Source organism: Mirounga angustirostris, unplaced genomic scaffold, assembly GCF_029215605.1.
Source record: "Mirounga angustirostris isolate CCGP_5_RB_7025 unplaced genomic scaffold, mMirAng1.0.hap1 SCAF_10, whole genome shotgun sequence".
Classification (NCBI taxonomy): domain Eukaryota; kingdom Metazoa; phylum Chordata; class Mammalia; order Carnivora; family Phocidae; genus Mirounga; species Mirounga angustirostris.
Window position 1 is genome coordinate 24,571,717 of NW_026991718.1, and position 71,859 is coordinate 24,643,575.

At 46.5% G+C, this 71,859-nt stretch overlaps 1 protein-coding gene and 1 long non-coding RNA gene across 2 annotated transcripts in view; one reads left to right on the top strand and one right to left on the bottom strand.

Annotated features, from left to right (window-relative positions):
* Positions 1–284: 284 nt before the first annotated feature.
* CAPN13 (calpain 13) lies at positions 285–53,428 on the bottom strand. Its single transcript, XM_064573514.1, is given in 22 exon segments — positions 285–311; positions 874–929; positions 1,939–2,073; positions 4,098–4,173; positions 6,020–6,088; positions 7,663–7,721; positions 7,833–7,890; positions 11,164–11,271; positions 11,580–11,616; positions 12,654–12,772; positions 15,244–15,255; positions 18,602–18,741; positions 20,581–20,723; positions 21,915–21,946; positions 21,949–21,991; positions 25,624–25,709; positions 29,840–29,914; positions 30,732–30,903; positions 35,961–36,097; positions 38,820–38,909; positions 53,213–53,251; positions 53,253–53,428. Coding segments are annotated over 22 exon segments (1,872 nt in total). The 5' UTR covers positions 53,412–53,428.
* A 16,637-nt stretch (positions 53,429–70,065) lies between these two features.
* LOC123850953 (uncharacterized) overlaps positions 70,066–71,859 on the top strand; it is a 7,931-nt gene continuing 6,137 nt past the window's right edge. Inside the window, exon 1 of the long non-coding RNA XR_006792446.2 lies at positions 70,066–70,254. This is a non-coding gene — a long non-coding RNA (uncharacterized LOC123850953). The remainder of the gene's footprint in view (positions 70,255–71,859) is intronic.

Here is a 71,859-nt window from a genome sequence, read left to right on the forward strand (position 1 = left end):
CCTCACTCATGACTTTCAGGCCACACTCTTTCATAAATGTCCACTGGTCATTCCACCCATGGTTTAAATGAAGCCTGCAGCATTGGCCTTGAAATTCAGAGGCCCTGAGAAGTTGAGCCCTGGCTCACACAGATAAGGGCTCTGTAATCTCTAGGGAGGCTGCTCTCGGGGCAAGAGTCTTGTGTGCAGTTCCTGGAGGAGACAAGGAGTTGTGCTCCTAGAAGGAAATGATTCTAGAACTGCCATGTCTTACCTGGACTCTGGAGTCTGCTCTACTCCCCGCTTCAGTTGTACATGACCAGGTTCATCCACTGAGAAATAGGCATCATCATTATGACATAGCTTAAAATTTGTTTGCTTAATACAGAGCAGGGCAAATGGTACTGCCTTCCTTGAAAGATCTCAGTCTAGTCTCATCAAACCTTTCCAGATAATTCCAACCCAGCAGGGGGTCTCAAAGCCCCCATCACTGCATATCTTTTGCTACTCCCTGAGTAGCTAGGCATGAGAGGGATAGCTGATGTCGACCAGCTGGCTGGGCCAGGAGGCTCTTTCTAAAGCTCAGTAGGAATAAGTTTAATATACAGTGAGCTCAGCAGGTGTTCTTCATTCCCTCTTGGATTTATGACTCCCACATAATCTTCTGCTTTACTAAGCTATTGGAAAAAAATAAAATCCGTCTGCCAAGATCCTAAAGCAGCCTTGGCAGCCAGCAATATATAAAGGCCCTAATTGGAGGCAGGGGGGGACAGCAGCTTGGCTGGCCTTTGACAGACTATCCAATATCCTCAGGGAGAAAAACTCCCCCTGGAATCAGGAGAGGAGAGGTGGCCTGGGACTTTGTCCTGTGTTTTGGGGAGGAAAGTACCTCACCTCCATTTCTGTCAGGTAGAGTCGTTTTCCATCCTTGGAGAGGTTCCGGAAAGTCTCTAAAGAGGAGGAGAGGAATCAGGAAAGGTCAAGGGAGATAAAAGCAAATACAGTGATTCTATGTAAAGTACTCTCTCACTCTCCACAGTGTGCCCAGCCTCCCTCCTGTCTCTTCCCAGCCAAACCCCACACCTGTGGGACAGCTCTCTGTGACCACTCTGGCCCACACACGCCTCTCCCTCTTCTCATGCCCTTGCACTCTGCACCCTTCCACATACAGCTGAGGGGTTGTATGGGCCTGTCTTATCAAGTGTTCTATGGGCACAGTTTGGGGAACCCCCCTTGTCCAACTGAGAATTCTCTGGAGGTTTATGCCTCACCCTTCTCTTTTATGCTCCCAGGGCTCTGTTCTCTCAGTCTTTATTAACTGCCTGGCTCAGAGCTGTGGGGTTTGCAGAGGTGCCTCATGCTGGGGATGGGATGAGGATTAGGATGAGGCCAGACCCCACTTCTACCCCCAACACAACTCTTGAACTATAGTATGGCTTGGGGTTTCACATAGGATTTCATTGGAAAAAAGGGGGTAGGCTGCTAAGAAGTGTCCAAACATCTGACCTATATAGTTGAATTTCTGGAGCCTTGGGAAAGCCCCCCCTCTGCCCCCACCTATTCACTTGTGTGTGAATTCCTTCAGCAGAGACCCTAATCATTCATTGCAAGACTATAGTGTAGGTTTAAATGGTAAACAACATGAAGAGGGGACACAGTGAGTTAAATTAACCTTGATCCTAAAAAATACACTAAATAGGGTGATGAGGAAATGAGAGACCTGGGATAAGGGAATGTCCTGGACAGAAAGAGTACAGAAGGGATGCAGGGGACCCAGGCTGACTATACCATTACACAGGCTAAGGTTGGCTCTGCCTCTTGGAGCAAGGGCTCCTCATGCAAGACTCCAGTTCACCCTGCTACTGAGGCCTTGCCTAGGCCTGGGGCAGGAGTGCGTTCCTGATCCTCTCCTATGTTTCTTGGTCATTGTGAAGGTCTCCAGGATGTCACCCAGGTGACACTTTCTCTCCATGGTTTCAAGTCCCAACAGGAGGCAGACCAGGCTAGGGAAGCTGACCCTGCCACTGTTTTCACTGTACCGGAGGGTCATGAGATCCAGCAGCTCATTGCTGATGGAGGTCCCTGCAAGGAAGTCTGGGCCACAGGGTGGGTTAGTGAGCCGGAGGAAGCTGGGAGCAGGTCCGGTCCTCTGACATGCAAAGTCTGAGAAATGCGCCTGGAGTGGTGGCCTTCCACCACTGTTTCCTATTTAGTCTGGCCCAGGCGCCCATTCATTCCACTTCATATTTTTAATGGTTCTCTTGTTGCCTCCTTCTTCTTGGCTGCTGGGCCCCAGTGACATTGTTGTGGAGTTTGGCCAGATACCAACTCCAGATACTCAAGACACTGACTGCTCTGGGGGTACTTCAGCCTTCATAATTATCAGATAATTCCCATGTAAACAGGGAGCTTCCAGGACACCTGGAGTTTGCTCCCAGCCCTACATCCATCAGGCCTCTCCCCGTTGGTGACCTGGTGAAACCACCTTGTTTCCCAACCCCATTACTGCATGTGGGTCTTAGGTGTGAACGCCGCTAGTGTGAGCAAGTGTGGTCCCTGGAACTGGGAGATTCAGTCCTACGTTGGTGGATTAGGAAAGAGACTGGTCCTCAGATAGGAGACCACAGTCAGAAGGTGGCCACAGGTGGGTGAGACAGAGGCACCTTGCTCTCTTTGGGCCTGGTTGTCCTACATGTCTAATTATGAGGTCTGGGGGGCACCAACCCCACAGCAGACAACAGCAAACTGGCAAACGGCCATGGCTGCAAGCTTTGGGGGTCAAGCAGAACCTTGCAAGCCAAACCATCCATCAAGGGGGTGAGCCTGGTGGCCTGTGGGCCCCTTGCACCAGAGATATTTGGTGTCTCCAGCAGCATTAATAAAATAAGAATTCGAATGCCTTTAGATAGGCCAAGCACTCTCCAGCTCGCCACATTCAAAAATCACCCTCTTTTCTTATGGTCAGCTCCATGGCCCCTTTCAGTTATCTGCTTGGTCTTTGAAGACTTTTTAGTTGGATTCCAGCTATTCTCTATCTGTCTCCCTTTCATTATTCTGGAGTCATCAGTGTGGTCTCCTATCAGATTTCGTTTTTTCTATAGCTATTCAGGGGTTTTCAAAGTGCGGTCCACAGACAAAGAGCATTGGCCTCACATAGAAGCCTCTTAGAAATACAAATTCTTGAGCCCCACCCAAGCCCTCCCGAATCAGAAGTTTTGGGTGAGGGGTGAGGCTCATCAAGCTGTACTTTAACAAGCTTCCAGAGGGTTCCGGTGCATGCTCAAATTTGAGAACCACTGCCCTCTGGTATGAAGAACAAAGGGGAGGACAGGTGCTAAGGCAGGAAGAGGCTTCTCCCTGCTCTCCAGGCTGGGGGCCCACGGGAGGGAGAACTGTGGAGCATCTCCTTCCAGTGTTTACCTGGGGGGACTCTGATCTCACATTTTCTCAAGGAAGGTGGCAGTTTTCTGACTTAACCTTTGTGTGATCCATTTCACCCACCGGTATAGGGCAGATCATGACTCCTGATCACAGAGTAGTTGAGACAGTCAAATGAGATGACATGAGTACAAGTTCTCCCTGAACCCTGAAGCTTTTAGGCGTCCTACCGTATCCTTATCATCATCCTAGGACTGAAAGCTCTTGCCTTCTTGAAGCAGACAGATGACATTTGATTTCACTTAGCTCCAAACCCTCTGTGAAGACAGTGCATCCACCTGCTCATGAGGGTGGAACCCTGACAGCCCAGAGGTTGAGATGGAAGTGCGTCTAAGGCAAGCTTGAGTTCTGAGAGGGTATCAATGACATGGGGTGTTTTCACACAGTTAGAGCTGTTTGGAGACAAAAGGCGACTGGGAAAATTGACTGGCACACAAGAACTCAGGTTGGGGAGGATGGAGTCTGAGTCCTGAGCCTGGAGGCCAATAGAGGCTGGTGTTAACCGGGGAGGACACAGAGCCTACTGCTCTGCTCTCTCCTGACCGTCCAGCTTTGCTGCACCAGCCTTGCCTACAGCATGCGAGGGGTGTGCACTCCTCTCTCTCTCTCTCTCACACACACACACACCCCACCATCACCACAGCCCCAGTCATGATGACTCCGAATGGCCCCTGCTTTACCTGTATCCTTTATAGCCTTCCACAAATCCAAACTCAGGAAAACTCCAGAGTGATTCTGGGTGTTCTGGAAAACACTCTGATTTGGGAAAGGAAGCAAGAAGTCCATGTGAGTGCCCTCACCCATCTTAAAGAGGAAGTCCTGGGGAGAGAGAAGTCCTGGAAATCCCTTTTCCACCCCAGGAAACTGTTCCAATAAACCTTGAGTGGATTGGGCTCAGGGGCAGCTCAGCTAAGGCCCCAGGGAGGCAGCAGGGGGAGCCACCTGGTAAAGCCGACCACCCTGGCTGCCCGCTGTGGGGCTGTGGGTTCCTCTCCCAGGCCTGCACCTTCCTCTCTCCCAACCTCCTTTCTGTCCTTCCCCACCTCCTAGACTGGGCTCCCGACACATGGCAGATTCCTGTGTCTGGGAGGTGTGGAGCTCTCTCAAGACTTTGCATAGGGTGGTGGTTAAAAGCACAGAATTTGCAACCAAACCACTGGGTTTAAATGCTGGCTTGACTATTTACCAGATGTGTAGCCATGGGCAAGTGACTTCATCTTTCCAGGCCTCAGTTTCCCCACCCGCAGTGCAGTGCCAATTACAGTACGTGCCTCATAGGATTGCTGCTAGGGGTCAATGAACAAATGGTTAGGAAGAGCTTAGGAGGGTGCCTTGTAACAGGTAGTGAGTACATGTAACAGGCAGGTGGGGACCGCGTCCTGGGTCCTGGCCCACCTGCAGGAGGGAGCGGCCCTAACACAGCCTTGTACAGGGCGGCTCTCCTGTACCCCGGACTTTTCCTCCTCTCCCTGGTTCTCACCCGAACCCTGATCAGCCCTGCACTTCCCGGGTGAGAAACAGCTCGGGCAGGTGACTTGCTGGGAGGAAGCATGCAGCCGCCCCGCGACTGGACTTGGGGCTCCCCGGTTGGGCCTCTGCTCAGCCGCCCCACAGGAATTGTTCCAAGGCAAAATACCCCCAGCAGGTATGTGACCCACCGATTCCCGGGGGCAATGATCACTGTGAAATAGCAGCCCAAGAATGTTTGCTGGCCTTATTTGGCTTTTGGTGAGTATATAGAAAGCCCTCAATCGGGAGTCCCTCACTCATTCGGTAATTTACTACTTTGGTCATTTGTTGGGCCTTTTTAAGTGCCTGCTGTGTATGAGACACTAAGAAAGGTGCTGGGGGAAGCAGATGAACATGAGGGTGCCCCTGCTCTGCAATCTAATGGGGCGGGGGGGGATAGATCAGCCATTACAATGCCCTGTGAGTCCCCTAAGTCAGGGACTAGGTAATACATCCTGGGATAGCCCCACGAGAACACCTTATCTTTTATTGTGGGCTCAGGGGGACGTAACCGGGCCTGGGGGCAGGCGAGGCCTCCCAGGGAGGATTCCTGAAGCTGGACAATCAGGGTGCTCGGTCCTGGCCAAGATCCAAGTCTCAGAGCTGGGGGCTGAAGGAGTGAGTGGGAGGAGTCCAAGGGCTCCTCCTGGACCCAAACGAGGGTCCCTGCTCCAGGGTCTTGTGTACAGTTCTGATGAGCTTAGACCTTGTCCTGAGAACAATGGAGAGGCCACAGGCCACATCTGTGATCTTGTTGTACCTGGCAGATAGGATGGCGAACAAGTGCACAGGGGTAATGTCTCAGGGAGCGGGGGGTGGGGAGGACTGGGGAGGGATGATGCTGGCTGGCAGTCTTAGCTACCGTCCATGGTGATCCCTCTCTCCTTCAACCTCCTGGAGTACCCTTCACCCTGCCACTTGCTTGGGCATTGCCTCGTGTCTTCTAGTGGTACGTGTGGTCTCCCTGAACAAGATGTGAGTCCTCTTGAGGGCAGGGCTGGGTTCCTCTTCTTTCACGCCCCTCAGACTGTGCAGGTAGGGCAGCACCCAGTAGAAATTTGCTAAATGGGACACAAAGAGAAAATGCCGGTACCTAGCAGCGGACAAGCCGGCCCCACAGCCTTGCAAACTGCTCTTGATCAAGCCACCCGTTCACTTTCAGCTGGAGGGGCGTTAAGAGTGGACCGTGCAGCACGCGGGGGGCAGAGGCCCTGCCCACAGAGCCAGGAGAAGTTCCATCCATCAACTAGTAGCTCTGTCAGTCCAGTGTCACCTGGACGTGGTCCCACCCCAACTGCAGACTCAGCCCTGTGTCTGCAGGGGCCTGGCTTAGCTTCATTTTACAGAGGAAAACGGGCAACTGGAAGGGGAAAGAAGCCCTGAGAAAAGGGGGCCATTATCACGTGCATCCAGGGCAAGAGAGAGCCCGGAACACAGCCTGCACCGGGTGGAGTGGGGCCCCTGGCAGGGGAGAGTGGGGAGGATCGTGAAGGGTCACTGCAACCCCTGAAGCAGCATGTGGGTGCAGCTAGGTGGAGGGAAGGAGGTACAGCCAGCCCTGGTCACCCCGTAGCAGTACAATGGGTTTAACAAGAGCTAATTCGAGGAAAAGAATCCATCTCTGAGTTGCTGCAGGGGAGCGGTGGGTGGGTGGGAAGAAGGGTAGAACAGACCTGTATGCTTTGCAGGGCTCCGGCAGACACCACCTCCCCCGGGGTGACCCGCCCTGGGGCTGTGGGGAGCCATGGGGCCCTTCTGATTCTCCTGTGGAGGTTGGGCAGTGTCTCCAGGTGATTCCAAACCAGGGCCAGCAGAGACAGGGCTCGATTTGCGATTTCATCAAGAAGCACTCTTGTTCGACAATGGCCGGCCTCCCGTTCCCAATCGGGCCGTGTTAACAGTGGAGGAGCCCCATCAGTCTCACTCCAGGGAGGCTGCATACACTGAGGGGAGGGTCACAGGGCGCAGCTGGGAGCCAGTCTCTCCGGGGGCGGGCAGGGGAGAAATAGCTCCTTGGAGGTGGCGCAGGACGGGAGTCAGGAGCCCGGGCTTGATGCCCAGCCTGGCCACTGGTGCCCACGGACAGCTCGCTCCTCCCGCCCCGACCTCCGCCGCCTTGGCAGCACTAACGGGGTGCGGCTCTCTGTAGACCCAGGTGTTTTCTCCAAGTTCCAGTGGTTGTTCTCTTTACTGAATTGGGGCTTGTTGAACAAGGGATTTAGGGAAGACTCATCCAGGGTAAGGGGAGGGTGAGAGGGAAACAGCCCCCATTGGTGCTGCCAGGAGGCAGTGCAGAATGATGTTAGGACACAGATTTGGAGGCTGCAGACTCTTCAAATCCAGGCACAACTTCGGACTGGCTGTGGGATTACTTAATAAGCTGCCTAGCCTCTCCGAACCCCTCTCTCACCGTGTGATGGATCATACTTCTTACATCATAGGGGTTACTGCAAGGACTACAAGGAAAGTATATATCCCAGTACAATTCTTGGCATGCCAAGATGCTTGATAAATGACAACCATTGGCACTGTTGCTATGATTGTTTGGGAGAGGTAGTGAGTTAGCATAGAATCCACAGGAACCCAGGCTCTTGCGTGAGCCCTTAGAACCAAAGAAGAGAAAACACTGTGAGTGAAAAGCATTCCTAATGTCCTAATGAGACCCCCAGGGAAGCCCAAAGAGCAGACGGGCTCATAGAGCTGCCAGAGAAGGGGAGAGAAGACTGCAAAGGATACATCCATCAGAGCCACGATGCCCCGGCACTCATCCAAAGAGAACGTGTCCCCTGGAGTTCCTGGGGGTGGAGAACGGGAAGGATGGAAATGTTGGGGGTGGGGGTGACACTAGACTGGCTCAGCAGTGGGGTTGAGGGTGGGGCCAGTAGGCCTGTGGGGTCTGACCTTACCTTTCAGGAGCTCCTGGTTGAGAAGGCTCTGAAGCTGGGTGGCATCCATGTTCAGTCCCTGATCCAAACAAGAGAGGAACGCAGAAATCCCGTCAGTGCTCAGGAGCTGAGGGGCACACCTGCCTTCCTCTGTAGAAGTGCTCAGACTTCCAAGCCTTCGGTTCCCACCCAGCACCCATCTAGCCTGTCATGAAGCCTTTCCCAATTGCTCCAGGTCACGGTGATGCTCCCCCCCTGAACGTCTGTAGTGCTCATCACTCCTGACATTTGATAGCACGTGTGGGTTGCCTTGCACTTCTCTCTTCCTTTGCTATTGGACAGAAAGCAGTAGTTTCTTCCTCTCCACCATACATGGCACTTGGGAACCCCTCGGGAGAAGTGTTGAATGAATCGACTCAGCCCTGTAGGTGTGTTTTCCCATCTGCTTCCAGAAAGGGATGGAGAGAAAATAGGACTGTTGAGAGAGTGAGTGTGAGCATGAGCATGTGTGTGCGCGCAGAGCAGATGAAAGTGTCAGGAATCTAGGCTAAGAGAAGCTGATCTAATGGAGCACATTACTTAGCATTAGTCTTCCTAGCCACTGAACCATAAAGGAAGTCAAGGTTTTCCTTGGATTAAAAACAGGAAGAAATGGAGGCTGAGGGGAGAGAAACTTTTCCCAGCCTGAACTTCTGAAGTTGTTAACTGCATTCAGTCTTCTCCCAGGGACATTGAGCAGCTTTGTGGGGGGCGTCTTCCACGATGATGCCACAGAGAAGAAGAGCGGTGCTGTGCATGGCCATTTCTCACATGCAGGCTGGTAAAAGCTGAGGGGCTGATGTGACATCAGCATTCTGGGAGAGCTTCACATGGGGGAAGGAGCCAGAGTGAGGTCCCTCAGCAGATGGCTTTGCAGAGTGGGATGGGGTCGGGGGGAAGAAGGTGTCTCTTTGGGTTCTTCTGAGAATGGACACCCCACAGACCCACAGACATGCTGTCCTCGGGGTTGGTTGGCTTCACCACCTAACTGACAGCAAGAGCAGCCCCACAGCCTGTCCTCAGGGGAGAACCCCTTTCATTGCCCCTGAGAAAAACATGCTGCCAGTGTTTGAAATTGGTCCTCAGGCCATGCCTCCAACATCTCACTGGCTGGGTTACATCAGAACAGTCGCACTGTGCGCCCACTATCAACAGAGTTTTTTCCTCCAAAGAATCATGGCACCTAACTTGCAGAGCCGTTGGCAAGGAACTCTAACTTATGTGGAGTCACCAACTAGAATATAAGTAGCTTTGGGACACGGACCATGTCTCCTTCCTTCTGCATGTCTCTCTACCCTAGGACAGTCCCTGACCTGGACCAAAATGTTTGAGGAAATGAGGATAGGAATGGAGATGAAGATTGCCTTAAACAAATACCCAAAGAATTGCACGTCTGTCTCCAGCACCTCCACATAAGATTCCCTGAGGACTGATGTTTTGCATTCCCAAAGCTTAGTGCGGTACTTGGAATATTTGGTACGTGTTTGCCAATTGAATAAATGGATAGATGGCCATGACCTGACTCAGAGGCTGAGCATGTCCTTCCTTTCTCCCAGGCAGCCCCTGGGTTATAGTAGCGTCACCACTGTCACGGCTGATGTAGGTAACTCATGGTAGTGGTAGCGTGTCATTGAGTTCACTTAAGGCTAAACAGATACAAGAGATCAGGAGAGAGGACTCAGTGAGCGCGTGCACAGACATTTTGCTTTCAACTTTCCTTTGCGGATACAGCCTTCGAGGACAGTTCACGGGTTGTGCAGAATGACGCCAGGTTGGCCCTGTTCAAGGGTGCTCAGCCAGGGGCTGAAAAGGGGGTGCAGTCCAGTCTATTCCACTTCTGAGCTGTGCACCTTGGCACAGAGCTGCATGCGTCTTTTAATTCCTACAAAGGCCCCATCTAGGCTACCAGTTACCCTCAACGAGGAGACCTTTGGTGGTTGTTTGGAAAAACCCTGATTAGAGGGAATCTGTACCATTTGTCATGTGACAAATTATATTTTTTAATTCAGATGTGCAGGTGCATGAGCCATGCTGCGGATTTTGCCATCTGCCCCTGAAGGAAGCCTGGTCTCAGGTATCCTAATTAGGTCCTGCTGATTGCCTCGGGGCAGTAAACTTAGTTTGGACATCTGCTCTGGGGAAGCTAATCTGTTTTAATTCAATGCAGATTGACTGAGCACCTTCTCGGGGCCAAGGACAGTGATAGATATTGGGGACAAGGAATGCATAAAATGCCATCCCTGCCTTTGGGAGCTCACAGACTGGGGATAATCATCTGGGCAGATCTTGTCTTGCATCAAGTGAAGTGCCTTCTGAATCAGCCCAGATGTGGACCTGAATCCTGGGCCCATATTGATTTCAAGGAGGTCCATATTGAGCGGCTCCTTAAAACATATTCCCCTCACGACAGGCACATTCTTCATTTCTCCTTGCTTTTCCCTCTGGGCCCAGGCTGCCTGAATAATTCCCTTTTAAGCTGCCTCCTAGTTACCCCATTAGCCCTCTGAATGCCTGGCATCCTTCCTGTCCCTGGCCTCTGCCTGGCCCAAGACTGGCATGGTACACATGGTCATATCTATCTATGACTTTGCACTTCCCAAACCAACATGACTATTAATGGCAAAAGGCCCATTGTGCAGAGCCCTTGGCAGCTGTTTTTATCCTGGCAAGTCAAGGAGTTCTTTATAACGGTTTATTAAACCATTAAGAAAATCCTTTGTGCACATAGGTGGCTTGGCAGGAAAAACACGGCTGGTGTTTTCTGAAGCTGGCTGGCTCCCGGGAGGAATGATGCCAAGGGAAGTGGCAGAGCAGAAGGAAAGATTTCAGGGGGTATTGCCAGTTATTTGTTTAAAGATTTATTTATTTATTTTTTAATAAAGATTTTATTTATTTAACTGACAGAGAGAGAGAGACAGCTAGAGAAAGAACACAAGCAGGGGGAGTGGGAGAGGGAGAGACAGGCTTCCCACCAAGCAGGGAGCCCGATGCGGGGCTCGATCCCAGGACCCTGGGATCATGACCTGAGCTGAAGGCAGACGCTTAACCAACTGAGCCACCCAGGTGCCCCTGTTTAAAGATTTAAAATACCCTCCCACCCCCATCATTAGCCCAACCCTCACCAAGCTCTGCATTCCAGCCCAGATGTCACCCAGCTAGGATGCCACTTCTATCCAGGGCTTGGTAACCAGATCGGTTCTGGAGACATCCAGGGAGAGAGGTTGACAAAATGACCCACCAAGTCACTTTTCTTCTCTGTATCCTGATAAGAGCCTGGTGGCTCCATCACTCATCCCCGTGCTAAGTACTGTACCTGTTGATCATATCTGTGGAAGATGCTTTCTTGGGAGCCATTTTCCGGAAGACTTGCCCGGATCAAAGGGAAAAGAGTCAATATCAAATTTCTGAGGAAAGAAGCTATCTGTCTGGTACAGCAAAGGCACAAGAACCACTCCCCACACCTGGATCTGAGTAGGAGGCTTCATCCAGCAATCGGATAAAACTTGTAGGGGAATGAGAACACCAAAGTTTGTGGAAGGAAGATGACTGGGTCCAGCCTGACCTTGGAGGCTTGGTCTTTTCCCCCCCTGCCCTGCCCTTTTGAGCCATCATCAGCCCATTACGGTGTCTCTGTTTTCATTGGTCAGTGCTGAGGTAAGAAGGAGACAGAAGTTCTTGGGGATAGGATGTGGCCAATGAAGCTGGCCAATGAAGCCTTCACATACCTACCTTTGGTGCTGTAAGGTTGAAATTGCTGCCCAGATTCCTAGAAAAACAGGGAAACAGTGTGACAAGGATGAATGGCTCACTATTTAAAGGAAGCTTGTATATGGAGGACACCCTAGGTGGCACTGGACATTTACACCAAGGATCTGAGTGAAGGGCCCTCAGCACAGTGGGATGTGACGTGGGCAACCATGACAGTCAGCAGACAGGTAAGCATCATAACCACTTGTCCAGTCTTTTGACTGGCCACCATCTGGTCTTCAAACTATTTAGCAAATGGTTCCTTTCACAACCAGATACACATGTACAGTGACCCCCATTGCCAAGACCGCAGATAAGCTTTGTCTTATGTTCCAACCCTGGTGGTACAGTGGCTATCTGGTATGCCGGACTGAGGCACCATCCATGCTCACCTGTTAAGATGGCCATGATTATAGCAATGTCTGCCTCAGGCCCAACAGGGGATCAGGTGCCCAGCAGGATGTGTACTTGTTGATCCCAGTCTTGACCATGGACTTAGCACTCAAGACTCTCCATGACTCGCCTCTGTCTCTCAGGCCCATATTTCACGGTCTCCCTGATGTACCCCACCCCACCCCCTGGTCACATTTCAGACAACTGCCCTGCATGCCATGTATGATCTTCCTGGGCATATGGCTGACATCACTTATCTATACTTCCCGGGCATATGGCTGACATTGTGTTCACCCACTTCCCTCATGCTTTTTTTCTTCTACCTGCACTACCTTTTCCTTTAAGCATTAGACTATGTTTTCCATCAAGGAGTAGCTCAAATGCCATTTTCTCCAAGAGGCCTTCCTCAATCTCTTTTGCCCGAGGTGGATCCCTCTCCTCTGTCCTCCCATATGACTTTGCACTTCTCTTGAGCAATGGCTCCATCCTGTTCATGGTCTACTTGTTGGTTCGGACTCTCTCGCCACCCTTTGTGGTAAGCTTCTTGCAAGCAAGGCCCATGCCATGTCCCCTACTGACACAGTACCTGCAGCACAGGATGACACAATGTGTTTTTATAAAATTAAGTGGAATCAAACATTCAGAAGCCCAGCATTTCTGTACCTGTCACCATCTGGCATTTTCAGGAAGGTTCGGAGCAAAAACCCAACTGCTTCACTGTGGGCAGAGGTGACCACCACGTAGGTCCCAGTGCTCAGACTGAAGTACTTTGTGAGGTTGCTCTTGGTTTTAAAAACTATGCCCTCGATAGCATTTCTTTTTTTTTTTTTTTAAGATTTTATTTATTTATTTGACAGAGAGAGACATAGCGAGAGAGGGAACACAAGCAGGGGTAGTGGGAGAGGGAGCAGCAGGCTTCCCCCGAAGCAGGGAGCCCGATGCGGGGCTCGATCCCAGGACCCTGGGATCATGACCTGAGCCGAAGGCAGACGCTTAATGACTGAGCCACCCAGGTGCCCCTCGATAGCATTTCTGAATTGAGAAAAGAAGGTGGGTGGCAACCTCTTCCAGAAGGGCTGGAACTGGAGGAAAACATGAAGATGATCAGAACACCCCCTGTGTGCATGGGCCCAGCCCCAGAAGAGACCCACCACCTTCCAGACCCCTCTCCATTCACCAAAACAGCATTACAGTCCCTGAAAAGGGAGACAGTGCTTACCTGGATTTTCAAAATGCCACAAATTCAGACTGTTATTTAATATAGATGCTGACACCGCAACGAATGCAAAAAAGATATGGTACATGGTTTTATCTCATTAGGTCCCATAGTATCCTGGGTTTGGGTGTTACTCTCTCTGCTAATAAAGACTTCCATGGAAACCAGTGAAATTGTTCCGACACTGAATTACTTTTGGAGGCCCTGCCACCCCTTCTCTCCTGAACTTTTTACAGTACTCTTTGGACTGTGTAGCTCAGCAGAGTTGGACTCCTCCCTTCCCTCCATTTTGTCTCCCAGCAGAGCCCTGGAATTCCTTCTCATTGGCGAATAATAGGCTCTGATCATTTTCCTTTTATTTCAATATTTTCTTAAAGATAAAACAATAAATATAATGCAGTTCCCATTACCAGATGTCACATGCATATTACATAATAAAAACCCCTTACTAAATAAATTTTCCCCAATACAGTCGAGCATGGGGGTTCCATTTAGAGTGGTTACGCAGCGTGAAATGATTATTTGTGAGCTCTGCCCTGGGAAGAAACAGGGAGAAAGGGAGAGTTTCTTTTCAGAGGGTGGGAACAAGCCTGGGCTACAAGATGAGACAGGAGATAGGTCACTGTCCCCAGGTATGCAGCAAGGGCTGGGTGCAACCTCCAAAGTGACTTTGCTGATGTTAACAGTGGCCCCAGCAGGTTTGGAGCCTGACTTGTGTGAGCCCTTCTGGCAAAAGCAATGATGAGAACAATTCTTCTCTAGAAAGCCAATACTGTCCTGTGTCTCTGGGTTTGTATGTGTGTAAGCACATGCATGTGCACATGGGGAGACATTATGCACAGAAGATTGTGTGCTTCCTACAATCCAGAATTTCCCTGCTTCCCTGCTCTCCTGCCCTCCTCTCTCCATTGGACTCTTGAAGCCTTGCCCAGGCTCCCTATCCTCTAGCTCAGACTTGCTCAGTGGCAGCCAGAAGTATGAGTACGTGGCATGCCGGGAGGCTCTTGGTCTAGTGCAGAGACCCAGCATCAAATTAACGCAGGCCTACTGGCACACAGCCCTGACCCTGTAGTTCTAGGGATGGGGCTTGTGCCTTTTCTTGGGTCAAATCCCCACTCCTCACTCCAGCTCTGGAGATTTGTTCTTCGCACTTGAGTGCCTCCCTGAAGCCCTTCCAGAAATTCTACTCCAATGACCAGGATGCTGGAAATGAAAATCAGATCCTAAACCCAGCTCTGTGGCTGGGCCCCTGGTGTCAGTGGCCTCCTTGCTGCCCAATTTATGCCTGGGCTTCGGAGTATTCCCTGCTTAGAAACCCCCTGTCCTGGCCTCTGTCTACCTATTGGGGCACCCCTGGAAGGCCAGGAGGAGCTTCCCTGGACCCAGAAGCATGCTAGAGATACTACCTGTTGGCTGTGGCTACATCCTTGGTCCCCAGGCACCTGCATCTCCCCCGGCAGCCACGGCCCCCATCCATTTAAGGGGTCTGCATGCTTGTAACTCCATCTGTCCTCCATCCTTACTCTTAAATCACCCTGTACCAACGCCAAGCCAGAATATCTGCTCAGGAGAGGTGGCTATTTGGTTGAAAGAGGAGCTAGATTTGCCCTGAAGGTGCATTTGCAGAGCATGCATCCTGTTTATGGTGGATTCAGGGGCTGACAAAGAATATGAGGCTAAAGTCCCCCTAAGATGCCATTAGCTCTGCTTCTTATCTTAAATAGGAAAGAACGGGCTGCATCAGTCTTATCTGTCAGAGGCCAGATTCCTGAAGATGGTTTCACGGTTGCAGCCCCTCTTAGATTTCAAACCAAAGAACAGCTCGAGGGGTCCAACATTTAGACCAGGACAGCAAAAATATGTCCTGCACAGTTGATCTATTTGGAGATTCTAAGTTTGTATCTGTTACAGGACAGAGCAAGACTGAATTTGCAGCTGCTGAACAGCAAGAGACGTGCCAAAGTTACAGGTGTTGGAAGAGGCATTAACAGTTGCCAATGCACAGCAACAGAAGCATGAGAAGGTGCTGATTCATACCTGAGGGTCGACCTGTAGGGCAGAAAAAGAAAGACAGGTTCAGGAACTAAACAAAAACACGAAGGCAAGCAGATCCCAGCAGCCCAGCACAGGGCCTTGCGTTCCTTCTTCCTACGGTCAGCCTGTTCTCTGCACACCCCACCGGATGGGAGCATTACTCATTCCCTGTGCAGAGATGTGAAAAAAAAACCTAACCTGTTGTAGGCTGTAGGGAACTCAAGGGGAAAGGATACGGAGGAGGAGAGTCTCCCTTTGTCAGCTCAGCCACATGTGGTTACTTTTTATAGCAATGATGATAAAACCAAGGGAAGGGCGAGATGTCAATAGGGCAGGGGTAAGACGGAACCTAGATCAAATGTCAGTTTCCCAGCATCAGGAGTTCCAATGCGAGGAAACGTCTTTTATTCCATCATGCCACTGTAAAATATGGCGGGAATTTGTTCTAGGCTTCCCGGTGTTTGTAGGGAATGTATGTGTGCATCCAAATGGGGAAATACCAACATTCTGTCTTCCCACGTGGCAGAAGGAAGCACTGAGGATGCACTTTTTAAGCCACTCTGCCATCTGCAAGCTGCTTCCCTGTAACCCTGAAAGCAGACACTAGGACCTGTTTCATGGATGTGCAAACAGTCCCAGCAGTCTAAGGAGCAGAGGCAGGAATAAAGTAAGCTGCTTTGCTTCCTTGGTGATTAAGACCCACCACCCAACACTGTCTTCCACTGTTGGTGTGGGTTTTGGTTCTTTTCCCCTGCTGATCCCCCTGCCCTCTGCAACTATGTGTACAGACCACTTGATTTGCCCAGACAGATTTTCTGGAGACCAAGAGTGAGCTGGAAGGGAGGTGGAAAGTCCCAGCCTTGGCAGGGGGGAGCTTTGGGGTGAAGATGAAATGGCTTGTCCACCCTTGTCCTTTTCCTCTGCCTATTCGGACACCACCCGTGTTTGTTGTGATGGAAGACAGAGCGGTGCTCCCGTAGGAGTTGGGAGTCACAGGACCACGTCAGGGCCAGAACAAGCACCATGCATAGTGGTCATACAAGCAGCACGTACCCACAAACACCATCAGAGCCCTGCAGACTTCTGAGAACCTGGTGGCTGGCAGTCACATAGCATATTTCTTAGCTGAAGTGTGAAAGGAGCCCAAGTGTCTCTTGAGTTGCCATAGTCTGGACAGTTCTTTGGTGTTTAACTCAATCAGGATCCTGAAAGATCCACTGGGACCTCCAGGGAGCCTGAGGAGACCTCGGGTCTTAGTGCCTTTTTGGCAAAGCGTACAGCTGAGAAATGCATCTCTGGCTAAAAAAAGTAGATAAATGGGCTAGACAGCATTTAAAAATAGGTACGATTACAATTGTGCCAGGCTCCTGAACTATAAAAATTTGAGGCAACTCAGTTAACACAAGGCTGCTGTGATGCCCAGCTCTGGGGCGCCAGACTCATAGATGGCAATGTGAACAGCATCCCCAGTCGTGCCCTGGGGCAGCCCTCTTCCCCTCTCTGGGCTTCTGTCTCTCATCGGAAGAGGGCAGTAGTCTTCATCAGGAGAGAGCAGCAGGACTACCTGTCCTGCTACTCTTTCTTGCTGAGAGAGAACTATTCAAGCCTGGCTAGGTAGACCAGATGCCTCAATTCTTCCTAAGCCCCTTTCCTTTGTTCTTCTCAGAGGTGAGTTAGTAGACTCCGAGGACAAGAGTCCTCTCAGAAGGCATCTGAATCACTTGGGATTCTTGGCTGGAAGCAAGGGAAACAAACCATGGTGGGATGAGCAAAAAGCCATTTATGAAAAGTCTAGAGAATGCAGCTGGGAAAGTGGGTGGGAAGCAGTGGGGACAGCTACACAGCTGGATGCCAGCCCAGGATCTGCCTGCACTGCCGCTGCCAGGCCCCAAGATTTGCTGTGGATAACCCCTTGGCTGGTCCTACCTCAAAAGTCCAAACCCAGAGTGACCGAGATTGTGGGGATGGGGGAGGCAGACATGAGAGAAGCATCTAATTAGACAAGCCTGGCTCACACATCTATCTCTTTGCATCCAGGGGCTGGGGAGAGGAAATATTTGGCCTCTTTGGTTGCTGCAGTGGGAAACTAGGCCCTGCCTTCCACCAAATGGAAGAGTGTTCAGGTGCCTGGTGGTGAGGACAATAACAACTGCCCATTGCTGCATCTTTCAATGTTCTGTGATGGCCTCAGCAGATTTCAGGCCCCTCAGAAGTACTGTGCCAAACCCCAACCATTTCTTTCCATTCATTTCACGCAACTGGGAAGTAGAAATGTGCTCAGCCTGTCACACATGGGCTGACCTATGGTTGTGACTGTTGCTTTAGGCTCAGTGAACAGGAATGAAGATTATTCCTAGAGATGCTAAATTCAGAACCCCAGACACAGAGGTGATGGTTATGTTTGATTGAGGGCTTGGGGGACATCTGGTGCCCAATCCCCAGCTCTGCCATTAACTCTGACCATGTCACTTCACCTCAGTTCCTTCAGTTCCCCCATAAAGACAGGGTCTTTGTTATATCAGTGCAGAGAGGGTGTGGAGTATATGATTTAAGAACCATTCACTTTGTCTTTGGGATGCATTAAATTATTTGGTAAAGGAGGTGGGAGCAGAGGTATCAGATTTTCTTTTCTAACACTTTTAAATAGTATTTTAAAAAATGAACTCCCTGATTACCTCCTCACAGTGGGGTGTGTGCAGACTTGTGGGTGGAAGGATGGTCCCTCAGGAACTGCAAAGCTTGTTGGGAGTGCCATGGTGGGAGGGGAGGCCAGGTGGAGAGGAAAACCTGACCTTGGATGAATGGCCAAGCAGATGCTTGCAAGCCAACCACCAAGCTATGACTGGATTTTGGTTTAAATACAAGAGAAAAACATACTTCCTGGTTTTATACCCAGGATTGGTTTTTTCCTTAAACTCCTTTCAAAGTTTAGCCAATGATTCTCTTTCATGCACATAAGCAGCACCCAGGGAGCTTGTTATAATGTGGATTTTCAGATTCTGAACATGGAGGTTCAGATTCAGAAGGTTTGGGATGGTCCCAGGAATCTGCATTGTTACAACAGCTGGTCTTGGACCAGACTATTTTTTGGCTAACAAGCATTTGAGCCTGCAGCATACCAGGAAATGCTGACAAGTGACACTGGAAGGAGGTGTGTCCCACTGCGAGTCTGGTCAAGACTGATCTCCTGTCAGGCCCAGGTTTTCCTGTAAATTTAGAGTTGAACCAGGTGAACTCTAGAGCCCTTTGGGTTTGATCTCTGAGGTAGTTTAGTGAAATCTCCCAGCCTGGTCAGCTGATCTCTCTGCCCAAGGACTGCACAAATGTCTGAAAGGGTAAGCCCTGATGAAGGCTGCCTTACCTTGAACACCTTGAAGCTTAGTGGAAATTTGTCTTTTGCCTTTAAATTTTGCAGCCTGACATTGACGGATATGACGCCATTGTTGCTTTCCATGCCCTCTGGCACAGAGAAGATGTACTGCGTGTCCCTCGGAAGTCCTTCTGCATGAGAAAGAGTGGTCAGTGGAGCTCAGCTTCACTTCTATGACTCCTAGACCTGGGCCATACTGGTTCAGAAAGCTCCGGTGACTTGTGTTGGAAACCCTGGATTTGGAGACCTAAGGCTCGGTCCCAGTTCCCACAGTGACTAGTTATGGCACAAGCTTCTTCATTTTGTGAGCCTCTATCTCTTCCTCTTAAAAACAAGGAGGGGAAGTATATTCCCCACTTGGTGAAAATGTTTCCTTAACTGTAAAGATGAGGGCTATTTTTATCATAATAAGTGGAATGTCAGAATCCTCGGGTATGTATGAGCTTGCGCATTGGCGATAACCATCAGAGCCTTGAAAGGACATCAATCCCCAAGCACCAAAGGAGACACAGGAAAACAGGCAGAGAGATGGCAACTCATAGTACTCTAATACCCAGGTGTGCTTATCAGAGCCAGAGCAAGAGACAGAAGTAAGGTGATTAAGTAAGGTAGATTCAAATATGTAGACGAATGAAGATAAGTCAAGACAGAGATGAATCAATACACATCAGCAGGGTTGGATCACAGGTTGGGAAGCTCTGAGAGGAGAATGGGGAGACACAGAGGCTCCTCCTTGCGAAGGTTGAACAAGATGATGCATTCAAGTGTACCTAGCTAAGGAATTGCTAAGAATAGACCCAATATATCATTTTGCTTAGTTCATTGATATGTGCTATATCCAGGGAAGGGGACTTTGGCCCCACAGTCAGACAGATGAGGCTCTGGAAGGTGAATCAGTAAATTTACTGCCCAAGTGTGACTTGGCAGTTCCTTAGAGTCCACCCATGGCCTCCTGGTGCCTAGATTCTCTGACCGGCAGAGTGAAGATCCTGGAGGTTGAAAAGAGGGGCACCTGTGGATCATTGCAGCAAGCCATTCTCAACAGGCAGGTGCCAAGGAGAGGGAATGGTCATGTCTAGGTGCAAACACACGCACACTCATACACACACACAAACTTGTTTGCATAGCTTCTCCTCTCGAGGATGTGTAAGCATACTCAGGTTCATGTTCACGGGGAGCTATTTCACTCATCTGTGTGGCAAATGGGGAGCAGGAGGTGCAGTGAGAATATGTGACCCTCCAAAGGTCACACTCAACAAAATCCATCTCAGGGGAACCCAAAGACAGGTTCTGAGGTGCCCACCTCTGGGATCTCTCTGTGCTGCTGCAGGATATACCAACCAACATGGGGCAGGAGTATTCTCTCTTATGTCCGGATGGGGCTTTATGGGGAAAAGTGATGGTTTAATCCAATCCCTGACTTTTGTCCAGAGTTCTTTCCACAGCTCCCCACCGTCCTGGGTAATTACTGAAGAGCAGTGAACCTGTCCTCCTCCTGGGAGACAGGTGGAGGTTAGTAGACAGTGGGAGAGCATGACAGGGCAAGGGAGGCACACTTGAGATTCTCCCACCCAGACCACCAACAACTGTTTCCCTTGGAGAAGAACAGCTGTCCCTTTAGACTGGCTGATTCCTCTCCTTTCAAGTTCAGGCCAATGGTGTAGAATCAAAGGCCGCTGAGACTTGAAGCCAGGACAGGGCTAGGGCTGGCGGCTTCCATCTGGCAGAATTACCAATGTCATAACTACCTGTGGTGTTTCCTGAAGTTGCATGGTTCTTTTTTTTTTTTTTTTAAAGATTTTATTTATTTATTTGAGACAGAGAGAATGAGAGACAGAGAGCATGAGAGGGAGGAGGGTCAGAGGGAGAAGCAGACTCCCCGCCGAGCAGGGAGCCCGATGCGGGACTCGATCCCGGGACTCCAGGATCATGACCTGAGCCAAAGGCAGTCGCTTAACCAACTGAGCCACCCAGGCGCCCTGGAGTTGCATGGTTCTTAAACATCATTTGGGACCATATTTCATGAGGCATGTTTCCTTGGTTTAGGCTGACTCGAAATTGGTTACATATAAACAGGCAGGAGAAGTTGTCTTGGAAATCTTGACATGACATCCTGTTATAGATACGCATCATTTTACTGGTTTTGTTCCTAGGATGGGGGTTCCCATCACTCCACTCTACCTTTGTCTATCAGTTCCAGTATTCATGGACTTACCCCTGTCTTACCCAAAGACCAGAGCCTTGTTCTGGCTCACTCACTGTCAAGTATACTTCTCCCTCCTATGGTCGGGAAGACAGGACTGAATAAAACTCTGGGTTCTGCATGTCCCTCTCATGACCATGAAGGATGGCTGTCATCTCTCTCTGCTCTGGGTCCTACATGGTGCTAGGAAAACTGCTGTTCCCTCGGATGCTTCGCCAAATTCATTGTTGAGATCCTTATCAGAATAAAATGGCTTCAACATCTAAAATCCCACCTTGTATAACACCCAGTGCTCATTACATTATATGCAACTGATAAATTGTTGGGCTCTACATCTGAAACTAATGATGTACTTCATTGGCTAATTGAATTTAAATTTTAAAAAAGGGCAGAAAATAAGAAAAAAATAAAATCCCACCTTGTGCTTTGATTAAAGTGGAGACATTGGAGATACTTTTCCTTTCTACTTTACATTTGTCTCTCTGCTTCTTGATTCCTTAGACCCAGCCTCCTTTTCACACATGCTAAATTCATTTAAATACGTTACTAAGTAAACCATACAACCTCTCAGGAAAATGTCCTTATTATCCTTTAAGAAGTGAGCACATGGCTGAGAATGTGTTTTTAAAACACCTAGTCCTACATAGCTGCCGAGCAAGGACACTGATGTCTCACCCAGAGCTCTAGAGTCAGGGCAGGGAGATTAATACTGAATTGCTCTTTTGGAAGACTGTGGAGCTCCAGGGGGACACTGTGGGTCCTAACAAGATGGTGTGGAAGACACAGATGTGATAATCAGGCATCCTGGCTTTCAGGAAACTATTGATTTCAAAGCTTTGGGGCCAATATTCCCTTTTACCATTAACATTTCCTAGAAGTTCCAATATGTCAGAACTGAAATACCTTTCACACAAAAAGAAAGCACACAAATAATTTCCCATCCAAAGCTTTTGTGTCTTGGTGGGAAAAAAAAATAAGTCTCCTCTACATAGGTCTCTGCAAAGCTAATCTCTAGTCTCACAAAAGTTTAGGGAAAGGGGTAGGGATTGAGGGTGTGGCCAATAGGTAAAATTTTACAATGTAATTTTAAAAGAAAAATACCAAAACTCACCGTCTTCCTTATTCTCATACAGCAGTTTGCCTTTCGTTGGCCGTGGGTTTTCTGCCATTCCAGAGGCCTGAGCATGGAGACACAGACCACAGGGTGAGATCTTCCAAAGCACTGTGTCTCAGCAAAATGTGCCCCAGCAGGAGGCCTGTCCTCCATTAGTTCTGGGGGTACACGTGGAGGGTGTCATTCTACGTAGTGACAGAATTCCTCATTCTCTGTACGCTGGTGGCTTCCGAAATGGTCTCCAGCCAGATCCTCTTCCCTGAAATGGATACATGCTACAGGCCAAGCCATGTCTCCACCAGAGCCCCTGGTGACCTGGAAACCAACCTATCCCACTCTGCACCTCTGCCTTCTCCCAGTGCCTGAGTGGGACTGCGAGAAGCCACTCCCTTATATCCCTTATAGGCAAGCAACCGCCAGATTGTGATGATCTATGAGTCCACCTCTGAAACCCCTCTCAAAGCCATCCACTAACTTCCATCCCTCCTGCTGCTCTCCTGGTTCATGAATCCTCATCCCCTTCTTGGACTTCCCACTAGTCTCCCACCACACAGTCTGGCCCACTTCCCTATCCACTCTCCACACTGCCATCAAAATGATCTTTCTGGAACAGAAGTCAGATTCTGACATCTCCCTGCTGAAAACACATCAGGGTTTCCCTTTTCCTCTCAGGATGAAGTTCAAGCCCCCAAAACAGAACCTTAGCTTCTGCCTACCTCTCCAGCTTTACCTGAGCAGCTCCCTACTTCCCCACACACCCCATCCTTGAATTCTACACTCAGAACATGAATGTCTTCATCTCCTTGGAAATACCTGTCCTGACCCTGCCTTGGCCTTCGCCATGAGGCTCCCTCTGCCTGGGATAGTCTTCTTCATTTCAGTCCTGTAACCTGAGGATGTCACTCATCTTTCCTCCTAAAAGCCACCTCTGTTGGAAACCTTGCTTGTCCCCCTGTGGTATCCCCACTCCACCTCAAGAGTCAGTGCCCCTCCTTGGAACCCCCATGGTGCCCCTTACCACTCCTGTCTCAGCACTTAGTACCCCGTGTTTCTAGTGCTTCTTTATTTCTTGCCGTCCCTCACTGGACTCCTAGCTCCACGAGCTCAGTGAGGCTCTCACCGTTAGATCATCACGGGGTTAACCCACTGCCTTGGCACATGGGCCTATAATAGTTTTCTGCTTGCTTAATTAATAAAGTTGTCCAGTTCCCTGGGATAATGTATTCTAGAAGCTAGTCCTCGGGTCTGTGGTGGAGGAAGAGGCCCTCATAGGCAGAAGGGAGCAGCTGTCCCTTCTTTAGCCCGCTCCTCATAGCAGAGACATGCTCATAAGCAACAGACCCCAGAGGCACAAAAGTGTCATGGATCTCTCTCTAGGAGTGCCTTGCATCTTGCATCGAGGGAGAGCAAGGCAGGGACCACCAGCCAGGCTACGGGCTGCAGGCTGGGCCAGTCAGATGTGTTATTGTAAAATGGCAATTTTATAATTAAGGGATAATTACATTTTCTGCAGTGTGTAAGGGAAGATAAATGTAGTGTAAATCAATATGCTATCGATTCATGCAAGTTTGCCTTTAAGTGTGTGCGTCTGAAATTTCAATTATGGCCAAGATTAGGCCATCCGGCTCTCTCCATCCATCTCCACTCTTTAGAGAGCAGGGAGGGCATCGACCACCTGCATGGAGATGGTGATCATGTGGCCTTGTCACTTTCTTCCAGCCCCGCTTCTGGGGGGACGTGGTGAACCTAAGTACAGCCAGGTGCGTGGCCCTCAGAGTCAGCACTGCTTGGCACGTGTCTCGCCCTGCTGAAGGGCATTCGAAAATCCCTTGCCCGTAGGGTTTAAACCCAGATTCTTAAGCTGGCATTAGTCTCTCTGGCCCCGGCTCCCAGCACTTCTCTCCCGGGTTCCTCTGTTGGCCCTGAACACAGTTAGCATTCCTGGCTCAGCACAGTGGTCTACACGTCCCCGCCTACCTGGTGATCTCTTCCCAGCTGAATCATACTTTTTTTTCCCGCTTGAACTCAAGTTCAACTCTATCCGTGAAGCTTGCCCTAAACATGCCAGCCCATGGGAAGCTTCTCTTTCCTAATGTCTGGTGCCCCGGCTGCCTTCACCAGTCGTGTGATATTTAGCACAGGAGACGAGGTGGAATCTGTTGCCTCTTCTCCTACCCCAGGCAGATGCGTCATTGACATTTGCCCTTCCTGCACTCCAACCCCAGCAGCCAACCCCGAGTCAGGGATTCTGCTAACCACCTCGCCCCCTGGGCCATATTGGCAGCTTGGGGTAATGACTGAGAAAGAGAACTGGAGAAGGCCGGAAGTTGCTAAGATTTACATCAGAAGAGGCAAAGGATACCCCTGGGAAGGAAGAAGGAAGAGAGGCAAGATAAAAGAAGGGGGAAGAGTGAGTGGAAACACAACACTGTCCATGGTTCATGGTCCTGCATTTTCATTCCCCTTGTGTGGAGGGATTCAGCTGCTCTGTGTTCCAGGGGGCATCTGAGGTCCCACCGGGATCATTCTATGAATTCATGCTGCTTGCTACCCCCCCTTCCGCCTGCTCCCCCTTCTCTATCCCCAGCTCCAGTGCACGTTCATCTTCCATTTGCCAAGTGCCCACTTTGAGCAGGCACACGCCAGCTGTAGGGGCTCAAAGGGGATCAGAGTGGGCCCTGCCACAGCCTAGCCTGTGGTATCAGGCCAGGTTCTGGGCAGCCCGGAAGTAGGGCAGGGTCACTGGCCACCTCTGCATTTGCCTTCCAGAACTCACTTCTCACTGTATTGATTTTCACTGCTGTTGGGTGCTGTTCACCTGTTTGTCTGAATGCTTTTGCATTTCAAGTCTTATACTCTTTCCCACCATCGCCTCCACCTGACCTGCTGGCTGCCTGAGGAGCAGGTAAGCTGTCCCCAGTTGGCCCTCTAGGGACAGTCATCTCATTCTTAGTCAGCAAGGGATGGGGACCAGGGATTAGTCTTCTTGGCAGCTGGGAAATGCTGGCCCAGCCCCAGGGAGCCACTGACCACAGAGCTGCGTCCCCACTGACCAGCTGGGGCAGAGAGCAGCTGTGTGGGATATGGCCAAGGGGCCTCCGACACTCACTCAGCTCCATTCACTCCTTCTATAAGCAAGGTGCAAGTACAGACACCAGTTATACATCAGAGTCCAGATCAGTAGGGAGGATGGACAACCCAGGTGGCCAGATCTTTGCCTCAGTTCCCCAACTCCCCCCTAAATGAAATCTTTTCCTGATGGGGTCATTAGGATCAAAATCCCATGGGGTCCCTTATGGGATGAGGCTCCTTCTCTCCATCTCTCTCTGCCAAGTAAAACTTAATATTTGTCCCACTCCTTCCCCAACCCTTTAAAAAACAACAACTAATTCTGGGTATGTGGGTTCACAGTGCTAAACTGTAGCCTTCCGGGGGCTAGACACTGGATCTTGTCATCTGTACACACCCCACAGCACCCCAACACAGTATACTTAGTGGAGAGAGCACACAGTAGGGGTCTAATAGAGGCCTGGTGAATGGCATCATGGGAATGGGAGGCGGACGGACAGCCACACATAGGTGTGAACTGGACAGTAAGATCCACAGCAGGTGAGACAGATGCCGTCCTCCTGTGGCTGGGGCTCTCTGCACACCAGGCCTTCATGAAGGCTGGAGAGAGGTTTTCAGAAGCTATACCCATCACTCCAGCGTCCTCTCCATTCGGTGTTGCCCCAGGGGTTCCACAGGCGGATAAGGTCTTCCCAAGTCCTCCTGTACTGAATCTGCAAAAAAACAGAAAAAGAAACTGTCAGTGCTCTCCTGCAAAAGTCAGCAGAAAGAGGGGATATGAATGCAGCTGCTTTTTACCTCCGAGGACTAATTTAACTTCTGACCTCATTTGGCTGCAGCCAGAAAAAAAAAATGAAAGGAAAAAAATCAATGTGTCTCTGCTGCCTGCATGGAGTTGGAATGAGAGAGGAGAAAACGGCCCCTCTTTCTGCTCAGCACCTCAAAGGGTAGACACAGCTTCATCATGTCGGACGAGCACCTCTTGGAATGTGGGCGAGCTGAGATATAATGGCAGATAAATAGCATGCGACGTTGTTGTGGGCTGCAGAGGGGAGATCTTGATGGGTCCCCAACCTCCCGCAAGCTCTGTCCCCACCTGTATTCCTATTCCACAGATGTAGCTGCTTTCCTGCCCACGGCCCACTGGGACCTGTGCCGGGGTCTCCACAGCGTGGCCCTGAGCGAGGATGTGGAGGAGGCTGATTTGAGCAAGAGTGGGACAGCCTGGGGGGCAAGACAGCCCAGGTTAGCCCTCCTCTACCCACACCTCTGTTGGCAAAGCAGGTACCTTGATGGCCGGAACTTTTCTTCCTTCCCTAGTTCCCAGATATGGAGGCTGGCTCCTTCAGACCACGGAAGCCAGAGGCCAGGACCATTGATAAGTTATAACAAAACAAACTCAACCCTTTGAACCCACGTTCCCAGATCCAGGAGCCCTCAGCCTGGTGAGAGGAATTAAAGCGTGGTTGCATTTAGCTGGACACTGATGAGTGCTGAGGTCGTCTGTGGAGGCTGCGGCCTTGCAGGGGTGAGGGAAGGGGCCCACTTGCTGTGGTTCCAGACCAGAGGCAACGGAGACAGCCTCGAGTGCAGTATCATCACATGGAAAAGAACCCCGCGTGTGGAGGTGGGGCTCGGAGACTGGTGCCAGGGGAGTGCATTCCGTCCTTCAAACTGCCCATGGATGTTTATACAGCCCTTGTCTTACACAGGAGGAAAGTGAACACCAGAGAGGTGAAGCAACTTTCCCAAGGCCACAGCGTAAGTGGCAGAAGAAGAATTCTCATCCTAGCTACTGCCAGTCTCTGAAAGCCAGGCTCTTAATTTGGAGATGAGAGCAGATAAAGGATACAGCTGCTCCAGGGTCCAGACCACTCTCGGGTATGGCCATAATCCTGACCTTGCATCTCACCCCTGGGCCACCTGGCCAAGGCAACTTCATGCAGGAGCAACGCAGTCAGACAAGAGCCAAAGAACGCGGCTTGGATAGGGTTCTTTTGGCTTGGATAAGATTCTTGTCCATCCACTTCTATCTGGCTGGTACTGTAGGGGAAGGTGCTTTGGCTTTTAATGCTACATGGGATGGGGGGGCTCCTGACACAGACCCAGGTTCCCCACCCCTCCCTGCCCCACCCCTGGGCACTCCAGGTCTTGCACACAGTGTATTTATTAACCGTCAGTGCCTGATGGAGCCCATGGAGGAGGGATGTGAGAAATGGTTGCCCGGTGGCCCAAAAAGCTTAATGAGCCACCCTCAGTGCCTACCATAGTTGGGGCTCAGATGGGCACAAGGGAGAAGAACAGCCAGCGAGTGAAGGAGCTGAAAGCAGGGCTAAATGAGGCATGCAGATAAACACTCACCCCCTTGCCCAAGGGAGTCTCCAACCGAGCCAGGTGCATCATAAAAAATGCCAATTTCATTTATCTTCCTGTCTGTGTCCCGCCCAGAGGAGGATGAGCAGATTAAGAAACACACTGCATTTACGGGCTGGTTTAATCTTAGCACTTGTGGTCAGTTGTGACCTCCTCTTTTTGGAGGAGAAATCTTTAGCCAAGTCAAGTTCCTGGGCCGTGGCAGAGAGGCTCAGGGGTCACACTCAAGGCCAAGGTCACAACTACCTCTATGAACGCGCACTTGCTTGCTTCACCCTCCTGGCTACTCATTGTACCCTTGGTCCTGGTCAGCTGAGAAAGGGTACCCCTGGGCAAGAGGTGATCCAGGTTATCTAGTCTAGGATAATATTTCCTCAAATGCATCTCTTAAATGCTAGTCCCGCAGGCTGTTAATAATTAGTCCTAGGAGAAGCGGTTTCATGGCTCACAGCAGATTAAAACCAAAGAACTGTGCAAGACTGTTGAATCACAGATCTGTACCTCTGAAACAAATAATACAATATATGTTAAAAAAAAAAAAAAGATAGCAGGAGGGGAAGAATGAAGGGGGGGGAATCGGAGGGGGAGACGAACCATGATGATGAACTCTGAGAAACAAACTGAGGGTTCTAGGTGGGGGGGGATGGGTTAGCCTGGTGATGGGTATTAAAGAGGGCACGTTCTGCATGGAGCACTGGGTGCTATACGCAAACAATGAATCGTGGAACACTACATCAAAAACTAATGATGTACTGTATGGTGATTAACATAACAATAAAAATTAAAAAAAAAAAAAAAACCCAAAGGCTGTCTCAATGTATAAAGGGCCTTTCCCAGGGATGGCGGAGACGTCATGCAGGTGCCCTGGCTCCTTCCACGTCCAGCACAGATCACTCATCGATCACGGCTCTTTCCCCAAATCTGGAAGTAGTGCCAGTCTTGTCAACACAGTCGTCCAAGCAGCATTGCCAATGGATCAAGGTTGGCGCCCAAGGAAACCAACTTGTTATCCCTAGCCTAGACTTTCCACGTCTGGGACGGGGAGTAGTGGGAAGCAGCGTGTCCCTACGTGGCCTGGTAGGACAATGGCACTGGCTGCCCCCACTGAGAATTCGGAGATGGGCTTGGGAGAATTCAGAGAAGAGAGTCTGGGGCCACTGTGACCACGATCTCTCCTGGCCAGGGTTAATCAGGGTGATTCCTTCCTTGCTTGTGGGAAAGGTATTTTGAGCTCCTCACATCCGTTCTGTGATGGAGGCGGGGGTTCAGTGATGTCATCTTCACAGGCCAACGATGGATGCGTTTATTCACTCACGCGAGCGCACTCATCCGTTAATCCCACGAGCATTTATTAGGTGCCTACTGTCTCCCAGGTACTGTGCAGAGGAAGCATTTTGTTACGCCTTTCCTTAAGGAGAAAAGCAGAAGGCAGAAGATATTGTCTCTATTTTGTGGAAAAGTCTCCAGAACACAAAACAACAGAGCACATGGCCTGAGGTCACCGGACAGGAGACAGACTGACTCAGAGAGAAGGAAGGCAAAGATGAGAGCCCATGCCAGAAACTGCACCCGACGTTCTGCATTCTAGCTCATAAACACCTGTGGGAAGTGTACCCTGGGGCTTGGGACATTGTCTCTCAGGGCCTGGAGGACATGACCTCAAGAGCTGTGGGAAATATAGAGATGGGGGGGTGTGTGTGGGGAATGTGGGAAATCGTCACGAGGCCAGGGGGCATGGTTACCACACAGCTGGTGTCAAGTAGCTGTGTTAACCCCGACCTCCCCCTCTCAGGCCTCAGCTTCTCACTTGGGAATGGAGGGGGCTGGACTTCAGTCGTGTGTTCCAGACCAAATGATAATGCACACAATTTTGTCCACCCCAAGTCCGTTCCTGCATCAAGGGAAACACTGTCCTCCAATAACTGCCCTCCTCTCCTCCATGGGAATAAAGTCGAGCTGGGCACAGGGAGGCCCAGCTACACAGGATGTTTCCCAGACGCCCTTGGGCCTTGGTGTGCCACATGATTAAGTTCGGACTAATGAGAGGAAATGCTGTGTGTTTTCTGATGGGTGCCTTCCATATGAACGTATAAGTGTCCCTTGGTTTACCTGCTTACCTGAGAGAGAGATGAACTTGGTCTTACTTGAGCCGCTGTCTTTCGGAGTGCATCTGTGGTGGTAGTTTAGTTGGTACCTAACCAACAAAACCCTTCAGGGCTTGCCCCAGTGGATTCGGTGGTTCTTTCTTCTTTCTTTTTGGGCTCATCCCACAATCTAGCTGGACACTCAGCCTGAGATCAGCGCAAGCAGAGCAAGAGCTCTGGTGGGTCCCTGGGGGATGAAGCTGCTGGGCACCAGAATTTCTGGATGAATAGAAGGAATGAGGCTGGGTGGGGCTTGCCGAAGGCACGTGATGCTGACTCCCGTTTCAAGGAGCAAGAAAGCCCGGCACAACCCACGGGAGCCTTACCCGCTCGGCCCCAGTCACGGTGTAGGCATGCTGACTGACCAGGCCGTTCTCCATTCTCCTGGCCTCACCTGTCGGCTTCAGAGGAGGAAAGCAGACCAAGCATTACACATTCACAGGTTCCTCAGAGAAGCAGAAAAGCACAGTTCACTCAGCAGCTAAGCTGTGGCAGGATGAGAGGCGTCCCACGGACTCACACTGTTCTTGGAACTCTTTTCTAGAGGGACAGAGTTTGAAGACTGCCAGGTGGTTGAGGCCCCAGAGACTACCCCATTACTGACAGAACCCCACTAAGTCCTGAGGCCAACCTGGACTGTTTCCTCCTGCAACCGGCTGGGTGTCTTGTAGGAGTCGGGAATACCCCACCACCCCCGTGCTGTGAGCAACTGGGGTTTAAAGTGCATATTAGTTTTTGGGTGGCATTTCAGATTAGGGGTATGTGACTCAAAGCCCAACATGTTTACAGGGTGCAGGAAATACCCTCATGGATAGGGAGCTGGCTGTCTCAGACTCCAAAATAATTTAGAGGGTCTTCTCAAAATGGGACACATTGACCTTGGGATGCTGCCTTTGGAGCCAGGGAGAATCAAAGGGCTGCCCAGTCCCTCTGGACCCCACTGCGCCTGGTCCCATGGGAGTGCTAGGCAAAGGCTTCAGAGTCAGGCAGCAGGCATTTGAACCCGACTCAGCCACTTACTGCTGGTGTGATGCTGAGCATTTTCCTTAGCCTCTCTGAGCCCATTTCCTCTTCTGCAAGTGAATTCTGCAGCCCCTATCTCAGAGGGAGGACTGCTGTGAGGATGACATGAGGCACGGCGCCAGCTTGGCCATGCCCCTTACTAGCTGAACGGGCTGGTCGCTAGATACTCCTGGGCGAGGAGTAGAGTCTATTCACCTCAGCCAGGGTGGCACAGGCCATCAGGGAGCCTGCCTTGGCTGCTGTCTTCACCATCATCACCAGGTCAGAAGGAAAGTGCAGGTCGATGCTGGTGACCGCCCCTCCCGTGAGGTCCACCAGGGCAGCAGGAAGGAAGCCGTAGTGCAGGTTGGCATAGGATCCATGAAACCTGGAACGGGGGAAAGTCACATCAACCCCTGTGGGGACTTCGGTGAGACGCTCTGGGAAGGGAGGTTGCACACCTGACCTCGGCATGTTGCGCAGTGAAGGACTGCCCAATCTGGCCCTGGGCTATGTCTACCTGCCTCCTATTCACCTGGACGAAGGTTCCGGTGAAGTGCCACCATCCTTACCCTGGTCTCCCGGGGCTGGGCAGCCCCACAAGCAGCAATACTGTGCAGGGGTTAGAGTGCACGTGCTGGAGCCTCAGGCCAGGGATCGAATCCCAACCTCTCCACATATTTAGCTGCTTGACCTGAACAAGTTGCTTAACCTGGCACATGGCAAGGCCTTAATAGACATTGGACATAATGATGATGAATATCCACTGTTTCCTATTCAGTTTAACAATAGTGGTCAGTCCTTGTTGTGTGAGGGGTACTGTGCTAGGCACGGAGTGCTCAAAGATGGGCAAGACCTGCCCTCCAGGAGCTCAGCCAACAACCCCAGTGACTACTTCGGCCAAAAGCAGCCTCTCTTCTCTTGCAGTGCTAAGTGTGGTCCAGAATCCCCGCTCTCAGAACTAACCCCCTCATCCCAGGATCATCAGGGAGGCCAATCGACTGTACCGAAGGTAACAGGTGAGGACGATTACATAACACATCCTCCAAGCAAGCCACGTGGAACCCTCATACGTGTCCTCTAAAGCACCTCTTTGCACTCTTGCGTGGGGTTTCTGCCCCATTTCCCCTCCTCCCTGTTCTCCTCCAAACCTGAGCAGCCCCAGGCACTCACTAGGGAGGCCGAAAGATTCCAGATTCAAGAGCCAAACCACTCTGGTTCGACGCCCCGTTTCCCCTCTCGTGAGCTCTCAATTGTGGGCAGGAGGCTGAGATTTCCTACGGCCCCCTTTGTCGGCTGGGGAAGTGGCATGGGACAGTCCCCGCCTCCACGGGCTGCTGTGACGTGTGGCTAGCCATGGCCATGCTCGCGGCTGTCACTGCTGCGCACGGCAAAACCACACTCGCCCTGCTTCAACCTCCGCAGTTGTCACTCCTTCCCAACCGCACTCTGCCACCGGGACACTCTCCTTAGAATGACTCGTCTAGTTTCTTTGCAGCCCTTGGGGGTCTATTTGCTAGGAGGGCCCAGGGGGGCCTGAGGGAGGGGCACCTCTGAGCTGAGTTTATCCAGGTAAGGCCAGTGGGACAGGCATTCCAGGGAGGAAGGATCCCCAGAGGGGAAGCGCATGGTGGGACCGGGGCCTAGGACAGTGCTCCTGGGAGACAGGCTACGTTGACCACTGAAGCAGGGCCAGACAGGGGCAGATTTGTTTTGAGAACTTGATTTCCTGTCAGTGGGGTGAACTGGAAAGCCTCCCAGGGAACCCTAAAATGCAGACAGGGCAAACCAACAAAGGACATGAAGCTGAGGCCCGGCGGAGAGAAAACCCTGCCTCCTGGTGTCAAAGCTCCTCAGTGGGAGTCTTCCTCACCACTGTCCCAGTCACTCAGGCTTCTCGCCGGGGGACACTCTCATCTGTCCCACTGTCACAGGCCAGTGGCAGTAGGGAAGCTCTGACCAAGGCTTGCTTTCTGGTAATGCAGATCCGGCAGTTCCTCCCTGCTGCTCCTCTAGGGGACCTGCAACCCTCCCTTCTGGGTCTTTTGCCCCCGGAAACAGCGAGGTTGACTGGGTAAGCTCGTGGGGCCCCTCAGTCCTTTCTCCCGTATTCCCACCCCTGCCACTCTTTCTGCCCGGGCACCACCCCGAATTCACATAAATTCACTTGAGCAAATACAGGTCAAACAGCCACTCAGAGCAGGACAACGTCCCAGGCACAAATGCCATGGATGGCTTAAATGTCCCTTATAACAGAAAGCTAAGGATACACAGAAGGCCATTCTACAGAAACTGCCACGTGACAGATTGATCTCAACTTGTTATAAAACTGGTTCTAAATCTTATCTTCCTGTCTCTCCCTCTCCCTGACCCGGGGTTATGCCTGGTACTAGACTCTTATCTCTGGGGTATTTACTTAGTCAAAGGCAAAGCCTGCCTTTGATAATGGTCATGCCCAGTTGGGTCTGAACGCCTGACTCTTGATTTCCCACAGGTATTCTGGCTCTGGTCTGAGATTAGGAGGGGCTTTGTTGAGAGTCCTGGAATTTCACAAAGACTGTGGTTCTGGAACCCATTCTAGAGCCCACCGGCATGACCTCCCACACTGCAACAGCCCCTTCTTGGTGAGGCACTCAGGGGCCCTCCCTGGCTTTAAATGGGGCTGCACCAGGGCCATTCCAGAAAAGCAGCCAGGCCCTGTCCCGGCACTTCAGGCCCACTGCCTCAGTGTCTAGGGGCCCTGTCTGAGGTCTTGCACTCACACCACTCCGCAGTTGCCACAGAGAGACCCAATGCATGGGGAAGGCCAGCAGCCCCTCTCTCACTGTCTCTCCACAATGCCCACAAAGCCTGTCTCAGCAGCAGCTGGCTATTTTGACAAGGAGCTATCTCTCTGCTTCACAAACATGAGCTCACAAATCCTGCTGATGCTTCAGGAACATGGCAACTATTCTTAGCCCCCTTTGCTGACAGGAAACAGAAAGGGAAGGAAAGATAGAGAGAACTGTGTTCACCACACCTGTGACTTCACCTTGTCACCTGAGCCCAGGAATTCGGAGAGTGCCTTGTTCTCATCTCTGTGCTTCAGCCTCATTTGGGGGAAATGTCTACCTGCCCAGCAATGCTAGGAAAGAGGGAAGAATTCAGACATCTAAATCAGAATCAGAAAGGATGCTAAAATGCTGGGATTCTTAACTGCCCAGATTCTGTACAGGATGATATGCAACCTAACGGATTTTGTCCTACGATCTCCTATTTTACGACCTCTGGGGGGGGGGGAACACCTGCCAGTGTAGATCTGACCGACTCAACCAATTCATTTCCAGACTTCTCAGTTGCAAGGATATTTGAAAGTTTGGGATGCATGTGTTCACTGGTCTACATTCTTGGGGGTGAAGTTGGGTCATCTCCATGGGGAGGGATGGGTTCTCCATATTCGTGCTGTGGTTGTTGTGTGCCCGACACTGAGTTCCAAAGAAGCAAAAAGACAAATCTCTTTCCTATAAAACTGGCAGCATCAAGGGATGATGGAAAAGCCCACAACAAGGGGAATGGTCCTCATCCCCGCTTGGCCTCGAACACCACGTGACCTAGGGCAACTCATTTCAGTGCTCTTCGTATCAGTTTCTTCATCTTTCAAAGGAGGAGGTAGGACTCGAGGCTGACAGAGGTCCCCTCCAGCCCTGATAACTAATTCCATTACACTCACTCCTGTATTCTATGATCCCCTTCTTTGGATAGAGGGGAAAGCTTTAACAGCTTACTAGTTTGAAACATTTTATCCTCCACTAGATTTCTTTAGGCGGTAGAATGTAGATTCTGGGTCCAGTTTCCCATTTTCTTTTTAAGCTGAATGACTGCTTTAGGTCGACTGTTAACAAAATGGGGTCAAAGTCATCATTTCATTCCACAAGGTTTCTAATTCTCCAAGTGAACTGGCACGCTCCCCCTTTCACAGAAGGAAAAAACGAAGCCCTGAAACAGTGAGAGCTGAAGCCATACTGGAAGGAAATGGCAGTGTTTGGGTAAGTAGCTTAGAAGCAAATTAACCTCCCTGAACATATGGATCGGTTCAACAACCTTGGCTGTTAGCTGGGGTTCCTTCTCAAATGCTAATGAACAGCTCTTCTTGACACTGGAAATGAGCAATAGCTTTAGTTTTCCACAAATGGGTTCAACAGACAGAATGCAAAAAAAAAAAAAAAAAAAAAAAAGAGAGAGAGAGAGAGAGCTCTTGCAATGCTTGGCTGTTCAGATTGTGACCTCCGGAAGGACAGGGACTGGAGTGTTGGGATGGTCTGTGGGGTTGTTAGCATCCTCATGGCCCAGGACCAGACCCAGCAGGGTCTTCAGTCTTATTAAATGATGTCCCTAGGTCAAATAACTGAAAACCCCAGCAGATTCAGGCTAGTGATTACTATCACATGACTATTTAGAGTCTTGGCTTCCCAATCTGTAAAATGCGGTTGGTGATGATGATTTTTAGGGAAGATGATTTGGTGACACTCCACTAACTCATTTTCTCCTAAAAGGGATTGTCCCTTTGTCTCCCAACATTGATTTCTAGCTCTGATGTGTCTGCACCTGTGTAGGTCTCTGTGACAGTGACCTCTTCCACATAACACATACTCTTTCTCACACCCACTTAAGCCAGTCCCAGAGTCTTTATCCCAGTGCCAAGCACAATGCCTGGCCTATGGTTAAATGCTCAATACACATCTTCTGAATAGATGCAACTCAAAGAGTCTAAATAAAACATATGAATTGGGGTGTTTATAAGTCCTTAATCTTGTTAACACTAGAAGGTAGTCCTTGAATCACGGTGCTTGGACCATATAATAACCAGCAACTCCTGCCCTGCTCCCCCCTCCCCAAATACAATCTCATAGTAGCCATACTTGGCCCCCAACTGCCTGATCTCACTTTGAACTGTCCTGTCCCTAGGTCTCCGCTTGAATCATTCCCATGGTTGGGAATAATTCTCCAACATATCCCCTTTCCCCTTGCTGAAATTCTACCCATCCCTCAAGGCCTCACTCAATGCCCCATCCTCTATACAGCCTTAGCCTGACTCTCTGTGAGTCAGAAAGTCAAGAATGTTTTCCCTCTGTTCTCTCATCAGACTTTGACCGTCAACCATGATATTATATTTTATTTGGGCTCTTATCCCAGCCCTTGCAATAACAGTGTTATTAGTACATACTTCTGTTCAGTCCTGCCCTGCCCACCCCTTGCTATGTATCTCTGGGTTCCTCCCTTGGCCCCAACACAGCATACAGTGATTGTTTATGGGGGATACCCAACCAGGTGGCAAAGGCTCTGATGCTCCCAGGGCATCACTTGCATGCAGAGCTGCCGAAAATCCTAGGGCTAGCTGCTGTGCGGCATCCATCAGGGCAAGCAGCTGGGCAGGCAAGGCCTGGTCAGAGGGCCGGCCACTCTTACCTGGCATAAGCTTTCTCCAGCAGGCAGGGCCAAAACTCTTGGTTGTTGTTGTGAGGATGCACAAAGAGGTACTCCTTATCCAGGACAGGTAGGTGATCATCAACCACCACTTCCACCAACTGGCCACACTGCCAGAACTGGAAGACAGATGAATATATGCCTTAGTAGAGCCGGGGCAGAAGGGACCCCCAACCCATGCCAAATGATAACCACTGTCATGACGTGACCTCATTGATATAACAACAAACTCTATCCAGAACAAAATCCCAGCCCAGTCAGTGGACAGGGGCCTGGCATGTCAACTGCACTGGGACAGATGAGTCACAGATCAAGTGAGTCAAAGAAAATACAGGCTGGGAGGAAAGAGACTTGGGTTTTAGTTTGACTTTGCTACTATCTCTGGCCTCACTTTGGCAAGTCTTTTAAGAGCTTCACACACACATGAGACTTTCCAGGTATACCTTGTGCACAAAATGGCAATAAAGGGAACAGACACAGAATAACAAAGAGAATGGTAGATACAGAGTGTTATAATGGGGGACAGGAGAGCCTACTGGGAGCTGAAGGCTTGAGGGAGGAGGCAGGATTTAAACAGGTGGCAAGGAGGTAGGAAAGGCATCCCAGATGGCAGGGACAGTGCGGGCAAAGGCCTGAAGGCCAAATGATGAGGATTCCTCAGGACTGAGCAGTGACAGCCTCGTTCTGGCCCTCTTCAGCTCATGTGAAGCTGGCCCTGCCATCAGAGCAGCAGAAATGAAACTGGCTGGCACCGCTACTGCTAAGAGCACAAATGAACCAGATGTTCCTCTCTAAAACAGACTGCTTTAATCTTCGGTGTTCAAGTCTTAATGGTTCACCCGGGGATATCACCAAATGAGGAAAATTCATAACAAAGCCAGCCTTTTGGAGTTTCTTCATTGGTCTCCCCTGTGCTGGATAAGCAGCAGGGCTTCCAGCTTCAGTGTGAGCCTTGATGAAGGCAAGTCTCTGACAGGGGGGCTCGGAGTAAAGCTCGGGGGATGTGATCTCTCATCTGTTTGGCAGTGACGGGAAGCCATCCACATGGCCTTTTCCACAGCTGGATATCCCAGATGTTGGGCTGTTGCATCCAGCTGAGGACACACTTTCCAAGTAGAGATGGAGACCGAGACAGAGATGGCAGTGGAGACAAAGCAAAGAAGAGGTTTTCATGGTCATTAATGAGCTCAGTGCCCTGCAGCTGGTTCTGGCACAGCTGTGGATTTGTGTCCCTAATGTAGTAAATTGTGTAGACAGATGCAGTTAAGAACCAACAGGGGTGTTACTAGGAGGGAGATCATGAAACATGTTTGACACGCCAAGGAAAACTAGAAGTGGGGTACTGGAAAAACAGCCTGATCTGGATAGCAAAGTGTAGTAGACAGTGGCCAGTCACTGGAACTGTGCTTGAGCCCTGGTTTTCCCTTTACTCAACAGACATTGGGTAAGACACTGAATTCTCTGTCTGTTTCCTCATCTGTCAAATGGTGATAAAATAAGAACCTCCTCATAGGGCTGTGATTGGGGTCAGATGAGATTGTGAAAGTGAGATCCAGTTTTGAAAGTAGAAATTGTTTTTCAATAGCTTCTTTGTTCAGCATCTAGGATAGTGCCTGATGCAGAGTAGAATATCAGGAATGAGTGAGTCCTGACTTGAATGAGCTCCTCTGGTTGGTTTCCATTTAGAAATCACCATCACCCCAATATTCCCACATGAGTAATGCTGACCAAACTTGCTATCCTTATACAAAGGGAACACAGATAAGATTGTTCCCAGAATGAGGTCAAGAATGAGGCCACCAGGGCAGCTGGGTGGCTCAGTTAGTTAAGCGACTGCCTTCGGCTCAGGTCATGATCCTGGAGTCCCAGGATCGAGTCCCACATCGGGCTCCCTGCTCGGCAGGGAGTCTGCTTCTCCCTCCGACCCTCCTCCCTCTCATGCTCTCATTCTCTCTCTCGCAAATAAAAAATTAAAAAAGAATGAGGCCGGGCGCCTGGGTGGCTCAGTTGGTTAAGCGACTGCCTTCGGCTCAGGTCATGATCCTGGAGTCCCGGGATCGAGTCCCGCATCGGGCTCCCTGCTCGGCAGGGAGTCTGCTTCTCCCTCTGACCCTCCTCCCTCTCATGCTCTCTGTCTCTCTCTCTGTCTCAAATAAATAAATGAATGAAATCTTTAAAAAAAAAAAAAAAGAATGAGGCCACCAATCTGCATTTCCTGGTTCACTTCCCTAGGTGAGGAGGGCTGGCATCTGAATAATGTCTGGACACTCTAAGAAGCATGCTGGTGCCATTTTGTCAGCACCCAAGTGTCTGAGGGAAGCCAGAAATGTTTTGGGCAAAGGAGCCCTGGGCACTGGGCTCATTCCGAAGAGTAGTACCCAAGCTCAGAGCGATGAGAACAGATGTACAGAAGTCAACACCTCAGCTCTTTTTGGAGAACTGTGGAACTTTCTCACCATCCAGAGGGGCAGAGAGTGTTCTGCCTGGGTCTCAGTTTCTCCTAACCACGTGTTACTACCAATACTTGTAGCCTGAGGTGAGCACAGACAGTAAATCTTGCATCTTCTAGCTCACTCGTTAGTCAGTTCCTTGGACCACCAGCATGAACATCCCTTGGGAACTTGTTAGAAGATCTAGTATGCAAATAGTTGGACTTCAGGAAGAGAGAACAAAATAAAGGAGGACACCCAGAAATAACGAAGGGAAATTTAGTTGAGCAGAAAAAGGAAACAGGTCTTCAGAATGAAAGGGCTCACTGAATTCTAGACAAGATTAATTTCAAAAAGGCACACATCTGGAACTATTCCAGAGAAATTTCTGAACACCAAGGCGACAGAGTACCTCTCCTAAACTTGCAGTTTGAAAGAACATGTTGCCAACAAAGCCAAGAGCATAGATTAGCACTGGATTTTTCTTTTGCAACATTGGAAGCTATGAGACAAAGGAATAGTTTACAGATATTTGAGGAAAGGGAATATGATCCAAGAATCCCAAACCCAACTGACATATTATTCTTAAGAGCAAATGAAAAACACCCATGTGATGGAGGAAATTATGCAAGGAATTACTTACCTAATGAGGATGAAATTAGAACAAAAATCTTAGGAGGAAATGAAGGGTGAAAGCAACAATGGTGGGCAGTGAGTTTTAAATATTCTTTGTACAAGAAACATAGTGAAAGTGAAATTGATAATGAAAGGATGAAGAAAGATGTAACAGGAAAACGCAAATGACAGGGAGCTGAAGTAGCAATATGAATATCAGATAAAGAAGAATTCAAAGCCCAACACATTAAATACAAAAAGGAGAGATATTGTGTGATCTTTATTCCAACAACCAGATAGCAAGAACATAAACCTTTAGGCACCACAGAATATAACAGGAAAAGTTTAAAACTAGAACATCTGAAAACCTAAGAGGAACCCTCCAAGGTATAACTTTGGGGAAGAACTTCAATTCACCTATTTTAGAATTTGATAAATCAAGCAGACAAAAATAAACCAAGATAAAAAAGTTAATTGCAGAAACAACAATCTACAAATCAGAAAGCTTGATTCCATATGTAAAACTTTTGCCCACTGGGTATTCTCATATGTCCATGAAGCATTTGCAAAAACTGTTGCAGACTTGGACATAAATAAAACTTTAATGCTTCCCCAAAATGTAGAGTTTTTATGAATATATTCTCTGATCATAATTTAATTAATCTAAAACTCTACAACCAAAACTTAACCAAAACCAAAAGTATATTATCTTAAAATTAACACAAGATATTTTATATCAAAACTTATATAGATATCAGAGGAAAATTTATAGTCTTAAAAGCTTTTATTATTAAACAAAAAAGACAGACAAATGAACAATTTCAGAAAACAAAAAACAATAAACAGAGAAAGTAAAAGGAATTAATAAAAATAAATTGAAAATAATTATATAGAAAAAAAACAAAAGAAATATAGAAAGAATAATGAAAATCAAAAGTTGATTTGTTAAAAAACCAATAAACAGATTGGTTTGGTTAAGAAAACCTGGCTTAAGAAGAAAAGGAAAAACAAGAACATAGCACAGGGATTGATAAAGTAGATTTAACTATACGTCAGAAGAAATTAAATGAATTTTCAGAGAATCACATAATCAACTTATAGGCAATAAATTTGAAACCACAGAAGAAATAGTAGGTTTTCCTGGCAAAATATAAATTTCAAGAATTAACTCCAGAAGAAATAAGAGACACAAGCATTTCAATACTTGCTGAACACACAAGAAGAGTTAAAGAAATCATGTCGAAAAAGGAAGTAGTTCCAGATGATTTAACTATTATTTGTTTTACTTTCAAAGAACAGATAATCAGTGATTAACAACCATTGTTCAAATTATTTCAGATCAAGATATGTAAAACTCAGTGGGTTCATTTTAAAAAGCTAGCATAACTCCAACATGGCCAAAATAACTAGAAACCAATTCCATGTATGATATAGATGCAAAAATTCTAAGAAAATTTTTATCAAATTGAATCCCAAAGGCATCAAAAAAAAAAAATGTCACAGCAGGAGAGTACATCACTAAAATCAGGAGAAGGCAGGACTTTGCTCTTGTCATTCTTATTTAAGATTGTGACATTCTGGAGCACTTGGGTGGCTCAGTCTGTTAGGTGTCTGCTTTCAGCTCAGGTCATGATCCCAGGGTCCTGGGATCGAGCCCCGCATCGGGCTCCCTGCACAGTGGGGAGTCTGCTTCTCCCTCTCCCTCTGCCTGCCACTTTGCCTACTTGTGCTCTCTTTCTATCTCTCTGTCAAATAAATAAATAAAACCTTAAAAACAAAAACAAGTTCTCTACAATCTGCCTTAGTATTGCTTGTCATTAAAAAAACAAAAGATTGTGACCCTCTAACGAATGCAACAAAGAGCAAAGTAAGTTCTAAAACTATTAAAAATAGAGACAAAGTTATCTTTTTAAAATTTTATTATGTTATGTTAGTCACCATACAATACATTATTAGTTTTTGATGTAGTGATCCACGAAACATTGTTTTCATATAACACCCAGTGCTCCATGCAGTACGTGCCCTCCTTAATACCCATCACCAGGCTAACCAATCCCCCCTCCCCCCTCCCCTCTAAAACCCTGTTTGTTTCTCAGGTCCATAGTCTCTCATGGTTCATCTCTCCCTCCAATTCCACCCCCCCCCCATTTTTCCCTTCCTTCTCCTAATGTCCTCCATGCTATTCCTTATGTTCCACAAATAAGTGAAACCATATAATAATTGACTTTCTCTGCTTGACTTATTTCACTTAGCGTAATCTCCAGTCCCATCCATGTTGATGTCAAAGTTGGGTATTCATCCTTTCTGATGGCTGAGTAATATTCCATTGTATATATGGACCACATCTTCTTTATCCATTCATCTGTTGAAGGCCATCTCGGCTCTTTCCACAGTTTGGCTATTGCGGACATTGCTGCTATGAACATTGGGGTGCATATGGCCCTTCTTTTCAACTACATCTGTGTCTTTGGGGTAAATACCCAGGAGTGCAATTGCTGGGTCATAGGGTAGCTCTATTTTTAAATTTTTGAGGAACCTCCATACTGTTTTCCAAAGTGGCTGTACCAACTTGCATTCCCACCAACAGTGTAAGAGGGTTCCCCTTTCTCCACAACCTCTCCAACTTGTTGTTTCTTTCCCTGTCCATTTTTGCCATTCTGACTGGTGTAAGCTGGTATCTCAATGTGGTTTTGATTTGGATTTCCCTGATGGCTAATGATGGATGAACATTTTTTTCATGTGTCTGTTAGCCATTTGTATGTCTTCTTCAGAGAAGTGTCTTTTCATATCTTCTGCCCACTTTTTGACTTGATTATTTGTTTTTTGGGTGTTGAGTTTGAGAAGTTCTTTATAGATCTTGGATACCAGCCCTTTATCTGTAGTGCCATTTGCAAACATCTTCTCCCATTCTGTGGGTTGCCTCTTTGTTTTGTTGACTGTTTCCTCTGCTGTGCAGAAGCTTTTTATCTTGATTAAGTCCCAAAAGTTCATTTTTGCTTTTGTTTCACTAGCTTTTGGAGATGTATCTTGAAAGAAGTTGCTGTGGCCGATGTCAAAGAGGTTACTGCCTATGTTCTCCTCTAGGATTTTGATGGATTCCTGTCTCACATTGAGGTCTTTTATCCACTTTGAGTTTATCTTTGTGAATGGTGTTAGAGAATGGTAGAGTTTCATTCTTCTGCATGTGGCTGTCCATTTTCTCAGCACCATTTATTGAAGAGACTGTCTTTTTTCCATTGCATGTTTTTTCCTGCTTTGTCAAAGATTATTTGACCATAGAGTTGAGGGTCCATATCTGGGTTCTCTATTCTGTTCCATTGGTCTGTATGTCTGTTTTTGTGCCAGTACCATGCTGTCTTGGTGATCACTGCTTTGTAATATAGCTTGAAATTGGGCAACATGATGCCCCCAGCTTTGTTTTTCTTTTTCAACATCTCCTTGGCGATTCAGGGTCTTTTCTGATTCCATACAAATTTTAGAATTGTTTGTTCCAGCACTTTGAAAAATGTCATTGGAATTTTGATCGGGATGGCATTGAAGATTGCTCTGGGTAGCATAGACATTTTAACAATGTTTATTCTTCTGATCCATGAGCATGGAATATTTTTCCATCTTTTTGTGTCTTTTTCAATTTCTTTCATGAGTGTTCTGTAGTTCCTAGAGTATAGAACTTTTACCTCTTTGGTTAGGTTTATTCCGAGGTATCTTATGGTTTTTGGTGCTATTGTAAATGGAATCGTTTCTTTAATTTCTCTTTCCACAGTTGCGTTGTTAATGTATAAGAAAGCCACTGATTTCTGTGCATTGATTTTTTATCCTGCCACATTAATGAATTGCTGTATGAGTTCTAGTAATTTGGGGGTGGAGTCTTTTGGGTTTTCCACATAAAGTATCATGTCGTCTGCGAAGAGAGACTTTGACTTCTTTGCCAATTTGAATACCTTTTATTTCTTTTTGTTGTCTGATTGCTGTTGCTAGGACTTCTCGTACTATGTTGAACAACAGTGGTGAGAGTGGGCACCCTTGACGTGTTCCTGATCTTAAGGGAAAGGCTCTCAGCTTTTCCCCATTGAGGATGATATTTGCTGTGGGTTTTTCATAGATGGATTTTATGAGCTTGAGGAATGGTCCCTCTATCCTTATACTCTGGAGAGTTTTAATCAGGAAAGGATGTTGTATTTTGTCAAATGCTTTTTCTGCATCAATTGAGAGGACCATATGGTTCTCCCTCCTCTTATTAATGTGTTCTATCACATTGATTGATTTGCGAATGTTGAACCACACTTGCATCCCCGGGATAAATCCCACTTGGTTGTGGTGGATGATCCTTTTAATGTATTGTTGAATCCTATTAGCTAGGATTTTGTGGAGGATTTTGGAATCCATCTTCATCAGGGATATCAGTCTGAAATTCTCCTTTTTGATGGGGTCTTTGCCTGGTTTGGGGATTAAGGTAATGCTGGCCTCATAGAATGAATTTGGAAGTTTTCCTTCTGTTTCTATTTTTTGAAACAGCTTCAGTAGAATAGGTATTATTTCTTCTTTGAATGTTTGGTAGAATTCCCCAGGGAATCCATCAGGCCTTGGACTCTTGTTTTTTTGGGAGGTTTTTGATCACTGCTTCAATCTCGTTACTGGTTATTGGCCTATTCAGGTTGTCAATTTCTTCCTGTTTCAGTCTTGGCAGCTTATAGGTTTCCAGGAAGGCCTCCATTTCATCCAGATTGCTCAGTTTATTGGCATAGAGTTGTTGATAATAATTTCTAATAATTGTTTCTATTTCCTTGGTGTTGGTCATGATCTCTCCCCTTTCATTCATAATTTTATTAATTTGGGTCCTTTCTCTCTTCTTTTGGATAAGTCTGGCCAGTGGTTTATCAATCTTATTAATTCTTTCAAAGAACCAACTTCTAGTTTCATTGATCTGATCTACTGTTTCTGGTTTCTAATTCATTGATTTCTGCTCTAATTTTATTTCTCTTCTAATGTGTGGCTTAGGTGTCGTTTGTTGCTTTTTCTCTAGTCCTTTAAGGTGTAGAGTTAGTTGGTGAATTCAGGATTTTTCTATTTTTTTGACTGAGGCTTGGATGGCTATGTATTTCCTCCTTAGGACCGCTTTTGCAGTATCCCATAGGTTTTGGACCAATGTGTTTTCATTCTCATTGATTTCCATGAATTGTTTAAGTTCTTCTTTGATTTCTTGGTTAACCCAAACATTCGTGAGCAGAGTGGTCTTTAGCTTCCAGGTGTTTGAATTTCTGCCAAATTTTTTCTTGTGATTGAGTTCCAGTTTTAGAGCATTGTGGTCTGAGAATATGCAGGGAATAATCTCAATCTTTTGGTATCAGTTGAGACCTGATTTGTGACCCAGTATATGGTCTATTCTGGAGAAAGTTCCATGTGCACTCGAGAAGAGTGAGTATTCTGTTGTTTTAGGGTGGAATATTCTGTAAATATCTATGAGGTCCATCTGGTCCAATGTATCATTCAAAGCTCTTGTTTCCTTGTTGATTTTCTGCTTAGATGATCTGTTCATTGCTGAGAGTGGAGTATTGAGGTGTCCTACAATTAACGTATTGTTATCAATGTGACTCTTTATTTTGGTTAACAGTTGGCTTATGTAGATGGCTGCTCCCATGTTGGGGGCATAGATATTTACAATTGTTAGATCTTCTTGTTGGATAGACCCTTTAAGAATGATATAGTGTCCTTCTGTGTCTCTAATTACAGACTTTAGTTTAAAATCTAATTTGTCTGATATAAGAATTGCTACCCCAGCTTTCTTTTGAGGTCCGCTGGCATGGAAGATAGATCTCCATCCCTTCACTTTCAGTCTGGATGTATCTTTAGGTTCAAAATGAGTTGTAGACAGCATATGGATGGGTCCTGTCTTTTTATCCAATCTGCAACCCTGTGCCGTTTTATGGGAGCGTTTAGGCCATTCACATTGAGAGTGATTATTGAAAGATATGAATTAATTGTCATCATGTTGCCTGTGAAGACGTTGTTTTTATAGATTGTCCATGTAAATTTCTGTTGTATATCACTCTTGGAGCCTTTCTCCTTTTATAGAAGCCCCCTTAATAATCCTTGCAGGGCCAGCTTAGTGGTCACATATTCTTTCAGTTTCTGCCGGTCGTGGAAGCTCTGCATCTCTCCATCCATTCTAAATGAAAGCCTTGCCGGATAAAGTATTCTTGGCTGCATGTATTTTCATTTAGTACCCTGAATATGTCTTGCCAGGCCTTCCTGGTTTGCCAGGTCTCTGTGGATAGGTCTGACATTATTCTGATGTTCCTCCCTCTGTATGTAAGGAATCTCTTCCCCCTAACTGCCCTTAAGATGGTTTCCTTGGTTCTAAGATTTGCAAGTTTTACTATTACATGCCAGGGTGTTGGCCTGTTTTCCTTGATCTTGGGAGGGGTCCTCTCTGCCTCTAGGATGAATGTTTGTTTCATTCCCCAGATTAGGGAAGTTCTCAGCTACGATTTGCTCAAATACATCTTCTAGCCCTATCTCTCTCTCCACTCCCTCCGGGATTCCAATAATTCTGACATTGGAACGCTTCATGGTGTCACTTATTTCTCTGATTCTATTTTCATGGATTCTGAGTTGTTTTTCCCTGGCCTCCTCTTTTCCATTTTTATCTATTATATTGTCTTCCAGGTCGCTTATTCTCTCTTCTGTCTCAGTTACCCTAGCTGTTAGATTATCTAGATTGGATTGGATCTCATTGATAGCATTTTTAAGTTCTGCCAATTCACCTTTCATTTCTGCCCTTAGAGACTCTATGTTACCATTAATTGATTTCTCCATTCTAGCCATTGTCTTCACAATCGCTAGCCTGAATTCCATCTCTGACATCTTGGTTATATCTGTATCCATTTGTAAATTGGCAGCATAAGTCATAATCTCTGAGTCTTTTCTATTTTGGGGGCTCCTCCTCCTAGTCATTCTGTTGATGGGTGTTTGAGGGAATGTATAGAGTCCAAATTATTGACTAGAACCCAAGCAAGATGCACCTGTTTTCTTGGGACCTTAGGGTTGCTGGCCTCTTGTTTTCCCAGCCTGTCTTCTGCGGGAGGGGTCTGCAGCACTGTTACTCAGGCAACTGTGTTTGGGCGGAGTTGCCCTGTGCCCCTGTGGCGGGGGATGGGCTCAGTGGGAATCAGTTTTGGGGGCTTTTGTTCTCTGGTGGCTTTCCCTGGCAGCTTTCTGTGTCTCTTCCGCAAGTCAGAGCAGAAGAGATCGTTTCCAACCCTCTGCCTCAGAGCAGAGAGACCGCAGTCTGTACTTCAGTGAGCTCTCCAGGCCACACTGTCTCCGTTTCTGTCCGTGCTGCTATAAACTGCAGCGTCCTGGGTTGTGCACCCCTCTGTAGTGCTCCCAGTCCTGCCTCAAGGTCAGGGCACGTCTCTGCCCTTTGTGCTTCTAAAACCGCCAGCCACACCCAGATCGTGCACGCCCAACCCCGCTGCTCCAGGTTTCCACCCCGGGGGCTGCAGTTCACAGGCGCGACCCCGCCACTCCGGGTTTCCACCCTGGGGGCTGCCCTAAAGTCCTTTTCCCGCTGCTACTGGTCTGCGAGTCTGTGCCCTGTCCGCAGCGCGCAAGGCTGTTGCTCACCGGTGGTGTAGGATCCCCACGGCCAGACACCCTCCCGCTGCCATTTATCCTCTGATATCTGCCTGCAGAATCACGGCTCCCTGCTTCGTACCTCAAAACCAACTGCCTGTGATGCTCTGTTTGTAGAGATCCAGATCTTCTTACATCTCAGGCTGGTTTTGTGGGTGCTCAGAGTGGTCTGGTAGGTATCCAGCTCAATTCCAGGGACCAGATGAAATAGGGTCCCCTACTCCTCCTGATGCTAGATGATCTAACAAGAGCAGAGGTAGGGGTGCCTGGGTGGCTCAGTGGGTTGAGCATCCGACTTTGGCTCAGGTCGTGATCCCGGGATCCTGGCATGGAACCCCTCGTCAGGCTCCCTGCTCAACGAGGAGTCTGTTTGTCCCTCTCCCTCTGCCCCATCCCTGCTCATGCTCACTTTCTCTCTCAAATGAATAAATAAAAAAAAATTTTTTTTTTTAAAAGAGAAGTAGGAAGAGATGGAAATTATACCCAGAAACATTTTAGTCTGCTGGGCTGACTTGCTGAGAGAATAGGTAAAGATGAATGGATAAAGAAGATGTGATACATATATATGATGGAATATTACTCAGCCATCAAAAAGAATGAAATCTTGCCATCTGCAACAATATGCATGGATCTAGAGAGTATTATGCTAAGCAAAATAAGTCAGAGAAAAAAAAGGGGCCGAAAAAAAAAAAGAGAAGCAAACCAAGAGACAGACTCTTAACTATAGAGAACAGACTGATGGTCACCAGAGGGCAGGTGGGGGGATGGGTGAAACAGGTGATGAGGATGAAGAAGGGCACATGCTGTGATGAGCACCACAAGGTGTTGTCTGGAAGTGTTGAGTCATTAAATTGTACACCTGAAGCTAATATTACACTGTGTTAACTAGCTGGAATTTAAATTCAACCCCCCCCCCCCAAAAAAAAGAGATGGCCATGCTCTGCAGGTGTCACCAGGTGGGACGAGCACACCAGGGCAGTGAAGTGTGACAAGACTGGCAAAGAGCAGTCTCCACCCTGAGTGTGACTCAGAATCAGCTGGGACCTTCGCAGACAGGCAGACTGCTGGGTGCCTCCTCCCACAACCTGGATTTAGTGGATTAGCTGGAGGTGGCATTCAGGATTTACACGGCAACACCAAGGATTCTGAGGCCCCGCCCCGGCAAGGGGGCAGGTTCAGGGAAGCTGAGCAATTTGTTCCAGACTCCACAGGAATGGGCTGTGAAGCCGGCAATGTGGCTCTATAGTGCCTAGCTCTTCCCCGCTGACCACACCAGCACTGTGGGCTTCTCTGGATCAGTGTTTTCTGATTCTGTGAGGTGGGCTCTTCAGGGGCTCTGAAACATCATACAGAAAGCAGTTGTGATGGTTAATTTTATGACTTGACTGGATCATGGGGTCCCCAGATACGCAGCTAAACATTATTTCTAAGTGTGTCTGTGTTTCTAGATGAGATTAGCATTTATTTGAATCGGAATTTAGTAAAGCAGATTATGATCCCCAGCACGTGAGGACCACCCAATCTGCTGGGGACCTGAACAAAACAAAGGGTAGAGGAAGGGAGAATTTGCCCCTTCTCTGCCTGACTGCAAGCTGGGACTTTAGTCTTCTCCTGCCCTTGGACTGGGAATGACACCATCAGCCCCCAGTCAGACTAAACTACACCACTGGCTTGACTGGGTCTCAAGCTTGCAGATGGCAGACGCGTGGGACTTCTCAGTCCTCATAATCACGTGAGTCAATTCCTCACAGTAAAAACATCAACAGGCTAAATCTATGTATTTCTTATTGGTTATATCCTATCAGATACATAGATATATAATAGATGCATACACACACACACACACACACACATATATATCTTATTTCTGTTTCTTTGGAGAACCCTAATACAGAAGCCATCAGCAATAGTCCTACAAGTAATCTTAGCAACTTCTGCATTGAGAAGCCCTTTCTCAAGGCAAACGTTTGGGGCAATCTGTATTATATTAGGTATATCAGAAGCACATGTAAGGCAAGAACCCCTGGAATCTTAGAAAATACTAGCTTAATTGGTACCAAACCAGACACTCTCCTGCAATCATCCCTGGAGGTGTCTTCCAATGCAACATCACTTTGTATATTTTGGAGTGATTATTGCATTCATCAAAGGCTGTTAATGCACCGTTCCAGATGGTGTGCTGCCTCTTGGATGAGGGAACACCAGGTTTAGCATCTTGGCATTCAGACACAGGCTGAATATATCTTTCAGAGGGTAGCCAGAGTTCAGGCTGGGCCAGGTGGCAGTGTCACTCCCCTTCTATTTTTGCTAGAGAGCTTTGTTTTATTGGCATCAAAGTTCTTTGGCTCAGTGGCATTTGGCCTGGCATGATCACTTTGTCACCTTCTGTCACCTGTTGCCTTCGTAAACTACACGTATATGTCCATTTTGTTAACCCCTTCCTTTTCTGAAGAACCCATTTTGGTCCCAAGGTGAATCATTTCTAGTGAATGATCCTTTTAGAAACTCCACTCTGGCTACTTAAAAGATGAAAAGTTGTTACCTGGGGAGGCAATACTTCATTTTGGGATGGCCACAGGCTAGAATCCACAATGGAGTTGGGTTTGGAGCTCCAAGCACCCATCAGAGAACATGTTGTGGGCCCACAGCTCATTCTTCAGTTGAGAAGTGAAATGTTTTTCACGAGAGAATGGGGGCAAAAATGAAACTGCAACCTCTCAATCGGATATATCTTGGTGACTCTGCTATGAAGATCTGTATCTATAATTCTGTGATGTCAGCCACAAGTCATATGTGACTACTTTAAATTAGATTAAAACTTCAATCCCTCAGTTGCACTAGCCACATTCTAAGTACCCAATAGCCACATATAACTAGTGGCTACTGTACTGAACGATACCAAAAGACTCTTTCTGCCATCATGGAAATTCTATTGGGCAGTGCTCATCTTTTGAATAAGGATAATAATATTATCTACCTCACAGGACTATTATGGGAATTAAATGAAATGTCATATGTAAAGTGCTTAGATTAATACTTAATGCATGCACATACTTGATAAATGGGATTTATTATTATTTATGAAATTAAAATTCTAAAAGTCACTCTAACATCAACTTTCATTCAGGGAAATAACAAATAGATACTCCATGTACAAGTCTAATTCTCAGCATTGTCTCTTGCTGACATGGGAGGTTGCAGGCAGTGCTGAGGCTGATGAGGAGTTGGGTCCCATCAGTGCCATTTGCTCAGTGCAGGGTCACAGGTTGTTCCAGAACCTGATTGCCTGCCAATGGGGAGAGTGTGAGGGGTGGGTTGGAAATTTATTAAACAAAGAGAAGCCGAACGAAGCAGGATATGAAGGAGCTTCTATTTCAAAGTTCAAGCAGCAAAATGGATTATATTGACTGTTGAAGGGAGGGAGGGATGGAAGGAGAGATAGAAAGTCCGAGAGACAGAGAAAGAGAGGGAGAGGACATTATGGGACATTAAACAACTTTTTTGCACCAGGCATAGAAAACTGAGTCTAGTTTTATGCTCCTGACTCTTGGGCTATTAGTGAATCTACCAAGCCCAAGTGAGTACTCAAGGTAGAATCATATCCATGATGGTTTAGCAACTGCCTAGAGGATGGAGGGTCCCCATTGTCTGGAAAAGCCTAGGATGTGAAGATGGCCTCAGAAACCTTGGTGCCACCTCAGCCATTATATAGTTGAACTTTAAGGAGTGCCAGCCGGACCTCTAGACAGTGACTGGGCAAGCTTTAGATTGGGAGGCAACCTTCTGCAACTAGTGACAGGCAGCAGAACATGAGAAGAAAGTCACTCTCCACACTCCCTGCCAGGCTCCCCTAGACCTTCAAATGGTTTCATCCGACCTACATTTCTCCCCTAAAAGTGTTTGTTGAAATTTGTTGAGGGCTGAAACTGACTTGACTGTGAAAGCCTGAGGGATCCAAAATGACAGTCCCTGAGTCTGCTACCCTATGCCATCCCTCCCAAATTGAATGTAGTAACAATAGCTAGTGTTTAGTAAGTGTTTACAATGTGCTAGACACTCTTCTGAGTATTGTCTTTATTTAGTCCTTAAAATAATCATGTGAAGTATACATAGAATATTTCGTTTTTACCTTCATTCTTTTTCACCTAAAAAATGGAAAGAAGGACACAACATAGACATTGATTCCTGGTTACCCAGACAAGCTAGGAGTCTATTGGTGCACAAAACATTTGTGGCAAATAGGAGCCCAGAACACAACATGAGCTTATGATGAGGCCCAACAGAAGACAGGGTAGTGTGGTGATAGGAGGACAGGTCTTGGAGACAGAGTCCAGGGCTTAAATCTCAGCTGTACCACTTCGGGCATGTTACTTAAGTCTGTTTCTATTTCACATTTGTAAAATGGGGTTAATAACAGTACCTCCTTATAGCATTACTATGAGGATTCAATGAGTCAAAGCCCCTAAAGCCAGGCCTGCCATACAGTCAGCAGTATGTAAGTATTGGCTTTTACAACTAGGATTGAGCCACACTGGCCATGGCTCTTCCTCCAAGGCTCTTTTCAGGAACAACTATAAGCTTTGGCAGTTGAGGATGTCACCATGTTGAAAGGGTGAATTCACTGGCCTTGTCTACCATCCTACTTGTTAAACAAGTCGACCTACAGATTCTCAATTGCACATATGGAGCTTGAAATCTATGTCAAGGACCTGTAGATAGAGTCATTCCTTCATCCATTCACACACTTATTCATTCATTCAAATCCTAACAGAGTCCTACTGGGCACACAATCCCATGTGAAGAAAAGTGCAGCGTGTGGAGTCAGGAATCTTAGTTTAAATCCCAGGTCCTTCCCTCACTAACTGCCACCTTATGCAAGTTGCATCACCTATCTAAATCTGTGTTCTTCTTAATATAACTGGGAAAGAACAAAAGAGACAAAGTAAGAGAAGACACATGGAAAACTCAGGAAAATACAAATGTAAATGTTGTAAGGGACATGAAGACATTTGTCTCAGCTTTTGGCTGAGAAGAAGAATGGGAGTAAGACATATCTGCCTCTGGCCACCCCTGTTTCAGGTTCCTGGCAGGATTCTGTGGAAGTCATCTCATATCTATTTGCCTCAGTTTCTCCTTGCCCCCGAAATACAAAATTTGAGATGCTGCTAGAATCAGATAATAAGACACTCTCAACCCTTCCTCTGAAACCCTTCCATTTCAGCATAGAAATGTTATAAATTCTTTAACACTATAAATATGGTCTCACATCTATTACTCAGCACCTTGGGGGAAAAAAAAACACTTTCTAAAAGAATCTCAGCTCCTAAAAATAACAAAGGGAAAAAATATAAGCCTTCCAAACTTTAAATAGTGTTCTCTGTTCTGCTCTCTGTAAGAGAAGAAAGCCAGAAGAGAATCGTTGCTGGGGACTTAATACCTCTGGCTGGTGAGATGGACCCTAGAAGCCTTGTGTACCACCATCTGATCGTGAGCCCTAGCTGATCCCCACTCAGCCTCCCTACAAATCTGTCCCAGGGTAGGGCAAGACTTGGCACCTCCAGAGTTCAATGTCTTGTTGTATACGTCATCAGAAAATGCCCTTTCTGTATAACCTAACCTGGGTTTATTGAAAGTAGAGTGCTTGGCATTTAATCAGTGCTTGGTAACACTTGCTGATATTGTAATTATTAGCTTTTTAGACATTATATTATTTTCTCTTGTTCTAGGCTCTGCTGGCTGCTTTTGGAAGCAAGAACAGGAGAGTTGGTCATTAGGGCCCCCGGAGTGGTCCTCACCTGGGTTCTTTGCATCAGTAGTAGCCCTGATGAGATTATAAGAATGTTAAGTGGGCTGAGAAATTTTTCTTGGGGATTCATGCCCTGGAGTGGCTATAGTTTAGAAAAATCAACAGGGCTTATCTCACCATGAGGTTGAGTTAGTGGCTATCTGCTGTAGTATTGGAGGAGGGGGTTTTGAATGTTGCCCTGAAATATCTCCCTAATTGTACAGCTAATGTCTGAAATTCTTTTATAAATGATCAAGCCTTTGCAAGACTGAAAATACAAGTATAAATGAGAGAGGTGAGGCAATTATTTAAATTTATCCTATTGTATAAGTGACTGACGTGATATCTTCCCTTTGAATGAATTCCAACAGGGAAAAAGAAAGAAGAAGGACAGTGATAAGGAAGAGAATAAGGAGTGATGGAGACAGATGGGCTCAATTATGGAGATGAGACCAACTACTACAATCTTCAAACCCATGGTTTCCCATTTTTCAGATGAGAACATGAGGCATGCAATCTAGTGATGTGCTCAGTGATAGAAATGGGTTAGGACACAGGGGTCCTGGTTCCTGGTACAGGGTCCTTCCATCCCACTAAGGGTAGGTACAACACTGTAGCTGAGGGACCAGATAAATCTCATTCTCCTTCCCACTTGGTTTGGGCCATCCTTGAAAGCCAGGGCACGGGCCCATTCTTGTTTCAGTTGAGGCACCATGGCAGGCAGCTAGGAAGGCCCTGGAGCTGGGTGTGTTCCTGAAGGGCCCACTCACCTTTGGCCGCATCCACCTCAGGCTGGAGAGGTTTTTTTCCCTGGAGCAGCTTCAGACCTATGGAAGAAGTCTCTGCAGGGAATGTCTCATCCTCAAATGGTAGGCTTCTGCTTAGGCAACAATCCTGCAAGGAGTTAAAGTCCTGGCTGTTGAATTTGATGACAGGGGTCTTGTCTAGAGGCTCCTGGTTGTATGCCATGACTCTCCTTAGAAGATGTCTAAGGCCTTTTCTTTCTGGTAAGAAAGAGAGGTATTTTTAGGGATAAACTGTCAAGTCCTTTGCATCATTAGATGTGAGCCTTGGAAGGGCACTCAGATGTTCCCCACCCCCTTTTATAAGTGATGGTACTGAGACCCAAAACACTTCTGTCCCCAGTGACACAGCCAGTTGGTGGGTGAGCCCAGACTAGAATTCAAGCATTTCTTCTCCAGTTCAATTTTCAATCTGCTGTACCAAAAAGCTACTCAGTATGCTATTATGTACATGAGAGACTATGGGGGGTATTTGTACATTAATGAACATTTATTGAGGGCTGACCTCTGCCAGGCACTTTTCTGAATGCTGGCAATTCAAAGATAAATACAACATGATCTTTATCCCTTAGGGGCTCATTATCAAGTGGGAAAGATAGATAAGACATTTCAACAACTTGCTATCATTCAACAGAAACTGATTAAAAATGTGTACAAAACCCTGTGAATATAAAGAGGAGGAGCTATGAACTGCCAGGGAAAGTCTGAGATGACTCTCCCACAGACAGTGACATTTGAATGGGGCCCTGAAGGAAGAAGACTATGCCAGGTGGAGAACTGGTGGGTGTATATGTATAAATTATTCTCTCTCTATATAAATTTGTTCAGGTTCCCTGAGTAGCAAGTGTGTGGAGGCCCAGGAGTTGGATTGGAAAGGTCATGGGTGTTAGAGAGAATTGGGGGGCAGTCTGGCGGGGTCAGTGGGGTAGGGGTTGGGGATAGGCAATGTTGGCAGAGATGGCCAGAAAAGTAGATTGGAAAGTGGGACTGTGACATGCTTTATGCCCTGCAAGCACCACAGGGCCATTGAAGAGGTAGGTCATGATCAGATCTGTGTAAAGGATTGTGGAGTGAGTTGGAGGCCACATGGAGGGAATGGGTAGGGACTGAGACAGGGAGGAGGTTAGGATGCTGCTACACGTGTTCATGGTAGAGATAGTGTTAGACCATTAGTAGTGAAAATGATGGAAAACAGATCCTAGTGTCATTTTATAGGTAGAACCAATAGGATTCCATGATGAATCGAATATGGGGGCAGGGAAAGGAGATGGGGGGCAGGGAAAGGATGTGTGGGGCAGGAAAAAGAAAAGGTAGTATAGTGAACAATCAAAGAGTTTTAATATTTGCTTTCTGCTCTCACCACCTTCATACTGGTTCCACAATATGGAGTAGTATTCAAGCCTGTGAACCCACTTCTCCATCTGTACAGATGAATGATACCAACCTCATAGAGTTTGTTGTGGTATTAAATGAGAAGAATGGCTGGCATACAGTGGGCACTCAGTAAAAGTTGGCATCCTAATTTCCCTGAAGAGATGTGAAGGGAGTCTGGGATTTCTTGTTCAGGAAGCCATAAGGATATAACTGATGCCATTACCAAAATGTGTATCACATCCTCCATCCCTCCATCTGTGAGGGGAGCTGACTTGCATCTGGATCCTGAATCCACACTTACTGACTGTGGGACTTGAAAAGCTTCCTTAGCCCTTAAAGTAGTACATTTCAAGCTTCTTTGACTAGGGCACGGAAGACCCCAAGGTCCATAGGTCCTATCCATTCCCACTTTACAGTGAAAAAGGAATCAGCTGACGATACAGAACTAAAGAGGGACATAAATGAACAACTCATGAAGAACGAATATGAGCTTACAATCGAGATCTTGGATCATACAAAAAAACATGCAAACAAAATAACTTAGCAATGTTCTTACAGTTAACATATAGTATGTTTTGAATTAGATAACACAAATTCACAGGCAGAATATCATCTATAAAGTGTCACTGTACACACATATTTGGAGGGAATTACACACACAAATGTCTAGCAAATGAGGTAAAAATAATTTATATTTGAACTATTATGTTGGACCGTATAAGACTGTCATTTTCAAAAATTATTGAATATAGTCCATTTCATATGGCTTCACCTAAGGTAAAAATGTTTGAATGTAGGCCATTTGGTTTAACCCAATATGTTATATGCATTTCTTCAATCTAGTTCTTGGAAAATAACAGTGAAAATATGTCAAGCCATTTGGTTTAACCCAATATATTATATGCATTTCTTCAATCTAAGAGGAGAGCCCACAACAAATTATATAGAAAGCTGAAGTAACAGTGAGGTATCATTCAAGAGCAAGAAAACAGTAATAGAAATTGATTGCCAACTCAGGACCAAGGCAATGACACCTGATAATGGAGAGCTGTGAAAATCATGGGCCTCCCAACTCCGCACATGCTCGTCGACAGTGGAACCAGTACCCGCATTGCCAAACCACCCACCTTGCAGCAAAATATTGAATCAGAGTGTGTGATAAACTCCAGTAATGAGCTAATTTTAGTTTAGGAAAACCAAACAGTAGTTACTCTTAATAACACAATTATAGGATGTTAGAGGGAGTCTCAGTGTAGAAGTGAGTCTGAAGAATTTGGCTTGACTTTTCCATCAGATTCTTGCAAAGGCCTTACTTCCCTTTGGGAGTCAGTTCCCAGGCCATCTGTAGGGCCCTCACTGCTCACCACCGGGTAGTGGACAGTTAGGAATCCCCGTATAAGACTCGCTTTCCTCATTTGTGAAATGACGACAATAATGCACGTGTTGTAGAACTGTTTTAAGACTCAGATGAATCCATGCTTGTCAAGTATTTAGCACTGTGACTGGTACACAGAAAGTGGTCAATAAATAATGGTTATTAGCAGTATTATCATTTTGATTATGAAAGGACTGTGCAGAAAGCCCTACACCTTCTGAGATGAGGACTTGTTCTTATGAATGACAGCTAGTGTCAGAAGGGCCTGCAGGGGTGAGGGGTAGGTGTGAGACATTGCGTCCATGTCCTCAGTTCTGCTATTGCTCTGCACTCGCTAATTGAGAACCCAGGAAGGAAAGACTCTGGGGGACAGGTGGCAGGTCTGGGTGTCTGTTGGTGGAGGAGGTGGTCCGCTGTTCTGGGAGAGAAGAGAATCTTGATGGGAAAAAAAGGCAGGCAGGAAGGGGAGGGAGCCTCCCCACTCTATGCACAGACCTCACACCTACCAGATTCACCCTGTTGCCTACTGGATTGCTTATAGCTTTGCTAGGAAACAGCCTGTAGACTCACTTTCTCAAGCAGGAAGTGTCTACAGAACTCGACATTTCACTTTTGTGTGCAGCAGAAAAGGCCAACCAACTCTCCTATCTGTCCTTTTAGGGAGGGCTTTTTGGCTTATTTTTCTGTCTTGCTTCACTGTGAAAGGTAAACAAAGGCAAGAGAAGACTCAACTGCCTAGGTAAAAAAAAGAGAGCAAGATGGAAGATCTTCCTGATATTCAGGATAAAAAGCTGTCTTACTACTGGGATATCTCTTGAGTCTACAAGAAAAATGGCATAAGAGAACCTAGAAAAATGGCAAAAAGAGTTTATGTAAAGCTTCTAATGTGAGAGACTGTGTGAGCTAATGCATCAAGCCTCAGAACTAGAATGAGAAGTAGGCAAGAGATGCAGTTGGTGGTTGTAAAACCTGTTCTGCTCCCTGCAATGTCTATAAAGTAAGCTTGATTCAGTCCTTCCTTCTGTCCTCTGCTGAGTTGGGTGACTGTCTTAGTCTGTTCAACCCACAACAAAATACCATACAGTGGGGGCTTATGCAACAGACGTGTATCTCTCCTCACCATTCTGGAGGTTGCAAATCCAAGATCAGGATGCCAGTATGGTCAGGTTCTGGTGAGGACTCTCTTTCTGCCTTATAGACAACTACTGTTTTGATGTGTCCTCCCATGGTGGGGGGTGGGGGGAGGAGAGAAAGAGAGAGAGAGAGAGAGCTCTTTCTCTTCTTATAAGGCCACAGTCCTGTTGGGTTAGGTCTTTAGGGCTTTACTCTTATGACCTTATTTGACCTTAGTCACCTCCTTTCTGGGCCTTATCTCCTGAAACAGTCACAGTGGGGGTTAGGGCTTCAAAATATGAATTTGGGGGGGAACACAATTCGGTCCATAGCAATGACTAACCCCATACTGTCCCAACAACTTGTCTAGCCCTGGGTGCATATTTTAGGCAGTGTGCAATTAAAAAGGAATGGGCAACTAATGAATTATTGAACACTACAACAAAAACTTATGACATGCTATGCGCTGGCTAACTGAACATAATAAAAAAATAAAAATTAAAAAAAATATGGATGAAAACCTAAAAAAAAAAAAAAAAGGAATGAGGGCATATCAATTAGGACTTCAGGGATTAGATGAAGGAGGTCAGTAAACACAAGTTAAAATGACCCAACAGTGCTGAGTATGTAAACATTATTGAAATTTATGGAAAGATGATGAGGGCTCCTGAATGGCAGAAAAGTCTTAGATACTTAAATGCTACTATCTTTGGTCTGTTAGCACCCAGTGCCAGAGCACATAGTAGATATACTATAAAATTCTTACAAGTGTTGGTGGGATGAATGCCTCAAATCAGCTCTTTTCAAGTATGTTCTGTGGAGCAGAAGCCTCCATAAATAACAGATTATGAGGTCAAATAGTTTGGAAAATATTTTATATCAAATAGTCCTTATGGAGATTCACAAGAGCTTCCAAGAAGTCCTCAGTAAAAAAAACGTAAATAAGTTTGCTTTCAGGGTTTCACACTTATATAACCAGCAAGTCTTTTTATTGAAAAATTCTTATTAACATATGGGAAAGATGCACAGAAGTTAAATGACTCTAGGAAAAAAGAAAAAAAAAGAAAAGCCCCAAAGTTAAATGACTTAAGAAGATCCCAACTCAAGTCCTCATTCTGCCCCTTATTAGCCACATGATCCTGAGAAAGTTTTCTAAGCACTTAGCACCTCACAGAAAGTGCACTTGAATGTATAGTCTGAACTTAATCAGATTGAGTCCTGTTTTTTTTTTTTTTAAATCAATGCTCTCCAGAGGATTATAATAGAACACAGATTCTACATAACAAAACACTCACTTTGCCCAGGATATAATCACAAACTACTCAAAATTAAAGAATGATGATACTATGATCTATTCTCAAGAGAAAACACAATTGACAGGTGGCCCCTTTGCAATGATCTAGATGTAGAAATAATCTGAAAAAAAATTTAAAGCAGCTATTATAAGATAAAGGGAACACACTTGAAATGAATGAGAGGATAGTCTCAATGGAGAAATGGGAGTTATAAAAAAGAAACAAATGGTAACTTTAGAGTTGCAAAATACAAAATTTAAAACAAAATTTCACTGGATAGGCTTAAGAGCAGAGTGAAGATGACAGAGGAAAGAATAAGAAAGTATCCAACTGAAAAGAAAAGAGCCTTAGGTGGATATGTGATACAATACCAAAAGGTGTGACTTATGTGTAGTTGCAGGCCCAGGAAGAGAAGATCAAGATATTAGAGCAGAAAAAGTATTTGTAGAAATCGAAAACTTGGTGACAAATTTATGAATTCAAGAAGCTTGAAAAGTCAAGAAAAGAATGTCAAGAAAACCATGACTGGCACATCATAATCAAGCTGTTGAAAACCAGAGATAAAGAAAAAAAATCTTGAAAGAAGCTAGAGAAAATGAAACGTGAAATCAAAGGGAACAATGGTGCAAAGGACTACAGATTTGTTACCAGAAGCCATGGAGGACAGAAAAGAGTGGAATAATTTTTAAATTGCTGAAAGTGGAGCACCTACTCCAGGCTCAGTTGGCTGGGTGTCAACTCTTGCTTTCAGCTCAGGTCATGATCTCAGGGCAGTCTGCTTGAGGATTCTCTCTCTCCCTCTCTCTCTGCCTCTCCCCAACTTGTGCTCACTCTAAAATGAATAAACCTTTAAAAAAAATAATAAAATTGCTGAAAGAAGGACATGTCAAACCAGAATTCTGTATCCAGTGAAAATGTATTTCAGGAATAACAGTGAAATAAAGACATTTCAGATGAACAAAAACTAAGGGAATTCATCAACCAAAGACATGCTTCAGAAGAAATGATAAAGGAAGTTCTTCAATTTGAAAGGCAATAATAACAGGGAAAACTGAATTTGCAGGAATGGTATACAGTAAATATATGAGTGAATATGTAAGACTAGTTTTTTCCTCTTAAATTCTTTAAAATGCACATATGTGTTTAAAGCAAAAATTTTTGTCTGCAGAGGTTTCAAAGTATGCAGATATAATTCATATGACAACTATAACATAAGCAACAGTAGAAGGGAATTAAAGGGGGCTAGATGGCTGCAACTGTTCTATATTTTACATTAAGTGGTACAATAGAATTAGGAAGATTGAGTATGTGAACTATAATCCCTAGACAACCACTAACAAAACAATAAAAAGAGATACAGCCCAAAAGACAATAGAGAAGTTAAAATGGGATACTAAAACATATTCAAGTAATCAAAAGAAGTCACTAAAGGGGAAACAGTGGATAAACATACAAAAAATAGACATATATCCAACTATATCAATAATTATATGTTAACTTTAATTAAAAGGCAGAGATTTACAAAGGAGATAAAGTAGCAAAACTCAACTATATGCTGCCCATAAGAGACACTCTAAATAAAGGCACAGATAACTCAAAAATAAATGGATAAAAAGAAATGTGCCATACAAACAGTAAGCATAAGAAGGCTGGGGTGGATATTAGTACATTGATCAAATAGACTTCATAACAAATGGTATTGCCAGGGATAAAGTGGGGCATTTAATATTGGTAATTTATCAGGAAGAAAAAAATCATTAATGTGTAGGCACCTAAAAATAGAAACAGAAAATATGTGAACCAAAACTTAACAGAATTAAAGTGAAAAAGAAACAATCCCACAATTATAGTAGGAGATTTTAGCACTCATGTTTCAGCAATTTCTAGGCCAACTAGACAAAATTTTTAAAAATCAGTGAAAACATAAAAGATCTGGAGGACACTATCAATCACTTTGATGTAATTGGTAGATGTACTGCACTATATCTAAAAACTGCAGAGTATACATTCTTTTCAAATATATGAGATATAGTCACCAAAACAGACAACACACGGGGCCATAAAACCATGTATTTCCAAGGACTGAATCACACAGAACATTCTCTAACAACAACAAAATTAAAATTAGAAGGTAATACCTATAAGATGGTTAGGAAACTACCAAATACCTGGAATTAAACACACTTCTAAATAATTCATGAGTCCACAATGATATCATGAGGGAAATAAGAAAACCCAACACAAGTAGCAGGAAGTAAATGATACAGACAAGAGAAGAAAATCATAACAGAGAAAAACAGTAGAGAAAATTAGCCAAGCAAAAACTACTCCTTTGGGAACATCAACAAAACAGACAAATCCAGAATCGAGTAATTCAAGGACAAAACAGTGTGAACACAAATCACCAATATCATCAGTGATGAAGGGTTTATCACCACAAACCCTATAAATATTAAAGTGCTCATAAGAGGCTACTATGAAGAAACTAATGTCAAAAAATTTGCTATGACACGAAATGGACGACTCTCTTGAAAAATACAATGTATCAAAGTTGACACTAGAAACAGAAAATCTGAATAACCCTGTATCTAATCAAGGAATTGAATTTGTTAGTAAAATCTTTCCCCAAAAGAAACCCCCAGACCCAGGGGGTTTCACTGGTGAATTCTCTTACTCTTTCTAGGTCAAAATAGACCCAATCTTGCACAAACTTCTTCAGAAATTGGAAGAGAAGGGAAACACTGCTGAACTTATTGTATCAGTTCAACATAACACTAACAACAAAGTCTCATGAAAGAATCTACACCACAGAAAAAAAATTATGGATCACTATCCCTCATGAACAGAGACAGCAAAGATCCTTCACAAAATTTCAGCAAATCAAATTCAACAATGTAAAAAAGAAGAGAAAGAATAGTACATCAAGGTCAAGTGGGATTTATTTCAGGAATGTAAGGTTGGTTTAACACTTAAAAAAAATCGTCAGTGTAATTAACCATATTAAAAAGATTTTTAAGAAGCCAATAATTAAATTAAACCTATTTTGACAAAATCCAATGTATATTTATGGTAAAAACTCTCAAAGGAGAGTTACCTAGAAAAAGTAAGTAACATTCTCAAACTAATGAAGGGCATCTATAAAAGAAATCTACAGCTAAAATAATCCTTAGTGATAGAAGAGCATTTTTCCCTCTTCTGATCATAGTTAAGGCAAGAATGCCCATTGTCACTTTTTTTTTTTTTTAGTGTTATCACTTTTATTTAACATTGTACTGGCAGTCCTAGACAACTCAATAAGAAAAAATTTCTAGAATTATTTTATATATTTATATTTAGCAAGATACAAGGTTAATATAAAAAATCAGTTATATTAATATATACTAGCAGCAAACAATAGGAAAACAATAGCATTCTATTAAAAATACTTGGGAAAAATATCTAACTAAAGACATCCAAGCTACCTACAGCAAAAACTACAAATCATTGCTAAGAAAAATTAAAGAAGACCTAAATTAATTGGAAGGCTCTATATTGCCAAGATGGAAATTCTCTCCAAATGAATCTATAGATTCAGTACAATTCCAACAGAAATTGTAGAATGCCTTTTTGTTTTTAAAGAAATTGATAAGCTTATTCTAAAATTTACACTCAAATACAAGGGACCTAGAATAACCAAAGAAGTTTTTTTTTTATTTTATTTATTTTATTTTTTATTTATTTATTTTTAAAGATTTTATTTATTTTTCAACAGAGGGAGAGAGAGCGAGAGAGGGAACACAAGCAGGTGGAGTGGGAAAGGGAGAAGCAGGCTCCCCACTGAGCAGGGAGCCCGATGTGGGACTCGATCCCAGGACCCTGGGATCATGACCTGAGCCGAAGGCAGACACTTAACGACTGAGCCACCCAGGCGCCCAAGAAGTTTTTTTTTAAAAAAAGATGATGTTGGGGTGCCTGGGTGGCTCAGTTGGTTAAGCATCTGACTCTTGATCTTGGCTCAGGTCTTGATCTCATGGTAATGGGTTCAAGCCCCGCATTGGGCTCCATGCTGGGTGTGGAGCCTACTTAAAAAAAAAAAAAAAATAGAAAATGTTGGAGGACTTAGCCAACCCGACTTCAACTGGCAAAAAGATACACAATTAGATCAATGTGCAGAGAGGAGAATCCAGAAATAGACCACAACATAAATCATCAATTTTTGACAAAGTTTCCAAGGTGATTCATTGGAGATACAAACACCTTTCAAAAAACAATGCTGGATCAATTCCATATGGAAAAAGCAACAAAACAAACAAAAAAACATGGACCTTTACTTCATAACATAAACAGAAATCAAGTCAAATGATTACAAATCTAAAAATAAAATTATAACACTTTTAGAAGAAAATACTTGCTCAGAGGAAGACATAGGACAAATGTTTGCAAACTTAGGGGTAGGAAAATGTGTCTTTGACAGGATGCAAAAATATAAGCCTTACAAGAAAAAAAATGGATCAATTAGACTTCATCCAAAACATGAAAAACACCATTAAGAAAACAAAAATGCAAATCACAGACCAGGAGAAAATATGTGTAACACAAAAATCAGGGAAATGACTTGTGTCCAGAATACATAAAGAACTCTTTTAAATCAATAAGAGAAAAAGAACCCATTAAAAACCATCAAAAGATATGAACACTTCACCAGAAAACAAAAACAGGCAGTTACCAACATGAAAAAATGCTTTACATCTTAAGTCACCAGTGAAATGCAAATTATTACTACAATAAGATAATCACCACACCCTTTAGAAAGGCTAAAATTTTAAATGCTGACCATACTAAGTGTTGATAGGGAGATGGAACAATGGAAACTTTCATCTGGTATATTGGTGTGTATGTGAAGTGGTAGGACCACTGAGTAGAATTTCTGGGTTTAGTCTATGCATATTTTCAACTTCACTAAATATATCAGATTATTTTCCAACGTTGTACCAATTTATAATCTCACCAGCAATGCTCTATCTTCTCACTAGCACTTCGTATTGGCAAGCATCTTTTTTGTACCCATCTGGTGGGAGTAAAATGCCAACTCCTTGCAGTCTTAATTTACGTTTCCCTGATTACTGGTAAGATTGAATATCTTTCAATATGTTTGTCATTTGTAGTCCCTCTTATGTGAAATGAATATCCATATCTTATGCCCATTTGTCTACTGCGTTGTCTTTTCTTATTGATTTGTAGGAATTCTTTATTTACTCTGGATAGTCATCTTTTCTTGGTCATATGTGTTGCAAATATCTTCTAGTTGGTGGCTTATCTTTTTACTTCCTTGACAGATATTATACTCTTCCTTGACAGATATTGTTTACTTTATACAAATAGAAATGTGTTATGACTATTCGCTTGGAAGTTTAATTTTTATAAATTGAGCCAAATGTTAATTTTTTTAAATTTTATTATGTTATGTTAATCACCATACATTACATCATTAGTATTTGATGTAGTGTTCCATGATTCATTGTTTGCATATAACACCCAGTGCTCCATGCAGAACGTGCCCTCTTTAATACCCATCACCAGGCTAACCCATCCCCCCCCCAGAACCCTCAGTTTTTTTTCTCAAGAGTCCATCGTCTCTCATGGTTCGTCTCCCCCTCTGATTTCCCCCACCTTCATTCAAATGTTAATTCTTTTGGGAACTTAATATAAGAAACTTTGGGAGAGATTCTCTTTTTAAAACTGGAAGTTTATTTGTAATTAAGTCATTCCCCCGAAGCATTGATTTAAAAATTGTTTATAACTCTAATATTTTTAAGAAGTAGGATATTCACAGCAACATTCTGAAATGGACTTGCAAAGAAACACTTTGAACACTTAGGAAATAACGCTTGGGTTTCTAGAAGCAAATATAGCCTTATCAGAACCAATTACTTAACTTTCCTTCTTTTTTTTTCCCTTCCAAAAAAAGAGTTCTGACTTTAGAGGAACAGTAGAATGCCCCATCTATGTGGTCATGTGTATTGAGATATATAGAACATACTTTGATTTTTTGAAAACTATTTGATAAAATTTCCCTTTATTCCCTATATATACGGTGGTAAAACCAGACCAGACTGCAAGACTGGGTAGGTTGTATCCTATATTATGGTTCGGTAGAAATATAGTATAATATATAGTACAGGAAGAGTATACAGAATTCAGAGTTTGCACCAGAGATTATGGATGAATAATTTTGGATTATCTCAAAATCACTGTACGGTAATAGCCACAGAACTCTGTCCCTTGTCCTGGCCCGTTTAACATTTATATCTTGATCCTGGATGAAGATGTTGAAATGAAAATGAAGATACTTCTCAACTTTTTAAAAAATCATTTTTAATGATATAAAGGAAGAACAATTATCCAAGCAGATGGCAGAATTAAAATTCTAAAGGACCTCAAAACCGAGAGGATGGAAGTTACCCAAGGAAACTGCAAATCTGTCTTCTCATTTAAAAGTTAACTGTGCAAGTAAATAGTGAGTGGGATTTGCCTTGGCTCAGTTTCATTTTGAAAAGATTTTGTACGGCTTACTTGGCTTCCTGTTGTAAATGGGGCAACGTGGTGAAAGATGTCCCTGCTCCGAGGTGCTGCCACTGCAGGAAGGCGCTGTTAGACCTCACGGGAGCTCCCCCCGACCGTACAAAGCTGCTCTCAACCCCTGCTGGACATCCAGTCCACTAGTGTTCAGTTCTGGGGGCCACACAGCAAGCAGCACATCAATGGTAGCCAAAGCAGGGTGTTAGGGTAGCACAAGGCACCTGGCCAAGGCAGAGCCTTTTGCATGCAAGCAAGGTTTCCTGGTGAGCAGTTATATCTGCCAGGAAAAAGCGGGGATTTTTTTCTAATGGCACAAAAATGCCATCAACTAAACACACAAGGAACCTAGAGATCACTTTCTGGGAAGTTGGAAATCTAGAAAGGTTTCCTGGGAGAAAGACAGACCATGGGACTTACAGTCACTGTCAGACCCAGCTCAGAAGCCCTGTTCCCAGCCCTCCAGAATAATCATTTTCTGAGAGAACAGGGATTTAGCCATCCTGGTCCCACAATCAGGCTCCCCCTTGCTTCTTCTCTGACCTCCCAGGGTTATGTTCCTGTTCAGAAAACTGGGCTCTGCCTCGTTCTTTTAAAAATTAAAAAAAAAAAAAAAAATAGACATCCATAGGATGGTGGTCAAGAGCATGGGGAATCAACTTGAAACTTTAAACTTAAGTTTGGTATCAGATGTTGCTTAGGGACTGAGTGATCTTGAGCAATGCTCCTACTATCCGAGCCTCCTTTCCCCACAAATAAAATGGGCAGGACGTGGTGGTAATAAACCAGCCTCAGAGCACCAGGTGGATATTAAACGACATGATCCTTATAAAAGGCTTGGCATGGGACATAAGAAAAGCTATGTGGTAGGTCCCCTGATGATCAGCCTGTCAGGATCTCCCCAAGTGCCCACTGACCTAGCCCTGAACCTGAGCCCGGGGCCCTGTAACAGGTGATAGGCATGCCAGGCCTTGGCCAGCTGCCTCCTGGACTTCCCACAGTAGGGCTCTCCAGATCTGCCTAGCACATGTGGCTATTGAGCACTGGAAATAGGGCAAGTGCAACTAAGGAACTGAATTTTAAATTTTATCTTATTTTAATTAATTTACATTTAAGTGTAAATATCTACACACGCCGGTCACCGCCTTATTGGATAGCGCCGAAGAAAAGATCTGCCAATGGCATGAATGACTATGGGCACTCTTCAGTGGCGATGGTCAAGCTGAGGTCGAATAATCTTAAAGGGGGGCGGGGTGCAGAAGAATCCTTGCATTGGGTGGATCCTTTCCACTTTGAACTGCTGGGGTCCTCTCCACCTCTCTTCCTCCACATCCAAGTTTTGCCACCTAACCATGCTGTCACTTGGTGCCAGGGGTCCGAAAGGACCGGCCAGCAGGTCCACAGTGACAGGTGCAGGGCCTGCGCTGGTGTCTGCGCCTCCAGGAGGAGCTTAGCATGTCCCAGCAACAAAGGCTGATGCTGTTTGCATTTTGTTTTCAATCAGCTAAGAAACAGGAAGCCCGAGTTCAATTGTTCCCTGCCCGGGAGTGATGCACACAGCTCTCTCCTGGCTGGTGTTTTTCAGAACAATGGAAATAAATCTGATGTAATGTAGCAGAACATGACAAAGAATGGTTTTCCCCTTAACAAATACTCATTTGAAATGGTGCCCAAACCCTGCACGAGGAGCGATCTATTTCCCACAACAGTGTTCCAGCAAAACCCATTACTAATTCCACAACTCAAATTAAAACTAACAGAGCTTGAAGGCTGGGGCTGACACACTCTGCTGACAAGGAGCGAGGCAGGAGGGTGGGGGAAGGGGCCCGGCACACTCGCGTGTGTATGTGTTTAATTACACTGTTTAACACATTGAGAATAATTTAGCCACCCAAGTGGAGAAAATAAGGCACTTAACTGCTCTCCGGCGGAAAAAAGCCCCCCCATGCAAACCACTTTCAGCTATCTGACACCTAGGCACACCTCAGGGCTCTGGAGAGAGAAGAGGGGAACGGAGAGAGAGGCAGACAGAGTATGGAGAGGCAGAGGGGGGAGGAAGGAGATAGGAGGAGGGGGAGAGGGAGAGATGAAGGCAGTGAGAAACAGAGGGGAAGAGAAGGAGAGGGGAGAGGTAGATAGAAAAGAAAAAGGGAATTTTGTACATATACAAATTGCAAGTTGGGAAGGCACATGCCTATTTCTCAAGGAGACCTAGTATGAAGTGGTCTAAAGGTGAACATGAACATGAATTTTAGAGTTTAGAAAGGAGCTTAACACCTAGACCCGTGCCTCCCCCACTTCAGCGTCAGCTCAGTGAGTTTCCGGCCTTTGTGGCCTGAAAGCTGTGAGTGGGGTGTGTGGCCCCTAGAAAGGCCTCAGAGGAAGACTCTGTGGGCTCACTATGCAGGAGGAGAAACTGAGGCTTAGGGTCAGAGAAGTCTGGCCAGCACTTGGCAGAGACTCCTGTCCAGCCCCCAGCTTCAAGGTGGGCGATCTGGCCTACAAGCCAAGCAGGTCACTGTCGCTGCCAAGGGGCATCTTCTTTTCTGTGTCTGGGCTGAGAGGGGTCTGAGGTCATCTCTAACCCACCAAGGGTCATGGGAGCCAGAGAAATGGAGGAAGGCTCTAGCATGGCTTCAGATTTGGAAAGCTCCCAGACCTAGAACCAGTAGCAGAGGAATAAGTATTCAGAACAGAACCACCCCTTGCCTTGCAGGGACTCTGGGTTCAGCACTGGGGCTGACAGCCAAGGGGATGCGTGGCCTGAGAGGCAGAAAACCAAAACCACCCTCTGTGGCCCCCAGACAGTGCAGCCCCAACCTCCTCGCTCCCTGGTGCCCTCACCGTGTGGACCCAGCCTCTTCCGAGACCTAGGGTCTCAGGAAGCTCAGAGACCTCAGCTGATGGGTCCCTCGCAGGAGCGCCCATGGGGTAACAAAACCATCGCTTGCCAGGCAGAGGGCAGTCTGTGCCGCTCCACTGAGGCTGTGAATCTCGGGCACTCTGCCCCCCTCCTCTTGCCCGTTTCCCCTTTGGAACTCTCCAAAGGCTGGACTTTCTTGTAGCTGCTTTCCAACTGTAAAATTGTGTTTCTGGAATGGAGATTGTGGGTTCTTATGTACCCTAACTGATATTGCTGGGCAGACAAAATAGGAACCCACTGAATATATTATTCCTTTCAGTTAAATTGGGTTCATCATGTGCAAACAAAAAAATGAAACTTGCCGTTGCATGAAAAGACCCTCCTTCCCATTCCCAGAGTTCTCCGATCCTCTGTCATTTAATCACAGATGAAGCCTAGAAAGGTACTAAGTTAGACTGGCGAGGTGTTCTGAGGACAAAGTAGAGCTTTCTTTCTGGGTTCTGTAACTATATGTGCCCCAGAAACACTGTGTAATACTTGGTATGATCTTGGGATTTCTGGGCATGGATTTTTTTTCTACCCATAAAGAAAAGTCTACTTACTTAGCTAATTCCAGCTCCTTCTTAAGCAAATTAGAGGGCTTTAGGATATTGGGGCCTGTCATATATAATCTGGGTCTTATGAGCTGCTATTTCTGACCCATCCTCCCCAGGTAGCCCAGGCTCCAGACTGCTCACCTCCCAGAGGCATGAACCACAGAAGGTGTAGGCAGGCCCTGTGGGCCCTGGGTCCTTAAGGTTCTTTGGAAGCTGATACCACATTTAGATAATCCATTTCTTCTTAAATGATTTCCTCTTGGCCTGTCTTCTTGGGCTTTCAGCAGACGCAGACAAAGAGAGGTAAAGGAAATGGATGAGACAGACACAGAGGGACAGAGAGCCCCGACGGAGAGGGGCAGGGAGACGGAAAGACAGAGACCGCTGGTGGGTTGGTGGGTACGGAGATCCTGAGGAAGAATAGGAGAGTAAGGAGGCCAACCTGGCTATGTAAAGTCCTTCTCATGCAAGCCCAGCATGCTGTGGTGTTGAAACAGAGCCCAACGTCGCTGGCTTTCTTACCCCTCAGATGTGAGCACTCAGGCATACAGTGGCGGGCAAGGACCACTCTGAAGTCCCCTCCTGTGATAACAGGTCCGTAGGCCGAGATCCAGGGCATGGCTCTGGCCACAGCACAGGGACACCAGCAGCTGGAGCTCAAACATCCCAGTGTGAGCCTGGCATTTCTGGGCGTCCCACGCCTGGGGAGGCCATGGGGTCGACGGGGCGGAGTGTGGGACTGGGAGCGTGGTGCTGGCTCTGCCAATGGCCGCCCCCCACTCTGGTGAGGGGGTGGCAGGGGTGGAGAGAGAGGGTCAGTAGCACCAGCAGCCAAGCACGCTAAGGGAGAGTCCCTTGGCCAGCCAGCTCCAGGACTTCCGACCATGGCATGTCCCAAGAAGGCCCAGGCCGAGCTGCTTGCTCGGAGCCTTTTCCGAAATCAAGGTTCCACCCAGGTGGATGGGTCACACTCGTGGGGACAGGGACAGGGCATGGGTCAGTGGGAGAGGAAAAGTCTTTTGAAAAGATCTTCTGAATTAAGCATGTCAAAGAGCACCATGAAAGAAAAGAAAGAATGTGTGTGTGGAAAGGGGAGTAAAGCAGAGAAGAGCAGGCTGAGGGGGGTTTAGGCCTCTGTGAGTTCCCATGCTCCATCCTTCCTTCTTTCTCATTCCACCCTTAAAAAAAAATCAAGAAGGGGCACCTGGGTGGCTCAGATGGTTAAGCTTCTGCCTTCAGCTGGGGTCATGATCCCAGGGTCCTGGGATGTCTGGCTCCTGGCTCAGCAGGGAGAGCCTGCTTCTCCCTCTCCCTCTCCCCTTGCTCATGCTCTCTCTGTATCTGTGTCTCAAATGAATAAATAAAAAAAATCTTAAAAAAAAAAATCCAAGAAGGCCAGAGCACTGGAGAGGGGTTGGGGTAGGCAGGGGAGATGGGAGAAAGAGGAGCAGAGGGTCTAGGAGCCTGCCTGCGAGCGGTGTGAAGAGGCCCTGGTGGGAAGGGGAGGGGCAGGCCAGGAGGGGGAGGGACCGTGCCTGAAGAGCCTCAGCTTGAGCCAGGAGGAGATGCCGCCCCAGGAAGCCTCGGCCTCCCTCCCGCTGCCTGGGCTATGTACCAGAACAGGCAAGGCCCCAAGGGAGCCATGGGGAGGCCTGTGCCCATCTGGAGAAAGTGACGTGGCCACAGGAAGAAGGCAGGGTTTGCAGACAGTGTCAGAGGGAGACAGCAGTGCTGGATCAGGATGGTCTCAGAGTCGAAGGAATGTGCCCGTGGTGGCCGGCAGTCAGAGTCCTAGGAGCCAGGCCATCCTGATTGCCTCTGCCCCGAGTTTCTCCAAGGTAAGGCCATCTAAAAGTTTAACTTTAGTACTTGAAAGGATGCTGGGGATTTGGGAGATGGAGCATAATGATGTAGCTTACTGGTTGGCAGCCATTTCTGGGTAAGGATTAGATTGGGGACAAGATGTGATGTTTGGTGAGGAGAACCGAGGAAACAGTCCTAGGACCTCTCCTGTGCCCAGCACTGATCCAGATGTGGGTCACTGGCCACGTCTCTTGAAGCAGGTGTGTGGTCACTTGTGGTGGAGACACACCCCTTGGGGTCCGTGGTCCACAGGCTGTGATGGGGTCCGGCTCAGGTCTCTGAGCTGCAGGAGGTCCTGGTCAGGCCTGATCCACAGCTATGGGAGGCGGGCACAGCAGGGCTGACCCAGCCAGGGAACAGAAGGCAGAGTACTGCCCGAGGGACCATCATTTCAGAGAGAAAAGAACCAAAGGTCCTGGCCACTCTCAGTTCTAAATGTCCCTTGTGGCTGTTTTGGCAGAGTGAGAATGGTAATCCCAGAGCCCAAGGGCTCAGAGGCAGCCCCTCTCCAGTCACTATCTCAGGACAGGACACGGTGCATCCTCCCTACGACCCCAGCAGGAGGCAGCCGAGGGACCAGCCTTCATTTCCATACCCTTATGCCAGCTCTTAAAGACCGCCATTTGTTTATTTATTATTGGTCTCTGAGCAGGATGAGATGACCCTCAGCTGCCTTTCAGCAGGAGCGGCTCAGTTCACAAGGGGCTGGAGGGATCACCTTGTTCAACTAGCTTAATTATTTAAAATGAGGAAATAAGGTTTGGCCAAGCTTTTCCTAGTTTCCTAGTTGTTCCTAGTCCACTTGCAGACTGGTGAGCATGCACAGCCTTTCCATTAGATCACAGAATTTTTTACTCAAAACAGTTTGTGCAAAGCAAAAGGCAGTGCATGGTAGAGAAGAGTCCCCTGAGAATTCGGAGATTAAGACAGAAGCCAGACGGAACCCCAGGGTGGCCAGGGCCCGAAGCAGGACTTCCAGCCCGGCTTTGGGGATTGGAAGCGCTGGCCCTACTCAGTTTGACCAGTTTCTTTGTTTTGGCCCTTCTCAGAGCCTTCCTCTGCGAATCTGCATCAGGATTGTACCGGGAGGGAGGGGAAAGCAGGAGGCACAAACACCTGTGGTGGATTAGACTCATCACCCAATGTGTTGAGTATTGAGTCCTCCTGAAGCTATCACTCCCTCCCCCCCGAAAAAAAAAAAAAAAAGTTTAGGTCCAGCTGGGAAAGGTGGAGCAATTCAAGAAGATAGGCCGAATCACTCTCCTGTTTATGCCACCTGGGGGTCAGCGAAGTTCGGTTTCTGTCCTGGGACAAGCAGGGCAGTTGGCAGGTCTTAACCCACTGTAACTACAGAGGGAAAATGTCTGCACTTCTCTAGTCTGATTAGCTTGGGTTTAAGCAAAACAGCGAGAGCTTGGTCTCCCTAAGAACAGAAGCTCATCTCAAGGATGACCCGGCCTGAGCAGCCCCAGAGGCGGAGGCACTGCCTGGGAACAGCTCCTGGTCACAGGAGCCGCCTCAATCTCTGAAGTGGTGATCAGTCTTGTGGTTAACCCGGATTTTTCAACTTTGTTCTTGTA